Raw genomic sequence first — 70,983 nt, 5'->3', positions numbered from 1 at the left:
CAAATTTCACCTCACAGTTACACCCATGTGCAAAGAAAGATGGAATAGCACTTCAGAAAAGGACCAATTCTTGAACCTCAGGCATCTGAGCCCAGCAGCTCAGTACTCACAGAACTCAGGGAGGGTAGAGCTAGGCAGAGATGTTTGCTCCAGTGAAATCTATTTCAGCTCTTCCTTAAGCAGTTGGCACTGAGGTGACAGCAGAGGCCTGGTGCAGTGAGGTGTCCTGCAACCACATCCACCATGACACACTATTTAGGAATAAAAATGAGCATCATTAATTTCTCCAGAGCAGGTAGTTTTATCTTTTCCAGAGAAGAGCAACCACACAAGGAACTTGGAATTGCTTGAGGAGAAAAATGCATTTTTGCTATCTTAGCCACATACACACAAGCCCAACTCTCACTGAGGAGAGACTTATAGAGAGAAAAGGGGAGCAGGAGATGCTGGACACAACTTCCCCCATGCACAGCCCACTGCTGAGGCAGCTCTGAACAGGAAGCAGGGCTGAGGATTGTCTCAGTTGTGACAGCCCCAGCAAGCATCAGCAAGAAGCCCCAGATGAACAAAGTTCCTGAAAGCTCTTAAAAATCACCTCAGCCTTCAGAAGGAGAGCACAACACAATCCTCCCCTACAGAGACCTGCCCATCACACCTCTGACCAGCACAAAGCAGGTTTTTCACTCTATCCATCTGATGCTTTCAATAGCCAGAGGAGCTGGGTCTGGAAAAGCTCACCTTCATGAGGCCCAGTGCTCATTAATAAGAAAAAAAAAGACCAACCAAAGCAACTCAACCCCACACACTTGAGGGGTAGCCATCAGCAATTCCCTGTCACCACAAGAGAAATCCTTGTGGATGAGCCCCGGGAGCTCAGCCCAGGTCTGCTTCTGTTCAACCTTTCCATTAATAGTTTGAACAAAGAAGAGAAAGCACTTTTATAAAACCTGAAAGGATGCCCAGGAGTTAAGAGATGGAGGCACTCTGGAGGTCATGATTGGAATTGCTAAACTGAAGAAAAGTTCCCAAAACACCAACAAATCAATAGAAAGAAAAGCAAGGAAAACAATACAAAGAAGTGTATTTGGAAACAGCACAAACAGAGATCAAGCACACAAACAGAGTCCAGGGGAAAGTTCTCCAGACAGAGGGAACCTGGGGAAAACTGGGGACCAGACTAAATGTGACACCACAGCTCCAAAGAGTTGAACTCCCCTCTGTGATCCAGAAACATAAAATACCCAGCTCTGGGCTCTGTGCTGGTATCAGCTCTGAGGTACACACAGACCAGAGGGTCTGGGCAGCCAGCAGAGCAGTCAGCAGTATAAAACATGCTGCCCTATACCAGCTGTGGAGGGGTTTCTCCATCCCTGCTCCCTCCAGGGCCAGTCCCAGTTCTCAGATTTTAACAGGGTTTACTCACAAGGAAAACCAGCCACAGGACTCCCCACTCTGTGAAGGCAAGACACAAACTGGCTGCTCAGTTTGCTGCAAGGACAAGTTAGATGGGCTGTCAGGCTCTGAGAATGGGATTCCATCAAGGCCCAGAGGGAACTGGGCCCTGTCCAGATCTGCACTACCATCCACCACTGCCCAGCCTAGAGCCAAGCATCTCTCCCCTGGCTCAGGACAGGGGCAGGGACAAAGAGGCTGTTCCAGCCCTGTATTTCCTTTTCGCATCCTCCATCTGGCTACTCCTGCAGCAGTGACAAAGCCAAATGAACAGCCTTCTCTTCCCCAAAATACAACAGAACTCCTCATCCTGCTGAGGGGCACCCACACAACACAGAGCCAGCACTGCTGTGACCGTTTCCATTCACGCCTTCCTTATCCCTCACTAACAGAGCTCATCAAGCTTCATTTGCCACCTGCTGCTGCAGCAGAGAAGCCAGCAGGGAATGGGATGCTGCCCTGGGGGAGGGCACGGTTTCCTAGCTTCCCTCCTCCCCTTCCACCCCACTGACCTCTGCAATGCCTGAAGCCCACAGGGGCCATCACCCAGCCCTGCCCACCCCAGACACCTTAATTTGAGGGGACAGTTGTTAAAAGCCATTGCCACAAGGTGTTACAAAGCAGGTGACACCAGAACACAGCTGCACCAAACCCAACCAGCAGCTTGGGAGAAACCCAGCAAGGGGGCAAAAGCTACAAATCTCATGCAAAAGCAGGGCTTAGCTCTCAGGAACGTTTCACATTTCCCAAAGACTCAGAGGGATTTGGGGTTTTGCTGAGCTGCCTCGTGAACCACAGCCAGAATGGATCTCACGGTGAGCAGGCGCCGTCTCCCTTGGCAGGGCTGCTTCCCAGAGATCCCCAGTCTTGTGTCACTTCCCACTGCAGGTGCTAAGAATATCTGCGTGCTCATAAAAAATAGCAACCAGCTATTGAGAACTTATCAACAAAGTGCTCCACAAATCTTAATTAAAGCTGATTCACCTCCCCCACGAGCCCGAGTGGAGCATTATTTCTCAGAGGAGAACACTGGGTGTAAGAGCTGAGGTGGGTTACAAAAGCCACGGAGGGAGTCAGTAGCACAGAGGATTAGCACATGGAAAGGCTGACTATTATCCCTAAATTTATCCAAATAATCCACTGCCTCACAAATTCTCAAGGTATGGCTGCTGTGCATTCAACCCCATCTGCTCAACCCAAGCAGAAGCAGAGACAGCTGTGGGGGTGCTGGAGTTTGCCAGGTGTTTTATTGCTCAGGCTAAAGGAATTCTCCACTGTAAAAATGAAGAAGGTGGTGGCAGTAGCACCAGCCCTGCTCTTGTGCTGCTTCAGGACACAGGGACAACACTGTGGGTTCAAAGGCTGTTCTGACAGTTCACCAGGAATTGTTTCCAGCTGATTTCTTACCAAGAATCATATTTGTATCCTTTCAAATTTAGTAAATACATGGTCACACAGACAGCAGCCTCCAGGAACTTGCAACACTGCTCTCCCACCTCTGGTAGCTGGACTCCTACACTGAAGTTTCTGGGACAGCATTTTGGATACTTCCACCACAGAAATACCCTAGAGGCTGCTGAAAAACTAAGTGGATCAGGCTGGGTCATTTTAAGGCAGGATTAGGGGAAAGAAAAGACAGAAACTTAGAAGTGCATCCCTTAACAGTGCTACTCCCAGAGAACAAATGAATTCAAATGATCACAGGGAGCAGGAACACTGCGGCAGCACGTTGGGTAAATGACAGGGCATGTCACCATCTTCTAACATCCTCTGGACACTTATCTGCACTTAAAAGGCTCCTGCCAGGCTGTGCACGGACCAGCCTCTTCCACAGACAGCTCCACCACAGAAATGCCTCTGCTGATCACCCTCCTTTGGCAGGCACACTGAGCAGCACCAGCGCAGGCAGCTCTGCCTCTGCGCTGCACTCAGACAGGGTTAGTTCTAGCAAAGAAACACTGCAGAATAAATAACTTAAGAAATTGTGTCTATAGAGCTTGGTGTAAACCCAGACCCTCCTGAAGGTGGGCAGCATCAGAGCTCTGTCAAAGGTCACTGCTAATGCCAAGTGTTAGTCAACCACTGAACTTAAACATTTTACGGCAACATTCCAAACAGTGTTGATATACAAAATCCCATTTGCTCAGCGTTCTCCTTCCTGGCCTTGTGGAATGCATCGTTTCACCATTCTCCTGCCAGAAAACCATATGCGGGCTTGTACCAAAACAATTAAACCAGTTTTAAAATTCAGACCTCGTGTTACAGAGAGCACACCCTGAAGAAACATCCATTTTAATATCCCAGAGCTACTTCAACTTTTCCAGCACGTTTTTATTCCACAGCAGCCTGGGCACACAGTAGGCCAGAGGTCACGCAGCTTCGTGCTCCAGGCAGGATCCAAACTGTGCCCGTTGGGGGAAACTCACGTGTAAGATTTTTGTTTAAAAGCCCTGAGTGTAAGGGTCCCCTGCCCTGCTCCGACTGTGTGCCTAAGTGCCCCTCACAGGGCACGCGTTTGCTACAGCACTCCAGCCGCACAGGCTGCCCGTCCTGCCGGGCCTGCCGAGCCTCCGGGGCCGCACACACAGCGTCCCCAACGGCCCGGCCACAGCCAATGAGGGGAACCGGGCCGGCGGGCAGCCTCCACCCGGCAAGGCCTTACCGCCGGGTGCGCTCGCGCGAGGGCAAAGCAGGGAGGCAGCAGTGGGTACCCCCGGGCCGGGACCAGGGCTCCGTCCCGAATCGCAGATCCCCAACCCGGAGCTACACCCCGGCCCTCACGGGCCGCCAGCACCACCGCCCCCTGCTACCCCCCCACCCCGACTCACCGCTCCGCACTGCGCACGCGCCGCCCGGCCCCAGCCGCCCCGCCCCGGCCCCGCTCTAGCCAATTAACGCCGTCCTTGCACGAGCTCCTGCCATTGGCCCCGCTCCTGGCCCTGCCCTACTCACTCAGCACGGCCCCACTCTTGGCCACACCCCCTGACCCGTGCCTGTCTGTCAGCACCGCCCTTGTTCCCGCCCCCTGGTCCTGGCCCCTCCCCCTGATCCTGGCCCCGCCTGTGCCCTGTGAGGCGGCGGTGGCGGCGCTGTCTTGGCCCCGCCGTGTCCCGGACTAGATTCGCTGGGCTGAGCCTGAGCCTGAGCCTGAGCCTGAGCTGTGTCCCGGGCCGATCTGAGCCATGTCCCGGGCTGAGCCTGAGCCGTGTCCCGGGCCGATCTGAGCCACGTCCTGGGCTGAGCCTGAGCCGTGTCCCGGGCTGAGCCTGAGCCGTGTCTCGGGCCGTTCTGAGCCGTGTCCCGGGCCGATCTGAGCCATGTCCCGGGCTGAGCCTGAGCCTGAGCCGTGTCCCGGGCCGATCTGAGCCGTGTCCCGGGCTGGGTTAGCCGGGCTGAGCCGTGTCCGCTGCCCTGGGCTGCGGGAGCCTCCCTGGCTGTGGGAACGGCGTGTCCCGGGCAGCAACGCCATCCTGGAGGATCTGTCCCTCAGGAGTGAATGCCTGCTTTGGCGCGCCTCTGTGCATCGTGTTAGGTTGGACTAATGGAGGAATTTCTCCGTGGAAAGGGTGGTCCGGCCTTGGCAGGGGCTGCCCAGGGAGGTGTTGGAGTCTCCCCCATGCACATGTCCAAGGAAGGGCTGGAGGTGGCACCCAGTGCTCTGGGCTGGTGACAAGGTGGGAATATCTGGGATGGATGCCTGGGATCAGGAGGGAATATTTGCAATGATCTGGAGATATTGGCTTTACACATCACATCATCCCTGCCACAGGCTGCTTCAGCACCCCCTTTATTTTTCACAGGTTTTGAGGAAGGTAGTGAGGTTTCAGGTAAACACAAGGGTGTAAATTCTCAGTCTTGGCACCCCTGGTTGATGCTGAAATGAGGTGAGAAAGTCAGAGAAGGCACAGGGAGCTCACTGGTCCCCTCACCTCATTCACTCAAAGCACTCTGCTGATTAAAATCATGCCAAAGCATTTCCCACCCCTCTCCCAACTGCAACTGAGTGATGGCATTGCAGAGATGATGGAAAATCAGCCACGAGCTGTGTAGCCCTCCCTGGTGAGGGCTGGGCTGTGGCTGAGGAACAGGCCATGGGGTCCACTGCACAGCAGCCAAAACCAACGTGCCAGCCCCAAAATTAAACCTGCAATGCTTAATCATCTAGTGAAAGATGCTCAGTGACATCAGGGGACCTGTCCCTGGGCCACTGTCCCCACGGCTCTGCTCACCCATGCTGTGTTTGACTGCTGGCACCCACAGAGATCCTGGAGGCAGGAGATTGACTGTAAGCAAATCTCAGCTCTCCTTGCCAGTAATTGAATATTTTCAATCTTTCCAGGTTGGTTGTAAACCTCTCAAAAACATAATCTGGAATCAAATCCCTCAAAGCCTGTCAGGAGTGCACCAGAGCTTTATAGATGTTTATGATTTTTGTTGAGGTTTATAGTTTCTCAGGCAGCTACGTGATTGCTGCCTGGGTGTAACTCCTGGCTTTTGGATGGGGGAAGTACTGCTGTACTTCATCCTCTTCCTCCTCCTTTTGGGCTCCACACACCAAGCCAAGGCTGGCAGCCAGGCAGGACTGGTCTCTCTGCTTGCAGCCCAGGAGCCAAATGTCAGCTGGGGCACTGAGAAGGGGATTTTCCCCCTGCTTGTCTCAGGCTGCTGCACACCAGGCACTTTGGGAAGCCTCACTGAGATGCTCAGTCCATCCAGAGAGGAGCACTGCTGCATCCCTGGGCAATCCCAACCAAATCCCACATCTGAAACTGCTCCCACATCTAAGAGATAAGAAAATACACTCTGCATGTATTACCTTCTGCATCTGGAGTTCCTCTCTCTGGTCTGATGGGATGAAGGGCTTTTTCAAAAGGTATTAGAGAAGATGGGTGTGAGAGAGTAATTTGGGACTGGGAGTAATTTTTCATCAGTATACTTAAAGACAATCACAGCACTAGGAGGGAGGCCTAATTGTGGAGTTGTGTAATTAGTTTTTATGTCACTGCAATTATTCTGTTGGCTACATATAAAGAACATGGGAAAATGCAGCACTTAATTTTAAATCAAGACTTGATTCTCTTTTAGTAGGTAATTGATGTTGATCACATCACTTAGCAGCAACTATAAAATGTGCTATTTAGATTGCAAAAGGATGGAGAAAAGGACTGAGCAGATAGGTAATTGATGAATCGCGGGCAGCGTTGGTGGGAGGCAGCAGGAATCCCTCAGCTGCCTCTGCCTGCAGCTGCTCCTGGGCTTCCTTAGTGCCCAGGGCTTTAACAGGCACTGAGCCCCTGTCCCAATCCCACAGCATTGCTCTGTCCTGGACAGCAGTGGAACAGGGCAGCTGCTTTTCATGGAATTGATCCCTCCTGGGAAAACCCCCTCCTTTAAGGAATCCAGATCTTCTTCCTGGAATTGATCCCTCCTGGTTAAACCCCTTCCTTTAAGCAATCCAAGTTTTCTTTGTGGAATTGATCCCTCCTTGTTAAACCCCTTCCTTTGAGCAATCCAGATTTTCTTCACGGAGTTGATCCTTCCTGGTTAAACCCCTTCCTTTAAGCAATCCAAGTTTTCTTTGTGGAATTGATCCCTCCTGGTTAAACCCCTTCCTTTAAGGAATCCAGATTTTCTTCATGGAGTTGGTGCTTCCTGGCTAAACCCCTTCCTTTAAGGAATCCAGATGTTCCTCTGGCAAAGGTGTGTGAGTTTGCTCCCAGGACTGCCATATGCTCGTCTGGAGCCACCAGGCTCCTCTCCTCTCAAGGCTGTTTGGCTTCTCCAGTGACTCAGTTGTGGCAATGTGTCCCAAATTTGGTCACAACAGCTAAACACTCCCAGATACATAACTGGACATTTAAGTCCACAAGCAAAATTAAGTCCCAGGGTGCCAATGCTGTGAAGCCTCACAGTGCTGCCCTTGACAGGTAACTTAGTTTTTGGTGATGGGCTCATACTAAAAGTACCTGCAAGTAGTTTTGGTTGGGGGAAGACCCAGAGACAAGGCCCACAGCAAGGCACAGGCATCCAGAGGGTTCAGTTGCCCTTTTCTCTCTGCAAGGATGCCAGGATGAGCATGAGAGGTGTCTCTTCTGGGTACAAAGCAAACTCCACAGGCTACAGGAGACTCTTGAGGTCACATTTCCAGGTGGCAGGTCCAGGCTTTGCACTTGCACCAAAACAGATGGATTTGTGGCCAGACAAGCCACTGCATAGAGTCCTACCAGGATTTTTAAGTGAAACACTTTTCCCCTTCAGCCTTTCCTTCCCCTGAACCTTTTTTGTGTGCTGTAGCAAAATATGAGATGGAATTTGGGCTCCAGTGGGTGTAATTGCTGAACAGCCTGCCCTGGCCAGCCTCACCGCTGCCAGAGCACTGCCCACAGCCACTTTCCTGCTGACACAATGAAATGCATTTTTACAGCCCAAGACATGAGTCATGACCCAGCCTGAGTTCAGAGCAGAGCATTTTTTAAGTACTTGTGACTCCAAAGAGGCTGGAGGGGAACCCTGGGCTTGAGATAGGATAGCATCATAACAGCAGAGTTTCCCCAGTCACTTTTCAAAATGCTTTTTCTCACTCATTTTGTGTGCTGGGACGTGAAGACTATTGTAGGACCTGTTCTGCCATGTCAGCATCAGCCTCTCTGAATTGCTGTGAGGATCAGATGAGTCCATCTTGCAGTCTCTTATCACCAGCAGCACAAATCCTATTTCATTCACTGCCAAAAAAAGAGACTCATCCAAAGGCGTTTGCCATCAGTCCCTCGGGGGCTCTGGAGCCATAAGTGGGATGCAATGAGCCCGGGGCCATCCCTGCTCTAGAAGGGCTCTGCCAGCGGGGATGCAGCTCAGGGTTCGCGGGTGAGCTGCTGCCCATGCAGCCCTGGCACAGCTCGGGGTCAGGCCCGCCGGGTGACAGCCCCTGACAGTCCCTGTGCCATGTCCCCAGGAGTGATCTGTCCTGGCACTGAGGGCTCAGCACCTGCTGGGTGACAGCTCCTGATGGTCCCTGTGCCGTGTCCCCAGGACAGCTCTGTCCTGGCACAGCTCGGGCTCAGCACCCGCAGGGTGACAGCTCCTGACAGTCCCTGTGCCGTGTCCCCAGGACAGCTCTGTCCTGGCACTGAGGGCTCAGCGCCCACTGGGTGACAGCTCCTGACGGTCCGGTGCCGTGTCCCCAGGACAGCTCTGTCCTGGAACTAAGGGCTCAGTGCCCGCTGGGTGACAGCCCCTGACGGTCCCTGTGCTGTGTCCCCAGGACAACTCTGTCCTGGCACAGCTCAGGCTCAGCACCCACCAGGTGACAGCCCCTGAGGATCCCTGTGCCGTGTCCCCAGGACAGCTCTGTCCCCGTGGGAGCTGTGCCAGGGTGAGAGGGGCGATGCCGGGGGGCTGCCGCCTTTCACCCCCGTTATTAACGGCACCGCTCGGCACCGATGGGTTCTTCACAGCATGCCGGGCCCCCGGGCTGCCCTCGCTCGCTCCCGCCTGGTTAAATTTGGATTAAATCAGCGAAGCCAACACAGTGATCAATTCCCAGTGCTCTCCTCTGGAGCCGGGCACAAATGAGGGGAAAGCAGGGAGGAGAATAAAGCCCGGAGTGAGGGCACAGGGACCTGCAGGTACAGGAGGGATGTGAATGGAAACTCAAGTTTTCAGTGCCACCAGCTCAGCTGTGACTAGGCAGGGACAGCGACCCTAGGGACGCTTTTCTAGAAGCCATCATGCCAGATGATCTGGGCAGGGGCCTTTATGGGTGCTCAAGCCAGGATTTAGGTGAAAAATTGGCCAACACAGAGGGCCATGCAGGCAGCAAGGGGACAGTTCAATCCCCTGCCTCCTCCCCATGGAACAGAGCCCGGTCACAGACACACAGTCCTGGTTATCCCCCAGCAAAGTCAGACTCCCTTGGCCTGGAGCAGTCACTCCCTCCCAGGGCTGAAGGTTTCAGATCACTGGACAGCTGTGGGCAGCACCATCCCTGCCTCTCTGGCTGCCTCCCCCAGGAGCCACATCCTGGCTGCCACCTCCTTGTCACTGCATTTGAAGCACGTCCACATCACAGCACACACGGGCTCAGGAGCAAGGCCAGAGACAATTAATAAAACGCCTCCCCTAAGGTGGAAATGAGACCACCCATCTCAGCAGTGTCACACCACTAAAGGAGAGGGGATGGTTATGAGCCATTATTCCCTGCACAAATGGGCTTTAAATCATCATCCATCACCAGCACCCAGCACTGGATGTTCCAAAGGTGTCCAGCAAAGCCTTTGTGGCTCCTTTCCACCGTGGCATGGGTGACCACAGTGCCCATCACCTGGAGATCCTCACGGAGCCTCCACACCCACACTCTGCTGCTGCTCTGGGAAGAAATCAGCCCTGCCAAACATCAGCAAGACCAAATGTGCTGCTTTGGGGTCTCAGGTCTATCTCCCTGGGGTGGGATCATAGGAGGGCAGGGTTCCTCAGCTGGCCCACTCTTCCTGGCCTGGCAGGGGAATGGGGTTGTTATGGAGCAGCAGTGCAGGAATTGAAAGCCTTTTTCCTTCTGGAAGCCCTTGAGGCTGCCAGTCTCAGCTGAGCTGCCGCTTGCCAACAGTTTTTCATTTCTTCTCTGTTTCATCTAAACTTTCCATTGGGTTCCTCATCCATCTGAGCTGCAATGATAAATATGGAAATAAAGAGGCATTTACAGCCCCTCTCTTGGGCTGATTCTGTGTATAAACAAGCTGTGCTCACAGCATCCTCCTCTCCACAGTGCTGATTCAGGAGCAGCAGGGTCTGCCCAGGACTCAGTGGGCACAAGGATTTGGGGGAAATCCCTGGGTCACTGTGGGGAGAAAACTGCAGCAAAAGGAATGGGGCAAGCAAGGCCCACAGGGACTTCTGTAAAGGACTAGAAGGGAAAGAACAACAGCTGAAGAGCTGGATGTGCAAAGTATGAAGAAAGGCTTTAATTTGCACAGAATCTCTTAATCCATTAATCACAGGGACATTTGTGTATGAAAACCTCCCTCTCGTTTAATACTATCTCAGGTTTTTCCAAGAAAGTAATAACTGTTTGGCAGGGGAGTGGGAGGGGCGAGGTGGGACAGGCAAAGGCCATGGGCTTGTTTCCAGGGAGAGATCAGCCATTAACAGCGTGGAGCCAGCCCAGGGATGAACAGCCATGAAAAGCACTGGACATGGCAGTCCAGGAGTCAGAGTGGCACTGGGGACACCAGTCCCCTGAAAGAGGATGTCCCAGTGCCTCTTGGCTCTCTGGAGGTTGCCTGCAAAGGCTGGACAAACTTGCCTCGGTGCCTGGAATAGAGGGTTTGGGGGTTTTAGAGCAGACTCTGACATCTTCCCTTCCCCTCCACCACAGTCATTTCCTCTTCATTCGCTGCTCCAGTGTTCCTTTCCTCGCCCTACAGAGCTGGATTGTGAGGATCATCCTGGAGGCAGGGGGAAGCTCTGGCAGCATAGCATGGACTGATCCATCCCCTGATCTTCACCTGATGCTTCTCTCAGGTTTAACCTGTTCTGCTTTAATCCCACATTCTTTCTCAGCAAATCCAGCCTTGCACCAGACCAGCCAAAGTCTCCTTGTGTCCCATGATGGTCCCACAGACCTCAGAATTCCCTGTCAGCCAGTGGGTAAACATATTATCTACAAACCCAGCTGCCTTCCTGGAGTTGTTACCTGTGTTCCTCAAGGGAGGAAAACAGGAAAAATTAGTATGCGGCTTCTTCCTCGAGAAATCAATGCGATCTCAACTCACTGTGAAGTTCCCTGACTGTTAGAGATGCTGCCCTGGTAAAATCTAACCCTCAGAGGAGAAAAAGTGGGAAAAAAAGAAAGAAAAATAAATTCCAGTGACTAGACAAGTCTAAAATGTTGCAGAAGGCTAAACTGCCAGGGCTGGGGCTTGTTTAGTAGTCCCAGAGTGGAGAGGGCTGTGCAGTCCAGCTGTTTATCACCCCACCAAGAATCAGCTATAATTGTTAATTCTAATTAGAACTGTTGGGTAAAAATGTAATCAAGAGTTTCCATTAGGAAAAAAAAAATATTTCATCTAAATTAAAAATTTTGTTTTTTGAGAAAGGGGGTAAACGTTGAAAATTTTGTAACAACTCATTTCAGCATTTTCAAGATGAAAATTTTTGCTGTGAAATGCATCATCAATTCAAATTGTTTTATCTTACAGTCTGAAGAGCAAAAAATATTTTTCAAATCAAAGCAAAAATGGTATTTTTAGGCATTTTCTTTAAAAAAGCCTATCTGGAGGTTTCTGTCCTAATTAAGAATGATTATTGGTTTTCTTTTTTTCTTAATGGAATAAGCTGTTCCTAGTTAGCTCTGCTCTAAAACATTGGGTTGATGTTGATGTGCCCACCCATCTGCCCCAGCACCTGACCCCAGGGCTGTGCTCACACCACCCCACTCTGCGTGTCAGCACTGCCTGAAATCCCTGGGATTTGAGTCAGGCTTTATAAAACTCACAGAACTAAAGCAAATTCCTTGCTGCCAGGAGACCTGGTGGGGCACTGGAAGGACACAGGTATGTTTGGTGGGCCTTGTGCAGGTCTCAATTCCTGAGGCAGGCTGATTGTGGTGCCCACACTCGAGCAAGGCAGCTGCAACCCCCCCCTTGTACGTTTGACCCTGTGGCTGATGCCATGGAATTGCCACAGATCCCAGCAGGGGTTTGCATCCTGGGGGATCCTCTCCACACGATTAGCAGATCACCTTTATCACACTGAGACAGTGGCTTGGGATCTGGTAGATGAATAGCAGAGCTTGTGGTTTGTGATCTGTCCTCTGGGTAGGAGCACTGAAGGAGAGGACAGAAAAGATGGGGGTTAAATAGGAGCTGGGAGCAGAAGGGGACACCAGGGAAGGAGACTGGGCCAAGGAGAAGCTCAGAAGGACGAGAGCAGGGTGGAAGAGGAAGGGAGCAAAGCTCAAGGGCTCTGCCAGAGATGAAATGGAAAAAGGAATTGCTGTGCAGCAGTTTCAGCCCAGAACAGAGGGAACTGCACGGGCTCCTCGAGCTGGCCGAGGGCATTTTGAACAACAAAACCAGCAAGCTCTGACAGGGCCAGGAGACCCAGGCAAGAGTGAATGTTCAGAGGGGCTGCAGGGTCCCACAGGCAGGGTCCCACAGGCAGGGCACACTCCTGCCCAGCCACATCCAGAGTGGCACTGCCCTTGCTGCTGCTGCACCACCCCTCTGGCAGCCTGATCGGGGTTATGTCACCTTTCCTGACTGCTCTTTCCCCCGATCAAGTGAGGTTGCTGCTCCAGCTCCCTGCAAGGAGCAGCCGGAGCAGCCTTTCCTGAGCTGCCCAGAGGGACACAGCCAGCCCCAGCCTCTGAGGCAGCTAAGCAGCAGATCCTGCCCCACTACCACCCCCGGGGAGCTGTGCTGGCAGAGCCGGCACCCAGGACATGGCACCAAGCCCTGGTGGGAGGCTGCAGGCCCTTGGCCAGGGAAGGAGATGGTTGGATCATGGGTTCTTCCTGCAGGGAGCAACTGGTGGGTGAAGCCTGGAGCACCCACTCACATGTGGGAGCAGACACAGGGGATAACACACTGCACCAGTGCTTTATGCACCTAACTCAAAATAAGCTTTCTTTTTAAAAAACATATCTAAGAATGATTTTTCTCTCTCTTTTTTTTTGTTATTATTTTGAAGTTATAAATTATTGAAAAAAATTATTCTCACTACTCTCCCAAATCGTTCTCAGGCAAAGAAAAGCAGCTCTACCTTCAACACTGCTTTGTAACAAAATTAGTCAGATTCATTTTGCTCATGATTTGCCCTTGGCTCCCTTTGTCCATGTCTTAAACTACATCCTGGCTCGGTCTCATTAGCAGCGTGTCCTTGGAGGCCGAGGAGGCCCTGCAAGAGCCCGAGGTATTGCAGGTGAAGATTAAAGTGCTCTGCATGACATTCACTGTCAAAGCTGTAACTGGCTTAAATCAGTGCAATTAGATGGATCAGAGGTTACACAGTAACGGCAGCAGTGTTTCAGTGCAGCTGATTAAAACACAGCCCTGGCGTTAAAGGATGTGATTAAAAGGCAGTGTCAGGGCTGAGGCCTGGCAGAAGAGCTCAGCAGGCAGGGTTAAATCCACAGCTTCTTCTGAGGCTGGACACCCCAGGGCCTGGAAAAGATCTCCAAGTATCAGCTGAGCCAGCTCAGCTTTTAGGTCTGGAATGCCATCTTGTGATGGCAGTGGGGAAGTGGAAATGGCCCCTCTGTGGAGGCAGAGGAGATGATGGAATTACAGAATGGGTTGGGTCAGAAGAGACCATAAAAATAATTTTATTCCTCTCCCTGCCATGGCAGGGACACCTCCCACTGTCCCAGGCTGCTCCCAGCCCCAATGTCCAGCCTGGCCATGGGCACTGCCAGGGATCCAGGGGCAGCCACAGCTGCTCTGGGCACCCTGCCAGGGCCTGTCCACCCTCACAGGGAACAATTCCTGATTCCCAATATCCCATCCATCCCTGCCCTCTGGCAGTGGGAGCCATTCCCTGTGTCCTGTCCCTCCATCCCTTGTCCCCAGTCCCTCCCCAGCTCTCCTGGAGCCCCTTTAGGCCCTGGAAGGGGCTCTGAGCTCTCCCTGGAGCCTTCTTTTTTCCAGGTGAGCACCCCCAGCTCTCCTAGCCTGGCTCCATGGCAGAGGGGCTCCAATCCTGGGAGCATCTCCATGGCCTCTCTGGACTTGCTCCAACAGCTCCAGGTCCTTCTGATGCTGGAGCAGCTCTGCAAGGGTATCTCACAAGGGCAGAATAGAGGGGGACCACCCCCCCCTCACCTGCTGCCCACTCCTCTGTGGGTGCAGCCCAGCACAGGGGAGTTTCTGGGCTGCCACTGTGGGCTCATGTCCAGCTTTTCATCCATTATATCCTCCAAGCCCTTCTTTGCTGGTCAATGAGCTCTTCTCCCAGTCTGTGCTCATGTGTGGGGTATCCCTGACCTGGGTGCAGCACCTCAAAGAGGAAAAGGCACCATCGAGGCCATGGCTGCCCTGCCTTCTGCAGTGTGGGAGCCAAGCAAGGCTGGTGTCACTCACAGGGCAGTGCAAGCACCAACACCCATGAGGTGTCATCATCACAGGCCCCAGCCATGACAGACACCAGGGGGATAAAAGTTCTTCTCACCAAAGCCTGAACATGCTTGGCTGTGGGGCTGGAGGTGACCACCATGGTAAATTATGATGTACATCCACAGATCTTTTCTTCCATAGGTTTACTGAATTTTCTTCCTCTTCCCACGGTACTACTCTGTCTTTTTCTCCAGTGACTGACAGTGTGGCCAAATGGTGTTGAGCCAAAATCTGATTGGTACAGAAGGATCACAGTACCAGCCCTGCAGTGCCAGAGCTGAGCAGTGATGGGGGGCAGGCAGTGAGCCCTGGGCACGGGTGTGTTCAGGGCTGAGGTGACAGTAAAGGATCTCTCTTGCTGCCACAGGAGCTGCAGACATCAGCTACATGGGGGATGTCCCACCCCAGGCTTGGAGCACACGTCTTTTGAAGCACTACAGCTCCATGCCAGTGCAGATCTCTTGAGTGGATGCACTGTGCCAGCAGACAGTGCTCATGTCCTGGTTTAACCCATCCTGCTAATTTATGGGAGCAAAATCACTCAAATGTGATTCCTCCTTTATGCTGCAACTGAACATTCACTCGACAGAGGTTACCCAGGCTTCTGGAGCCAGTTGAGTTGCTTTGAACACAAGCTGCAGGGCTGTGCTGGGATGCAGGGAGCTCAGGGGAGGCTGTGTCTAGACTAGAGGAACTCTCCAGGAGGCTTGCTGGGCTTTTGTTTTGTAGTAACTCATATCTCTAATCTGGCTTGGAACAAAGTATCTCAGTCCTTTCAGGCCTTGCCACGACACTTGCAGGAGAAAAGGAGGCTCTGTTTAGTGGTCAGCAAGCCAAGATGAACAACAGGGACTGGCTGCAGCTAATGCAGAGAGCACATTCCTGTGACAGAAAAGGGCTTCACCCCCATGGCAGAGCTGCTCTGCTGTGTTTCATCTGGTTTGATGCTCTTCACCCAAAGCTCACAAATGAGGTGCCCTTGGCCATGGGCAGCGAGACCCCCAGGAACAAGAGCATGAAGTGTTCTGTGTCTGCTCTTACCTGTCTCTCCCCCAGACAGGTTTTGCTGTGCTGCACTGGGCATAGCTGGGAAACCTGTTCCTCACCAGGTTCATCAGTGACAGGGGAAGCACCGAGCTCCTTCTGCTCAGCACCAGCCTCTGTCCCTGCACACAGCAGTGTCCTGGGCACAACGAGCCCAGAGCTTCCCAGGACAAGGCAGGATCAGGCTGAGCTGGAGAGGAGCACCCCACATTCAGGAAGAATAGCTGCCTGCTTGGGCTGAAAATAGACCATGAAACATTTGAAGAAGACAGAGCTGGAGTGGATGATTGCCTGAGGCAAGGCGCAGCTCCAGTTGAGTTCACTGCTGAGCTCTGAGAGCATAAGCACGAGGAGCATGGGGGAGGGATGCCAGGCTTTCTGGAAAGGCCTTCAAGTGTCGCAATGGAGCACAAAACCCAGAGAAAAACTTCCTTTGAATGGATCCCCAGCGAGGGAGTTACAGTTACACTGCTGTGCCCAGACATGGATACACAGAGCACTGGGCTGATGTTACAGCATCCAGTGGAGGTCAGGGAAGGTGTGGAATTGTGCTTTTCCCAGCAAGGCACTTGGCAGCACCACAGCTTTTTCTCTGCTTATTTCAGGGCTGGAATTTTGTTGCTGGCAGCTGTTTCTGAGCTGACACTTCTACCTCCTGTGCCCGAAGTGGGACACATCAGGGGCAAACAGAGGCAGCTCACCAGCCCTCTGCTTCCCATGAGCCGCTGCTTGAGTTCAGTTCTCCCAGCTCCACAGATCGTGTTCCTGCTCCGGCTCTGTCAGGGATGCTGGAAGTGTCCAAGGCCAGGTCGGACAGGGACTGGAGCAACCTGGGACAGTGGAAGGTGTACCTGCCCATGGCAGGGAGTGGGACGAGACGATCTCAAAGTCCCTCCCGGTGCCTGATTACCGAGGGTTTTTTCCCGCCCCGGGGGGAGCGGCCGAAGCGAGCGGTGTCTGTGGAATCACCTCGGCAGAGTGGCCAGGCCCGCTGCTTTTCTGCCCCAGCCGCCGTGTGGAGATGAAGCGGTTCTGGGGGGCTGGGCTTCTTCAGCTCACCGCCATGAGGGCCAGGAGTGGCTCTGGCGGGCCAAGCTCCCTCGCCATGAGGGCAGGGAGTGGCTCTGGCGGGCTGGGCTCCTTCAGCTCGCCGCCATGAGGGCAAAGAGCAGCTCTGGCGGGCCAGGCTCATTCAGCTCGCCGCCTTGAGGGCAAGGAGCGGCTCTGGAGGGCCGAGCTCCCTCGCCATGAGGGTCAGGAGCGGCTCTGGAGGGCCGAGCTCCCTCGCCATGAGGGGCCACCGCCGCCATGAGGTGAGGGGGGGGGGGGGGGGGGGGGGCGGCAGCGGGGCTGGAGACCGGGGCTCCAAGGCAGGAAGGCGCCACCTGAAATACTCACTGTCTCCTATTTAGCTGTTCGGCCGGGGGACTGGGGATGTTGCTCGGCTGTGCGGTTCAGCATTAATTCCTCAGCCTTTCGCTTGGTGTGCTGGCTTTTGTCCTCTGCCACAAGGCAGGCCGCTGCTGTTGAGCTTTGTGAATGCAGATGGAACTAATGGCTTATTTGTGATGTTTCTGCTGTCCTCTCTTTAGGCCTTCAGCCGATGACCGATGGCGGTGACCCGCCCGAAGGAGCAGCTCTGAGGTGCCCCGGCCCCGTCGCGTGTGGAACCCCGAGCTGAGCTGTGCTGAGCTGTGCTGGGACAGCCGGGGAGGCGCTCCGGGAGGGCACTGGAGCCTGCGAGAGCAGATGTGAAGGGATAACCTGCCCATGGGACACAGCAAGAGCTCTGGAGCCACATGGGTGAGGTGTGACCGTGAGCCAGCCTGGGAAAATGGGCAAAAATGTTTTGCTGTCTAAAAGGCCTCTGCTGGCTCCTGTGCTAGCCTCAGGTCCTCAGGGTGGAAATAACACGGTTTATCCAGAAATAAGTTTAGCTTATCTATTCCTCTTGCTGGATGAAGCCTTGATGAGATTAGGCATCATCAGAAAAGTGCCTCCACATTTTTTCTGCCCTGTAAACCCCCCAGTTTTGGGGTTTTTGTCTCCAAGCTGTAGTCAGCTGCCTGTGGCTGCTCAGTGCCTGTGCCAGTATTATGCTGCTGGGAGAGAAAGGTGCTGCTGAGTTTTCCTGGCACCAGCGAGGCCGTCCTGGTGCTCAGTGGTGCCAGGTTTTGGCAGCACTCTGCATGTCTGAGAGTGGAGTAACTCCTGCCCGTGGAGACAGGTGACTAGACTGTACGTGTTCATGCAGCAACAGGCAGCTTTATTGAGATCTAACTTCCTTATATAGATAAGAAGGCCCATGAAGGTAATCCTCATTGGCTGAGCCAGTTACTACTCAGCTAACCAGCCAATAGCAGCCTGAGTCTCCAATGGCCTGGGTCTGCTCTTACTGGTCGAATTACATAAGCAAGGTAATTATATAATAAATCACTTATGAAGTTGGAATTATTTATACTGTGTGGCCTACAGGCCAGATGTAGAGCATCACAGAGGAATAGCTCAGAAATATGGAACTTGTGTGTGTCATAAAACCTCTATAGCTCATAAATATGGAACTTGTGTGTGTCATAAAACCTCTGTTCGCATGATGTTTGGGGCACTTGAATGGAGGGAGGATCCTCCAAGTGATCAGTGCTGCAATAAAAATGAATGCTTTTTGATACTCAAACTGTGTTAGAAAGTTTCTTTTTGGGTGATTTCAGTGTCAGTTCCACAAGGCCCTGTAGTTTCACAGTGGCCCCTTGGTTCTAAAGTGTCGCGATGGCCTCAGTCCCACAAGGCCCCACAATGTCCAAAGAGTCCCCTTAATTCCATGGGGCCCGGAAGAGCTACAATGGCCCCTTGGCTCCATGAGGCCCTGCAGTGCCACCCTGGGGCAGGAGGCCAGGAGGAACTCATTCCCCACACGCTGCAGCTCCCTGGGCCGGCTGGCACCAACACCTTCTCCCAGGCCAGCACTGCCGGGTACAGCCAGGGCTGAGCCACACTGCAGCTCCCTACAAACCATGGCAGGGGCTGCGAGGCCAAAACCCGAGTCACAGACAGTTTGTCACTCTTCCTGTCTGTATCTGACCAAGAAATGTCCCATTGTGGGGTCCCCTTTCCTGCAGTCACTGCAGCACTGGGACCATCCCTGGAGCTCTGAGCGAGAGAAATGGCCAGCGCTGCACCTCTGCAGTGACTCACGGATGGTGGGAAATGCTCTCTGGGGTGGCTGGAACCATGGAAAAAGGACAGTTGGGAGCACAGAGGGAAACCCAGCTGGGCTGCTGGACTGGGGCAAGACATCTCTGTCTGGGGGAGAAGTTGGCTGTGAAACTCCCTCCTGTGGATGCTCACATGCCCAAGAGTTGGGCACTGAAGAGCATCACAACAACAGACAGGAGGATGGGGCGGCCAGGATCAAAGTGCCTCAGGGGGGTCTGGACTGGCCACACAAGGGTGAACCCTAGACACCATCTCCAGGTTATCCCTGACTGTGGAACATGGGCTGAGATCAATCAGGGCCAGGCCAGGCAAAGCCCCTGTGGTGTGGGGGGGCAATGGTGGGAATATAAATCTGGGGCGACACGTAGTCTTGGTAGTAGGTGTAGTAAATTGGGAGCACCATTCCTAAACCACAACAGCCCTGTCAGAACCAGGCCTGTCCCTGCACTGCCCCTGCTCTGCTGCCCCACAGCTGCTGGATCAGGAAGGGCAGAGCCATGGGGGAGGAAAATGCACAAGGACTCCTCCTGGGAGCGACCTTCCATCCTGATACTCAGAAACCCCCATCCTCAGCTGGGAGGTCACCATCAGAGTGCCAATATCCCACTTGGTGAATCTTTCACACTGAGATTTTGGTCCTTCCTTTCAGTTTCTTTACTTTTGGGGCTTTTAATGATTCCTCCATAAACATGGAAACTCATGTCCCTAATATGGCAATTCTTTCCTTTTTATGAAAGTGTTGGGAATTAGGCCACATTAAAATGCTGGCAGGGTGTGCATAGGTATTTGCAGCCCTGTGGAGAAGAAGTTGGGATATAAGAACCAAAGAAATGTAAAATGGTTTGAGTTAGAAGAGACCCAAAAGAGTCTCTGGTAAAACTCCCATTACCCAGGAACACCGTCACTCGTTCAGGTTGTACAAAGCCCCTGACCTTAAACACATCCAGGGATGGGGTTTCAATTCTGAGGGCAGCCTATGCCAGTGTCCTGCCACCATCATCAAAAAATATTTCATCCTTACAGAAAATCTAAATCTGCTCTCAGTCACTTAAAAGATACAGTGTATTATTCTGTATTATATTCCCCAATACAATCTTGGGCAAAAATGTACTCAGCCATTCCTGGATTTAAATCACATCTCCAGGGCTGAGCACCTTTGAGAAGGCCCAGAGATCTCCCAGGATGGGATTTGGAGGCCCCAAGAACATGATCACTGTATGGGAACTGGAAGTCCTGGGTTCAGTGGAGACTGAGGGCAGAACAAGAACAGCCTGTGAGGATGACAAAGGTGGATTCAAATATATTAGACCTCTTCTTCATAGTGGAAATGAACCTGAGATAGAAATAATGTCACCAAGTGCAGCTGTGAAGACCCAGAATGGAAAGGAGAGATTAACTTCCCTCCCAGGGCAGGGCTGTGGCACAACACATCTCCCAGAAGGAGTCTGGGTCAGGCTGAGGTCTGCCCCAGGCTCTGTGTGGGCAGGCAGAGGCAGGCAGGAGGCAGAGATGTCAGCAAAGGAAGGGCCCAGCCAGGTGGGGCAGCCGGGGGATGCCGACAGCCTGCAGGGACAGAGGCACAGGGCAGGGACACCGTGGGACAGCCTGGGCTGCACAGGGCACAGGGATGGGCAGCAGCTGCAAGACAGCCCTGCCAGAGCCAACTGGGGCAGCACTTTGGCCATGGCTGCTGGGCCTGGGCCTGAGGCCATGAGGGGACAAGTGACCCTTGCAGGCCTGGGGCCTCATTGCCTCCTCGTCCCTGCTCAGCAGCCTGGCAGGGGCCGCCCCATGCTCCTGCCCTTGGCATTCCACATCCCCACATGCCAGTGACCATCCCAGGAAGAGCCCTGAGCAAGGAGGGAGGGACAGGATCTGCCTGGCCAGGGGCTGGGGCTCAGGCCTTGGCCCTTGGCATTCCTCAAACACATCCAGGTGTGCTAAGCACCAGAGACACCTTAGCATTGCTTGTCCCCAGCTGTCATCACTGCCTCCAGTGTTCTGCTCTAACTGGAACCAGGGGAAAATTTCTCATTTGTGTCTCTCAGTGGTACCCATTAAAACTTGGAAAACTTTGGAGTTTCAATTTAATTTTGAGTTCTTGAGAAGTTTTTTAAACACTCTCTCTGGGACTCTGATGTAAATAACACCAAATCCCCAAGAGTCTCATTTAAGTCCTTGTGCTGTGTCTGTGCTGCTGAGCTTTAAAGGAACAGCTCTTCCCAGGGCCATCTCCTCTCCCAGCCCAGCAGGGCTGAGGGCTCTGCCTGCAGGCACTGAGGGGACAGGAGCCAGGCAGAGACAGGCTGAAGGCAATCAGGATTGGGAAGACATGGAGCTGAGACTTCACTTGGGGAAAGATCTTCACAGCCCTGTGCATGGTGAGTCTGTGGGTGCAGGGCAATGTCCCTTGTGCTCCTGGAGGGATCTCCTGAAGCCAGCACACCCTATAGCCTGGGGGTGTGTCAGGAGGACTCTCCGAGTTTCTCTGTGGCACAGGAGGAGGAGGATGTGCTGCAGAGCGAGGCTGCCCTGGGCACCATCACAGGGACAGGGCAGGACGGCTCCTGCTGCCAGGGACAGCTGCAGGGGCTGAGCTGGGGCTGCAGCCAGGGCTGCCCAGGGCTGTCCTGCAGAGCAGCTCCTGCAGCCCTCAGGGCTCTTGGCCAGCCTAGAGCATGTGCCACCTGCCAGGGGCAACTCTCAGCCTGCCTGGCAGCTCCCCATTGACGCTGCAGGGGAGAAGTTGGAGGTGGAAGGAGCCACCCCCATCAGGGCAGATTCCTCCTGCTGTGGAGATGGTGCTGCATGGCCAGGGCTGCTCTCAGCTTTCTCCTAAAGGGAAAGGAAAGGGGCTGTCAGCTTTGGCTGTGTCACTGAGACTCCTGCACTGTTAGCCTGGGCATCAGCAGATGTGCCTCAGATCTCCCTCAGAAAGTGCCTCCTCAGCCTCCTCTCCCTACAGCCAGCAGCAGCAGCACCTTGGCTTGCAGCATCTCTGTTTGTCTGGCCTGCCCTTAAGGCCCTGCTGCCAGGGAGATGCACCTGGGCAGTGCCCTGTGCTGGGAGGGGTCTGCAGGACAGAGCTGGGACCCCAGGGCTGGGGTGGGCTCTGGCAGCACAGGCAGGGACAAGGCTTGGATAGAGAGAAACAGTTCCCAGTAGGCACAACTCCAGGCAGCAGAGAGCCAGACCAGCCCTTGGTATCCTTTCCTGTTCATGTGCATAGGGAAAGAGAGAAGGGTTTGGGAAAAAAAAAAAATTCAACTGGAGAATTCAAAAAGTCTACTTCACTTTTCAAAAAATATTAAAGCGTGATCACGGTGAAATAGAGAGAGGTTAAATGAACAAAGGGCACCTGTGTGGTTCCAGCAGGTCTGACTGCCCTGTGGCACAGGGAGCCCTGTTTTCCCTCAGGCCTCCCCAGTATTCAGGCTGAGTGCAATGCTGAAAGTAAAGCAGTAACTCAGAAGGAGCACAAGCCTGAAATAAAAAAGGAAATCTGTCCAAGCTTGTCAATGTCTTTTTCAACAGTGCACCATGCCCAGAGTTAAGGAATGTCCAACAGCAGCTCCATCAGGCACTTCCTCCTGCTGGCATTGGCAGACACGCGGCAGCTGCAGCTCCTGCACTTCTGCCTCTTGCTGGGCATCTCCCTGGCTGCCCTCCTGGGCAACGGCCTCATCATCAGCGCCGTAGCCTGCGGCCACCACCTGCACACGCCCATGTTCTTCTTCCTGCTCAACCTGGCCCTCACTGACCTGGGCTCCATCTGCACCACTGTCCCCAAAGCCATGCACAATTCCCTCTGGGACACCAGGGACATCTCCTATGCAGGATGTGCTGCACAGGTGTTTTTCTTTTTGCTTTTCCTCTCAGCAGAGTATTTCCTCCTGACCGTCATGTGCTACGACTGCTACGTGTCCATCTGCAAACCCCTGCACTACGGGACCCTCCTGGGCAGCAGAGCTTGTGCCCACATGGCAGCAGCTGCCTGGGCCAGTGCCTTTCTCTACTCACTGCTGCACACAGCCAATACATTTTCCCTGCCCCTGTGCCATGGCAATGTCCTGGGCCAGTTCTTCTGTGAAATTCCCCAGATCCTCAAGCTCTCCTGCTACAAATCCTATCTCAGGGAATTTGGGCTCATTGCAGTTAGTGTCTGTTTTGGTTTTTGCTGTTTTGTGTTCATTGTTTTCTCCTATGTGCAGATCTTCAGGGCCGTGCTGAGGATCCCCTCTGAGCAGGGACGGCACAAAGCCTTTTCCACCTGCCTCCCTCACCTGGTTGTGGTCTCCCTGTTTCTCAGCACTGCAGCATTTGCCCACCTGAAGCCCCCCTCCATCTCTTCCCCATCCCTGGATCTGTCAGTGTCAGTTCTGTACTCGGTGGTGTCTCCAGCCCTTAATCCCATCATCTACAGCCTGAGGAACCAGGAGCTCAGGGCTGCAGGGTGGAGACTGATGACTGGATGCTTTTCAGAAACATTAAACTGCTCGCCAATTTCCAATTTCTTAAATAAAAATACTTATAATAAAAATCATCTTTGATACTTGTTGTTGGTTTGGTTGTGGGTGTTTTTTCCTTTGTTTTTTTTTTTTTTTCCTATTGTCCACAAAGGACTGTCATTCCTTGTGCCATTTCTCCTTTTGTTTCCCTCCACTTTAACCGTGGCCCCAGACTGCGTCAATGAGGAGCTGGTTTCTTGATGGCTTTGAAGGAACTAAACGATCTCCCAGCATTGTTTTCACCAGAGATGCCCCTTCTGTTCTCTTCTCTGGAGCTGCAGCAGCAATGTCTGTGTGCAGAGCTGGGGGCAGATCAGTGCTGGCCCAGCAGCTGGGCCCAGCAGCAGCAGCACTTGGTGTTGTCAGTGCTGCTGCCATGGCCCTGCCCCGCTGACCTGGTGGCCCTGGTGTTGCTGCAGGGCCTGAGTGCTCTTGGGGCCGGGCACAGCCCTGGGGGTGGCAGTGCCGGGGCTGCAGCAGGGACAGGCCATGGGCACTGCTGGGGCAGTGCTGACGCCTCAGGCCAGGCCCTGGGGGCTCCAGGCTCCTTTCCCAGGCTCTCTCAAGAACACGGCCAGGCCAATGCTCAGCACAGAAAAGCCCCATGAGCTGCCCCAGGCTGGCCGTGGGCAGGCTGGGGGCAAACAGCACGGCTGGGGCTCTGCAAGGGCCCTGGGGGAGATGGGAAGGATCAGCAGAGCAGGGGCTGATCCATCCCCAGTGCGCTGCACAGCCCAGGGCAGCGTCCCAGAGCGTCCTCATGGAGCTGCCAACAACATCCCTCCTCTGCAGCCCTGGCCTCTCCCCCAGCTCACACAGGTGCCCCATCCTTGCAGGCACAGACACGGCAGCACTGGCTCAGCAGCCCCTGTTTGCATTGCACAGAGCAGGTGGGAGCACCCCCATGCTGTTGCTGTGGGGACATGAACCTGAGGGAGCACAAATGCCATCAGCCCCTGGGGCCAGCAAGGGCTGAGGGACACCAGGGAAACCACTCAGCTTTGTCCTGGCCTCTGCAGTCAGCCAGAAAGTTTGTTCCCATCAGATGGGAGTTTCCTGTGCCACTGCAGACGCTGTTGCTCAGAGCCAGGGCTGCCTGGCAGCCACCCCCAAACTGCCCTGGGCATTTCCTTGGCTTCACCTTTGCTTTCTTTCCTCTTCCTGATACAAATTTCTTCCCATTGCCCACCCCTGTTCCCTCCACTGCAAACAGCCGATTCCTGTTTGCCCTTTCCTCTCTGGCCCCACTCCCCATTGCAGCTCCTGACTTGGCCCCATGGGAACGTCCCTTGTGGAGCAGGATCATCCTACAAGTGCTGCAGGAATTGTCTGCAGGCTCCTGCAGTGCCTGGTGCTGCTCCCTTGCCTGAGGCACCCCAGGCCAGGGGGGCACATCTGGGCTGCTGTGTCTGCCTCTGGGGCTCCCTGTTCTGGGCAGTGAGGAGGAGCTGCAGAGGCTCTGCAGGACTGACAGGATGGGTTTTGGGGCTGGCAGGAGAAGCTGAGGGACCTGGGCTGCTGGAGCTCCTGAAGAGGAGGCCCAGGACTCATCCTGCAACTGCTCCAAGGGTGGTTCCAGAGAATCACAGAATCAGCAAGCCTGGAACAGGCCATGGAGATCATCAAGTCCAACCTGTGCCCTTACACTGCCTTGTCTCCTCTGAGCCTCCTCCAGGATAAGCAACCCCAGCTCCCTCAGCCACTCCTCAAACTCACTTGTGCTCCCACCCCAGTCTTGTTGTCCTTCTCTGGACATGCTCCAGCCCCCCAGCGTCCTTCCTAAATTGGGGGCCCCAGAACTGCAAACAGCACCGGAGGTGCTGCCCAAGCAGCGCTGAGCACAGGGGAAGAATCCCTGCTCTGCTCCTGCTGGCCACACCATTCCTGATCCAGGCCAGGAGCCATTGGCCTTCTTGCCCACCTGGGCACACTGCTGGCTCATGCCCAGCCTGCTGTCCATCACTCCCTGCAGGTCCCTTTCTGCCTGGCTGCTCTCCAGCCACTCTGTCCCCAGCCTGTATTGCTGCAGGGGTTGTTGTGGCCAGAGTGCAGGACCCAGCACTTGGACTTGTTAAACCTCACGTTTTTGGATTTGGGCCCTGGATCCAGCCTGTCCAGGGACATGTGCAGAGCCCTCCTACCCTCCAGGAGATCCACACTCACACCCAGCTTGGTGTCATCTGCAAATTTGGTGATTTTCTATTCTTTTTCACACATTTGATAATCATTTCCTCAAAAATCATTAACACATTTCCCCTCCCCTTTACCCATGTGTTCTTCTGTCCTGGAGGTCTCTCTGCTGGTCCATGGTGCTCGTGGACCCCAATGTTCCAGTGGGCCTAGCTGAGCTGGGAGGACACTGAGGCTGCTGAACTTCCAGTTCACCTTCTCACACAATGGGCATTGTGTGGTTTCCATAGGCCTGGGGGTGTGGAGAACAAGCTCCAGGTGTCAGCTCAGCTGGTGGAGACAATTCATCATCTGGTAACATGAGGTCACAGAGTGGGCTGTGACATCACAGAGTGCATGATGTGAGGTCATTGAGCAGCCGTGGCATCATAGACTGCCTCTGTGACATCAGCGATCCAGCTGTGACATCACAGAGCAGAGGTCTGACATCACAGTGCAGACTATGACAGCACAGAGTTGGCTGTGACATCAGAGACCAGCTGTGTGACATTAGAGAATGGGCTGTGACATCACAGAGCAGGCTGTGACATCCCAGAGGGGCTGTGTGACATCCCAGCAGGGCTGTGTCAGGTCACTGGGTTGGTCACTCTGCCCCAGCTCCCCCTCACAGTTTCTCACAACAAGTCCAATGCTGTTCATGCCCAGCAGGGTCCCTGTCCCCCAGGATCCCCCCAGCCCACCTGGAGCCACAGCCTCCACCAAAGGATGTTCCACAGAATCCACCCCAGAGACTGACATGGGGACAAGGGGCCAGGGCTGTGTGACCAGGACATCAAGGACGGGGACTATCCAGATCACTGTGGCCTGGGTTGGGTTTCCCAGGGAAGGAAAGATGTCTGGCAGCTGGAGCAGGGTCTGGGAAGGGCCTCCAAGGTGGGACTGGAGCAGAGGCTGAGGGAGCTGGGCTGGTCCAGCCCGGAGCAAGGAAGGCTGAGGGGCTCTTCATCCCAGCCTGGCAGTGCCAGTGAGGAGGGGATGGAGAACACAGAGCCAGGCTCTTCACCAGGGGGCCTGGTGAGAGACAAAAGCCAATGGGTGGAAGGGGAAAGAGGGAAGATCAGCCAGGGCATGAGAAGATTAAATGAGTCAGGCTGGTTTCAACATTTCCTCATCACCAAGAGCAGCCTGACCTCCCTTCTCCATCCACCACTGGCAGCTTTGCAAATCAGGAATTGTTTGTGCTGTTTTGCCCCCACTCCAGGAGGAGCATGCTGATACAAGAACTTAATTGTGTTTATATCTACTACCACATTTGTCTAAAATGAATTTTAGTATGGAAATGTCTTGTGGAGGGTGCACTTATCATACACTGCTGGGACGTCACACATAGCTCAGTGAAGAACGTAATTGTTATTAAATTGCATCCTGTTCAACTGTGGTCTGCTGGCCATGAAGAGAAACTTTCTGTGCCTCTGAGTCTCACCAGTTCCTGACCCCCAAAGGACACAAACCTGATGAGTTCTGGTTCCCACTCCAGTGGCTGCACTTGCACTTCCCTCCATAGCCAGAGCAGAGCTCCCTTGTCCCAGAAAGTCCCTGGCAATGCAGGGATGAAGGAAACAGGACAGGCTGTGGGGGTCAGGGGCAGGGCACAGCCAGGGATTTGGGGTGGTTGTGAGCCCAGGGCAGGACCCGGCCCTTGGCCTTGGTGAACCTCATCCCATTGTCCTGGGCCCATGGCTCCAGCCTGTCCAGATCCCTCTGCAGAGCTTCCTGCCCTCCAGCACAGCCACACTCCCACCCAGCTTGGGCTCACCTGGGAATGACTGAGGGTGCCCTCGATGGCCTCGTCCAGATCAGCAATAAAGAGATTTCACTGACCTGGCCCCAATCCTGAGCCCTGGGGACACCCCTGGATGTGGCTCCATTCCTCATCTTCTCTGAACGCCAGGGGTTGGATGAGGGAAATGGTGGGGTGGGGGTAGGGACAAAGTGTGATTTATTGTCAGCCATGAAGGGTCTTGATTTTCATATCTGTTCAGAACTGCATGAGGAGGGGCTGGGGATCAATATCTACTGGGGATTGCTGACATCAATCAATAAAGAAGAAAAGATAATAGGACAAAACAGTTCTCTCTGCATTGTTTTCAATATGGTATATTCACTTTGAATAGACTTCTGAAATCTCTCTAATTAACCACAGATGAATTGAAAATTTCAGTTATTCCCAGGGCCTTTTCTTGTTCGGATGAACAAGAGAACAAATTTTTCAACAAATGTTTATAAACTTTTCTCACTTAATTCCTGAACTAAAGAGCTCAGGAAAGAAGAGGCCTCTGGAGTAGTAAAATTCATCAGCACCCTCCAAGTGGCTGAGGATCCATCTCCATCAGAGCAGCAATGAACAGAAATGGGCACAGCTTTGTGGCTGCCCCAGCTTTGGCATCGGCCCTGGGCCTGGAGCAGGAGCAGCTCTTGAGGGCCCCAAGGCCATGGCTCTTGTGCTGCCCTGGGCAGATGGGATGGCAGCAGGGGCTGCAGAGCTCTCAGCACCTCAGCCCGAGGGGAGCAGGGCAGCCAGGGAGCCTCCTTTGGCCTTGGCCAAGCACCTTCCCCCATGGCTGGGGCCGAGTCCTGTGGCAGCTGCAGCTGCTGCTGTGCCCTTGCCAGGGGCTGAGGCCGTGGGGCCAGTGCCCAGAGCAGCCTGGCCTGAGCAGAGCTGTGGGGCCAGAGCCGGCTGGGCTGGGCTGGGGAGAGGCCCTTGGTGCTGCCCAGAGCTCAGGGCAGCTGGCAGAGCTTGCAAGGAGCTGGGCTGGGCTCAGAGAGCCTGGCCCAGAAACCATCAGTGTCCATCTCAGCCTGGCTGAGCGTGCAGGGGCAGGACTCAGGCCAGGCCTTGTGAGGCAGGGCCAGCGCCTGTGCAAGGCATTGAAAACAGGCAAGTGGCCCAGAGAGGAGGCTGCTCTGTGCCCTTGGTGGCAGGGATGGAGGAGGGAGGGGGTCCAGAACATTTGTCAGCACCAGCCTCTGTCCCCATGCATTGGCAGCCCTGGCTGCTGAGTCCAGCTTTGGCCTGGGCTGAGTTTGGCTGTGGCCCAGCTCCATCCTCCTGCAGGGTCAGGGCCTGTTCTCAGCCATGGCCAGCCCTGGCTGCCTCTCTGCTGGCCCAGAGGCCGGCAGAGCCCAGGCAGGGCTGTCTGTGCAGCCCCACAGGTGCCACCAGCTCTGCAGGAGCTGGCAGAGGCTGCCCAGCAGGGAGGCCATGCAGCATAGAGCCCCAAGGCTGCTGTGGGCACCACAGCACAGGGGCTGTTCCCAGCCGCAATGCTCCTGGCCTGGGCTGGGCCTGCACAGGGGCTGGGCCACCATGGCTGGGCCAGCACAGGCCCAGCCGCTGCTGGGGCTGACAGCAAGGCCAGGCACACACAAGACATTGCTGAACATGGCCTGCGCTGGCCAGACCTGACTGTGCCAAAGGCAGAGCTCAGCTGCCCTTGGGGGCTGCAGCAACAGTCCAGAGCCCAAAGAGCCTCCATGGCTGTGCTGGAGACCAAGGCTGCAGGAGGGAAATGCAGGGCTGCTGCGGAATGGGGAGGGCATTGAATTCCAGCACACACCTCAGCTCTCTGATGATCCCGGCACCGTGCTGGGCCCTGTTTCAGACTGGAGCAGAGCAGATGTTGAGGGGACAGGAGCCCTGCGGGGCTGTCAGGGACCTGCAGCTTGCAAGGTGCTCTGCTCTCCCTCAGGTGCTTTCGGAGAGATCCAATCCTAGCTGGGCACCTCAGGGCACAAGTGGCACTGCCTGTTCATGGGCACACAACTGATGTCTGCCTGGAAAGGGGCACAGGTGTTAATACATGTTTCTTTTTTTATCTACAGGCAAATCTTAATTATCTGGGTCTTTTGAGTACTTCTTAGAATTGGCAAAGTATTCCTGCCAAGAGAAGGAATTTCCTGGATTTCCTGGATTCTTCTACTGATGGCAGGAGAAGGAATACTGATCTTCCCCTCTACTCTTGTCACCAACATTCAGTCTAATATGTCATGACCCTCTTCCTTTAGGTGTTTCCAGCTCTCCTGTTTAAATGGCCATGTTTAAGGACATGTCTTCGTTTAGAGCAGCTGATCTATGTCCTTCCCTTCTGTCCCAGTTTTCTTCCTGCAGCTGCTTTCTGACCATTCCAATGAGTCTCCCTTGACTGGCTTCATGCCTTGACCTTAAGGGAGTTGCCTACTCTTTCAGAGGTTTAAATAACTCCTTAGTCAGCATCTTAGTTGTAGTTTTATCTATTCTATCACCTCTTATTATGTCTTTCTCTAAAGTCATTCCTTTATGGCTATCCCTTGTGGATGATGGACACGTCAGATATTGCTGAGATGTCACAAGTAACTGAGGGAAGTGTTTTGATGTTTATTAAATTTTATCACGGTCACAATTTTTAGGTTGGCCATGAAGATAAACCTTTCTGTGTCTCTGAGTCTCACCAGTTCCTGGTCCCTCAAAGGACAGAAACCTGATGAGTTGTGGTTTCCACTCTGGGGGCTGCACTTGGACCTCCCTCCATCCCTAGAGCAGAGCTCCCTTGTCCCACAAAGTCCCTCGCAATGCAGGGATGAAGGAAACCAGACAGGCTGTGAGGATCAGGGGGACGGCAGACTCAGGGAGAAGAATGACTTTTGCATTTGACGGAGCTGTGCCTCCCCTTGGGTTTGTTGGATGACAATGAATGAACATCCCTCTGTGTCTCAGGCAGTTCCTTCTCCAAGGAAAGCAGGTGGGAGCTGGAACCAAGGAGCTGAAAGCTGCAGGTGCAGCCTGGGCTGGAGGGAGCTCAGATTTGCACAAGGCTGCTCTGAGTGCCAGGGCTTGGATGGGGGAAATGGTGGGGTGGGAGCAGGGACAGAGTCTGATTGATTGTCAGCCATGAAGGGTCTTGATTTTCATATCTACTCAAATTCATGAGGAGATACTTGGATTCAGTGTCAATTGGAGATTGCACATAGCAATAAAAAACCCCAGGAAAACAAAACTAAATAGGACCTAAAAAATCTTCTCGCTGTTGTTTTAAATATCATGCATTTACTTTGAATACGCTACTGAGATCTACCTAACCACAAAAGATTTAAAAATTAAAATCCAATTATTCCCAGAGGCTTGGCTAGTTAAGGTGTTCCGAATGTTAATGAGCCCTGGGCCACTGAATTGCTGCACTGAAGAGCTAAAGGCTGAACAAGCCTCTGCAGCAGGAAAATTCAGCAGCAGCCTCCAAGTTGCTGAAGATGTCAGCAGCCCCCACTGAGGCCACCCCTGCCCAGAGACCGTGGGGGAATGGGCAGACAAGGAGAGCGTCCCTGGGGCTGGGGCAGCACAACTCAGAGGCCCCAGTGTCTCCAGCTGGGAAATGTTAAATGTGGTTGGGAAAGCCCTGCCTGGGCTGGGCCAAGCAGGACAGACAAGCCCTGACTCCCATCCCCCAAACAACTCTCTCAAGGAGACATTTTAAAGGAATTACAATTGTTCTATACTTTGGTTTTATGTACTAGAGAAATACCAACAAGAGATTCTCAGGAGCTCAAAACAACCTAACAGCCTTGACTGGCAAATTTAGAAAATCAGAGAAACTTTGGCAAAAGGATTAATATGACATTCAGTCAATAAAAAACGCTTCTCAAAGCATTGACTTGGCCCATTCAACTTCACAAACTCTAAACCTGTTCAATTTTAAGTTAATCAAAATTTGCAAGAGGACATATATAGAACAAGTAGACACAGAAAGAGAGAAAAATAAGATTTAGAGAAGTGCACACACAGCTACCAGCTCCTGGATTCCAGTGGTGTTCAGATAGAAATTTCAAGAGGAGGTAGTGCCAAGAGGTGTGCTTGCCTTTTGGTCAGCTCTCAATACCCCTGGATCTCCCTGGGCCCTTCCCCCAGGTGGGACTTGGGCTCATTTGGTCTCAGGAGCTGGGCTGGGGGCTGCAGAGGTGGCTGTGGAGCATTGCCTGTGCTGTGCCAGGGACTGGCAGACACTGCTGGGCTGGGATGGAGGCTCTGGGGGGATTGGGGTTCCAGGGCAGGGCTGGGTTTACAGGGCAGGGCAAGGAGGGACCTGCTTCTTCCTCCCCCACACACAAAATGTTTCCAGCCAACAATCTCCTCCAGTCTCTCACAACAGGGAATGCTGGAGGGGGAAATAGCAATTCAGGTCGTGTGCACTTGGCTGAGAAGGGCAGCTCTTTTCTATAGGAAAGAAAGCACACAGCCCCAGTATTTGGAAGGCAGGTGAGAGCCTCACTAGGGCAAGGCCAGCCAGACTTGTCAGGAATGGCAGATTCTGTCTGAGAGCAGTCTTTGGATTTAAGGAAATTTGGAGGTGGAACTCCAATCTCAGCCATGGGCACCTGGAGAAGCCGGACAGTTCTTTTCCATGGGAAGGAAAGCACAAAGGCTTTCCACAATGTCATATGACTCCTCTATTCCATGAGCCCTGCAATGTCACAATGGACCTTTGGACCCTGGAGTTTGCAGCGTCACAATGGTCTCATTTGGCTCCACAGTGTCACAATGGACCATTGATGACAGGAGGTCCCTCTGGGTCACCTTGGAGCTTTGGTTTCACACAGCCCTGCAGTGTCACAATGAACCCTTGGTTCAATGGGGTTCCACAATATCACCATGGCCCTAAGATTCCATGCATCCCTGCAGCATCACAATGGTCTCCTTTGGTTGCCCAGTGTCACAATGGACCACTGATGACATGAGGCCCCAGAGTGTCACAGTGCTCTCCATGATTCCATGAGGCTCCACAGTGTCACAATGGTCCCTTGGTTCCATGGGCTCTGTGCTGCTGCATTCCCCCCTCCCCTTCTCAGGCCGCCCTGCTAGCTGAGAAATGCTCCTTGGGCCTCGGCCTTGGCCAACAGCCCCTGGGCTCAGCTCCTCTGCAGCTCATCACAAACACTGTCTGCTCCAGGCACTGCTGCTGCCCAACCAGCTCCTGGTTCCTTTAGCAGCAGCCCTGGGAACTGTTTTTGTTCCCTCAGTGGCACAACATCCCTGTTCTCACACTGACAAAGAAAGCTGTTGGTGCCAAGTGCGGCCAGGATGAACCATTGCTGGGACTGAAGCCCCTCTCTTGGGGCCCTGCAAACAGTGCTCCAAAAGGGGCCCTTGGAGCTGTCCTGGGCCAGCGACTCCCTCTGAGTGGGGCCTCTCCCAGCCGGGAACTCTCCCGTTTGCTGCACTCGGGGATCCTGAACAAGACGGAGCCTGGGCCGATCCCCCCACTCCCCCAGGTTCAGCCCTTTGCCTGCTGGGGAGATGTCAAAGCATCCGCAGTGAGCATTTCCTGCCCTCAGGGGAATTTCTCACAGGTGCCTTGCACTGACTCTTTGTGTCTGTGTGCACACAGGAGTGCCTGTGCTGGGGAAATGTGTCAGAAATGCTGCTCTCTGAGGGGTCTGTGTGCCTTGGATAGCTGAGTCAGTCAGGCGTGTAGGTAAGGTTAAGTCACAAGGTCTAAGTGAAATTAAATGCTGCTAAGAGTTGTTCTTTAGCGAAGTTGTTAAGTTATTAGCTAAGTTAAATACTGCTAAATGTCTTTCCACTGTTAAATTGCAAACTCATAGGTTATAAGTCAGGTGAAATAGTGTTAAGTGATGTTCTTTTGTTAAATTGTCAAGTTTAAAGTATCAGTCAAGGTTATGTTAAGTCCTGTTAAGTTTGAGCTCTGTTAAGCTTTTAGGCCATATTCCTTTTATCCTTGCCCTCACTGTCCTTGTGTCACACACACACACAGGGACAGTTCTTGCTTAATTCTGGTTTGATTGCGTGGATTTGGTTTGGTTTTGTTGATGCTTTGTTTCCTTGGTGTGCCTGAAGTGTCCAGTCAGGAGCAGAGTGACTCTTGCCAAGGAACTTGGTGCTGCTGTCCCTTAATAGTAAATCTGGTTTTTGCTGCTCCCTTGCTGGGGATTTTTTCAGCGCTCTCAAGCCCTCGTTGGTACCAGGGTGAAGGAGCCCTGGCCCAGGCCCTGGCCCTGGGGGACACGGAGACGCTGCCAGGGGGTCCCTGTTCCCCTGTGCCATGCCCAGGGCCCCGGCCCCCTGTCCCCATGTCAGGCTCTGGGGTCGATCTCGTGGAACATCCTCTGGGGGAGGCTGCGGGGCCGGGGGAGGGGGGACCCAGGGGGAGAGGGGACCCCACTGTGCGCGAGCAGGGTTGGACTGCTCTGGGGGGAACTGTGAGGGGGGCTGGTGCAGAGTGACCTCCCCTGTGATGTCACACTGCCTCCTGTGATGTCACACAGCCTCCTGTGATGTCACACAACCAACAGTATGATGTCACACAGTCCCCCTGTGACCTGCCACACAGCCCCAGTGATGTCCCAGAGCCAACTCTGAGATGTCACCCTGTGATGTGATACAGCTGCTCTGATTTGGTGGTGTTTACAGGGGTCCCAGGACAAGGGAAGAGATGAGAATCTTGACTCCACATTTCAAAAGGCTGATTTATTATTTTATTATATATGTTACATTAAAAAAATGATATAATAAAACTATACTTAAAGAATAGAAGAAAGTATTTCATCAGAAGGCTAGCAAGGAGTAGAAAGGAATAGAATGATTATAAAATCTTGTGACTGACCAGAGAGTCTGAGACAGTCCTGTGATTGGCCACTAATTAGAAACAACCACATGAGACCAATCAAAGATATACCTGTTGCATTCCACAGCAGCAGATAATTATTTTTTACCTTTTGTTTCTAGGGGCTCTCAACTTCTCAGGAGAAAAATCCTGGCAAAGGATTCTTCATAAAATATGTCCATGACACTCTGTGATGTCACAGAAGGCTCTGTGATATCACACAATCACACCATGACATCATAGTCTGTTTTATGATGTCACAGTCAGTTCTGTCATGTTACTTAGTCACCCAGTGATGTCACAACCCAGTCTCTGGTGTCACAGAGCCACCCTCTATGATGTCCAGAGTCTGGACTATGACGTCACATCCTACTCCATGACATCACAGCCAGCTCTGTGATGTAATAATCCCTTCAGTGATGTCACAAAACCCTCAATATGATGTCATACTGCCACTCTGTAATGTCACAGCACACACTTTGACATCACAGCCTGCTCCATGATGCCCTACAGCCATGCCATGATGTCACAAGTTGCTGTGATGTCACACAATCCCCTCCATGTTGCTGTACCTGCTCAATGATCTCACACAGCCAACTCTGTGCTGTCACACAGCCCCTTGCTGACATCACAATTGCTCTGTGCCTTTATGACACAGCCACAGAGGTGCTGCTGTGACACAGCCCCCTCTGGGACATGCCACAGCCCCTGCCAGTGCTGAGCCCCTGTGAGCTCTGTCTGTGCCCTGCTGGTGTCCCTGAGGGGCCCTGGCAGTGCCCCAGCCCTGCTGGGCTGTGCACAGGAGCTGCTCCTGGCCAGAGCTGTCTCTCTGCAGCGCTGCCCTTGCCAGGAGCTGCCTCTGGGCCAGGAGCCCAGCCCAGCTCAGCAGCACAGACACAGTACAGGGACTTTATTGACCCTCTGGGGCTTTGGTGCTCTTTGCATCAGACTCAGTCCCTCAAAGAGGGCTCAAAAATTTTCTCAAGAACACAATGTAAGATTGAAACACTGAAGTTTCTTGTAGTTTCAGTAGATCCCTGTGAGGCACAAGATTGACAAAGGGTCCCCAGGTCCAGGTAGAGGAGAGAACTGGTAGCAGTGATGACAATTTGGGGCAAGCAGGGGAAAGGTGTTTCTGATGCTGAGAAAACCTGCGCCTCTGTCCCTCCAGGCTGTCATCATCCCCCGGCTGCCCCACCTGGCTGGGCCCTTCCTTTGCTGACAGCTCTGCCTCCTGCCTGCCCCTGCCTGCCCATGCAAAGCCTTGGGCTGCTCCAGGCTCCTTCTGGGCGATGTGCTGCACCATAGCCCTGTCCTGGCAGGGAAATTCCTTTTCTCCTGCTGTCCAGTCTGGGTCTTCCCAGCTGCTCTTGGAATTATTTCTTTCTTTCTTTCTCTGGCTGTTCTCTACTATGTGAAAAGGATCCAACCTCTCTAAATCCGCCCTCCAGTCCCTGCCAGGGCTCTCCTCTGCTGTCCTCAGTCTCCACCCCACTGTGCAAAGAGCTCCTTTGTCCCTATAGAGTGGTCAAGTGCTTGAGGCCAAGAATGGCTGGACAAGAGGGACAGTTTTTATTTTTATAGGAAGGAAACCACAGAACCCCCGAGTTTGAAGGCAGATGATGTCACAGTGGTCACAAGGGTTGCAGGATGAAGAGAGAGGTGAGAATGTTGATTCCATGTTCAGAAGGCTTGATTTATTATTTTATGATATATATATTACATTATGACTATACTAATAGGAATAGAAGGAAAAGTTCTCAGAAGGCTAAGCTAAGAATAGAAAAGGAATGAATAACAAAGATCTGTGTCTCAGCAGAGAAGGAGACCCAGCTCTGCCGTGACTGGTCAGTAAATCCAAACATTCACCGGAGACCAATCACGGATCCACCTGTTACATTCCACAGCAGCAGATAACCATTTTTTACATTTTGTTGCTGAGGCCACAGCTTCTCAGAAGGGAGAAAAATCCTAAAGAAAGGATTTTTATGAAAAGATGTCTGTGATAAGATGAGAAGCAATCACCAGAGGCCCAGGCCAGTCAGACCCTACTGTCCTTGCAGCTTTTGTCTGAAAGCAGCCTTTGGATATATATGGGGAGTTTTGGGGGTGGAATTCCATTTCATTCATGGGTTCCTGGACTGGAATGGCAGTTCTCCATAGGAAGGACAGGGCAGAGCCCCAGTGCTCCAAAGGCTTATTAGAGGCAGCCCCAAGGAGGCCAAGGCCAGCCAGACCTGTTGTCAGGGGAAGAATCCTTGGAGTGACAGAATTTAGAAGGCCAAACCCACTTTTGTCTATGGGCATGTCGACAAGAGGGACAGTTCTTTTCCATAGGAAGGAAAGTACAGAGCCCCAGTTTCTCAAAGCGAGAGGAGAGCTGGCCCTCAGGAAGGCAAGGGAACCTGGACAGGCCAGGCAGCTTTTGTATGGGAGCTATCCTTGGATATAGAGAATTTCAGAGGCTGATTCTCAATTTAGGCCATGGTTGCCTGGAGTTGAAAGACGATTTTTTCCATGAGAAGAGAATCACAGGACCCCAGTGTTTTGAAAGCAGATGAGAGGATGGCCCCCAGGAGGCCAAGGCCAGCACAGAGTGGGTTGTGTGAGGTCACAGGTAGGGCTATGGCATCACAGTTTGTTGTGTGAGGTCATCAAGCAGCTAGACAATCATAGAGGGGATTCTGTGACATCACAGAGCAGGCTGTGACATCATGGCATGGCTGTATGACATCATAGAGCTGTCTGTGAGGTCAAACTGTGTGCTGTGCCATTACACAGTAGCAGTATGACATCACAGAGAGGTTTTTCAGACATCACTGAGGGGGTTGTGACATCACACAGCTTTCTGTGACATCATAGGGTAGGATGAGGGGCCACAGAGCAGATGCTGCCATCATAGAGGGTGGCTCTGTGACATCAGTGAGTGGGTTGTGACATCACTGGGTGGCTGTGTAACACCATAGGACAGGCTGTGGCATCACATAGTGACTTTGTGACCCCACAGAGTCTTCTGTGGTGTCACAGTGCAGGTGCATGACATTCCAGAGTGACATCCCACAGCTGGCTCTGTGATATAACAAGGGTGCTGCATGATGTCCCAGAGTGGGCTGTGACATCACAGATGACTGTGTGACACTGCAAAAGGGCTGTGTGGAATCATAGGGGACTGTGTGACATCACAGGGGCTGTGTGAGGTCACTGGGAGACTGTGTGAGGTCACTGGGGGACTGTTGGTTGTGTGACATCACAGGAGGCTGTGTGACATCACAGGAGGCAGTGTGACATCACAGGGGAGGTCACTCTGCACCAGCCCCCCTCACAGTTCCCCCCAGAGCAGTCCAACCCTGCTCGCGCACAGCAGGGTCCCCTGTCCCCCTGGGTCCTCCCGCCCCCGGTCCCGCAGCCTCCCCCAGAGGATATTCCACGAGATCGACCCCAGAGCCTGACACGGGGATGGGGGGCCAGGGCCCTGGGGGTGGCACAGGGGGACAGGGACCCCCCGGCAGCGTCCCCATGTCCCCCAGGGCCAGAGCCTGGGCCAGGGCTCCTTCACCCGGTTATTAATGAGGACTTGAGAGAGCTGAAAAAATCCCCAGCACGGGAGCAGCAAAAACCAGATTTAATATTAAGGGACAGCAGCACCAAGTTCCTTGGCAAGAGTCAATCTGCTCCTGTCTGGACACTTCAGGTACAACAAGGAAATAATGCAACAACAAAACCAAACAGAATCCAGGCAATCAAACCAGATATAAACTGAGAACTGGGGTTTTCATTCCTAAGGAAAAGAACTGTCCTTCTTATCTAGGTGCCCATCGGCAGAATTTGGATTTCACCTGCAGTATTCCCTATTGTGACAGACCGGAGGAGTTTCTTGGCTCAAGACATTTCATGTGTGAGGGAGGAAGGGGCAGGTCCAGCCTTGCCCTGCCCAGCAAAACCAGCCCTGCCCTGCCCTGGAACCCCAATGCCCCCAGAGCCTCCATCCCAGCCCAGCAGTGGCTGCCAGTCCCTGGCACAGCACAGGCAATGCTCCACAGCCCCCTCTGCAGCCCCCAGCCATGCTCCTGCGGGACCAAATGAGCCCAAGGCCCACCTGGGGGAAGGGCCCAGGAAGACCAAGGGGTATTGAAGGCTGACCAGAAGGCAAGCACACATCTTGACCCTACCTCCTCTTGAAACTTCCATCTGAACATTGCTGGAATCCAGGAGTTGCTAACTTTGTGTAAGCTTCTTTAAATCTTTTTTTTTTTCTCTGTTTATTTCTCTTATTTGTGTTCTCTTGCAAATTTTAAGTATGTTAAAACTGAGCAGGCTTAGAGTTTGTGAAGTTGAATGGTCCAATTTAAATCTTTGATAAGTGTTTTTTTTTTTAATTGAATATAATATTAAACCATTTACCAAGGTTCCCTAATTTTCTTAAATTACCAGTAAAGACTGTTGTGTTCTTTTGAGCTCCTGAGTATCTCTTGTCAGTATTTCTCCAGTGCTCCAAGTCAGAGTACACAAACAATTGTAATTCCTTTTAAATGTCTCATTGAGAGAGTTGTTTGGGGAATGGGGGATCAGGGCTTGTCTATCCTGCTTGGCACAGCCCAGGCAGGGCTTTCCCAGCCACATTCCACACTCCATGTCCCAGCTGGAGCCCCTGGTGCCTCTGAGTTGTGCTGCCCCAGCCCCAGGGACGCTCTCCTTGTCTGCCCATTCCCCCACGGTCTCTGGGCAGGGGTGGCCTCAGTGGGGGCTGCTGACGTCCTCAGCAACTTGGAGGCTGCTGCTGAATTTCACTGCTGCAGAGGCTTGTTCAGCCTTCAGCTCTTCAGTGCAGGAATTCAGTGGCCCAGGGCTCATTAACATTCAGAACACCTTAACAAGCCAAGCCTCTGGGAATATTTTGATTTAAGTGTTCAAAACTTTTGAGATTAATTTGACAGATTTCAGTAGTGTGTTCAAAGTGAATGCATAATATTTAAAAAGACAGCCAGAAAACATTTTTTAGGTCCTGTTTTGGATTTTTTCCTGTTCATAAATCAATATGTGCAGTCCCCAACTGACATTGAATCCAAGTACCTCCTCATGCAGTTTGAATGGATATGAAAATCAAGACACTTCATGGATGACAATCAATCAGACTCTGTCCCTACTCCCACCCCACCATTTCCCCCATCCAAGCCCTGGCACTCAGAGCAGCCTTGTGCAAATCTGAGCTCCCTCCAGCCCAGGCTGCACCTGCAGCTTTCAGCTCCTTGGCTCCAGCTCCCACCTGCTTTCCTTGGAGAAGGAGCTGCCCGAGACACAGAGAGATGTTCATTTCTTGTCAGCCAGCAAAGCCAAGGGGAGGCACAGCTCCATCAAATGCAAAAGTCATTCCTCTGCTGGATATTAAATCACTTTCCACAGAAGACAGCCTCAGAGCAATGGAAAACACCTTCTGTGCCCAGCACAGATCCCAAGGTCCCCCTAAACCCTCCCTGCCCCAGTTCTGCCCAGATTTGCTCTTTGAACACGAGTCACATGCTGAAGTCAGGAGTCCCTCCATGGCCAGAGGGATGAAAAGAGAGAAAGGGGATGAAGAGCTCTCCTGTGCAGAGCCAAGGCCCAAGTGCAGCCCCTGCAGTGGGAACCACAACTCATCAGGTTTGTGTCCTTTGTGCTCGGGGACTGGTGACACTCAGAGGCACAGAAAGGTTTCTTGCCCACAAACGCAAGAAGAACATTTGAACACTTGAATAGCCATCACAGCTCTTCCCTCAGATCTCTGTGTGTCCCTGCAGAATCTGTCATGTCCCCCATCTGCAAGGGATTTCCAAACCGGAACAGTTCTAGACAAAGTTATAAGAAAACGCAATTCTGTGATTAATACAAACACAATTAAGATGTTGACTAATGTGGTATTTATTTTAACATCAGAAAGATTGGGCAACTTCCTGGAGCTCAAAGCATGAAAGCAGTAACTTGAGAGGAACTGAAATGATCAGAGAGCATCTGGAGGAGGAAATCTGGGAGCAATGGAAAGGACATAGATCCAGCTAGTCAAGTGAAGAAATGTCCTTAGATATGGCCATTCAAACAGGAGAGCTGGAAACATCTGATGGAAAAGGGAGAGAAAATAATAGACTGAATATTGGTGGCACAAGTAGATGGGAAGATCAGTATTTCTTCTCCTCCCATCAGTACACTTTGAGGAAATCCCCGTTCCTGGTGGGAAAACATTGCCATTTCTGAAAAGTACTCAAATGATACAGATAATATAGATTTGCTGGTATATTATGAAACTAACAGGTATTAAAACCAGTGGCCTTTTCCAGGCAGACATCAGTTGTGTGCCCATGAACAGGCAGTGCCACTTGTGCCCTGAGGTGCCCAGCTGGGATTGGATCTCTCCGAAAGCACCTGAGGGAGAGCAGACCACCTTGCAAGCTGCAGGTCCCTGACAGCCCCGCAGGGCTCCTGTCCCATCAACATCTACTCTGCTCCAGTCTGAAACAGGGCCCAGCATGGTGCTGGGATCATCATGGAGCTGAGGTGTGTGCTGGAATTCAATGCCCTCCCCATCCCACAGCAGCCCTGCATTTCCCTCCTGCAGCCTTGGTCTCCAGCACAGCCATGGAGGCTCTTTGGGCTCTGGAATGTTGCTGCAGCCCCCAAAGGCAGCTGAGCTCTGCCTTTGGCACAGTCAGGCCTGGCCAGCACAGGCCATGCTCAGCAATTGCTTGTGTGTGCCTGGCCTTGCTGTCAGCCCCAGCAGCGGCTGCGTGGCCCCTTTGTGGCCCTGTGCCGGCCCAGCCATGGTGGCCCAGCCCCTGTGCAGGCCCAGCCCAGGCCAGGAGCATTGCGGATGGGAACGGCCCCTGTGCCGTGGTTCCCATGGCAGCCTTGGGGCTCCGTGCCCCATGGCCTTCCTGCTGGGCAGCCTCTGCCAGCTTCTGCAGAGCTGGCAGAGGCTGCACAGACAGCCCTGCCCTGGGCTCTGCCACCCTCTGGGCCAGCAGAGAGGCAGCCAGGGCTCACCACGGCTGGGAATAGGCCCTGAGCCCCGCAGGAGGATGGAGCTGGGCCACAGTCAAACTCAGCCCAGGCCAAAGCTGGGCTCAGCAGCCAGGGCTGCCAACACACGGGCACAGAGGCTGGTGCTGACAAATGTTCTAGACCCCCTCCCTGCTCTGTCCATGCCACCAAGGGCACAGAGCAGCCTCCTCTCTGGGCCACTTGCCTGTTTGCAATGCCTTGCACAGGCGCTGGCCCTGCCCCACAAGGCCTGGCCTGAGTCCTGCCCCTGCACGCTCAGCCAGGCTGAGATGGACACTGATGGTTTCTGGGCCAGGCTCTCTGAGCCCAGCCCAGCTCCCTGCAAGCTCTACCAGCTGCCCTGAGCTCTGGGCAGTACCAAGGGCCTCTCCCCAGCCCAGCCCAGCCGGCTCTGGCCCCACAGCTCTGCTCAGGCCAGGCTGCTCTGGCCACTGCCCCACGGCCTCAGCCCCTGGCAAGGGCACAGCAGCAGCTGCAGCTGCCACAGGACTCAGCCCCAGCATGGGGGAACGTGCCTGGCCAAGGGAAAGGAGGCTCCCTGGGTGCCCTGATCTCCTCTGCAGGAGATGCTAAGAGCTCTGCAGCCCCTGCTGCCATCCCATCTGCCCAGGGCAGCACAAGAGCCGTGGCCTTGGGGCCCTCAAGAGCTGCTCCTGCTCCAGGCCCAGGGCCCATCCCAGAGCTGGGGCAGCCACAAAGCTGTGCCCACTTCTGTTCATTGTTGCTCTGATGGGGATGGATCTGCTGGCACTTGGAGGTTGCTGATGAATTTTACTACTCCAGAGGCCTCTTCTGTCTTGAGCTCTTCAGTTCAGGAATTCACTGGAAAAGGCTGTTAAACATTTCTTCAAATCACCCAAACAAGACAAGCCCTTGGGAATAATATAAGTTTTCAGTTCTTCTGTGATTAATTACACACATTTCAGAAATGTATTCAAAGTGAATATACTGTACTGAAAAAAATGCAGAGAGAACTGTTTTGTCCTAGTTTTTCCCTGTTTATAGATTGATATCAGCAATGCAGTGTCCAGTTGATATTGACCCCCAGCACCTCCTAATGCAGCATGAATACGTACAAAAATCAAGACCCTTTATGGCTGACAATCAATCAATCAATCACAATTTCTCCCCACCATTTCCCTTATCCAACCCCTGGCACTCCTATGGATCAGGAATTGTGTGCCCAGCAGGAGCAGGGCAGTGATTCTTCCCCTGTGCTCAGTACTGGTTGGGCAGCACACTGTTAGGTCACAGGAACTGGCTGCCCAGGGCAGTGGGTGAGTCACTGTCCCTGGAAGTGTTTATGGAAAGACTGGATGTGGCACTCAGTGCATGGTCTGGGTGACAAGGTGGTGTTGGGTCCCAGGTTGGACCTGATGCTCTCCAAGGTCTTTTCCAGCCTGGCTGATTCTCTCATGATTGTGACCCTGCAGGTGCCTGGGGAAGCAAGGGGCCATAGTGACACTGCGGGGCCTGGTGGCACTAAGAGGACCATGGTGACATTGTGTACAACATGGCAGCACAGAGCCAAGGGGCCATTGTGACACTGTGGGGGTCAGGGGAAGCAAGGAGTCCATTGTGACAGTATGGGTCCTGGTGGAACCACAGAGGTCACTGTGACACTGCAGGACCTTGTGGAACCAAGGGGCCATTGTGCCACTGCAGAACCAAGGAGACCCTTGGGGGAGCCTGGGGACAATGGAATCAAGGGGCCATTGCTCCATTGCAAGGACTCTGGGAACTGAGGGAACAATTGTGACCCTGTGGTGCCCCATGGAACCAAGGGTCCCTGGTGACACTGCAGGATCTTGTGTCACCAGGCTCCATTGTGACACTGCAGCACCAAGGAATTCATGGTGGCCCTCTGAGGCCTCAGGGAACCAAGAGGCCACTGTGACCCTGCAGGGCCTTGTGGAACCATGCAGGGCATTGTGACAGAACAGGACCTGGTGTCATGATGGGGCCATTGTGACGCTGCAGGGCCCCATGGAACCAAGGGGTCAGTGCTGCTCCTCAGTGTCACATATTTTATGTGGACATATTTTATGAAAAATCCTTTTGCTAGGTATTTTTCTCCTGAGAAGCAGAGAGGCCTCAGAAACTAAATGTAAGCAATAATTATCTGCTACTTTGGAATGCAAAGGTGGATCTTTGATTGGTCTCATGTGGTGGTTTTTAATGTCCAATCACAGTTTGGCTTTCTCGGACTCTCTGGTCAGTCACAAGATTTTATTATCATTCCATTCTTTTCTATTGCTTGCTAGCCTTCTGATGAAATCCCTTCTTCTTTTACGATAGTTTTAGTATATGATTTTATTTTAATATAATATATATCATAAATTTATAAATCAGCTTTCTGAAACATGGATTCAAGTTTCTTGTCTCTTCGTTTGTTCTGTGACCCCTGTGAAAACCACCACACCTCAGGGACTCCTGGAATAAAGGAAACATGTTTGACAAGGTGGTGGCCCTTGGGACCAAGAGACCATTGTGACACTGTGGAACCAAGGAGAACATTGCTGCACTGCCAGACCTCATGGAACCAAGGATACACTGTGACACGGAAGGCCTTGGGGGCCAAGGATCCATTGTGACATGGCAGGGTGCAAGGATCCAAGTGACTTTGTGACATCAAGGGGTCCCTTGAAACCAAAGGGACATTGTGACACTGGGTGGCCTCATGGAATCATGGAGAGCATTGGGACACTCGGGGGCCTCATGGAACTCTGGTGACACCAAGTTGTCTGGGAATGTTGATCTGCTGCAGGGTAGGAGGGCTCTGCACAGGGCCCTGGACAGGCTGGATCCAGGGCCCAGATCCAACAAGGTGACGTTTCACAAGTCCAAGTACCGGGTCCTGCACTTTGGCCACAACAACCCCTGCAGCACTACAAGCTGGGGACAGAGTGGCTGGAGAGCAGTCAGGCAGAAAGGGACCTGCAGGGGCTGATGGACAGCAGGCTGGGCATGAGCCAGCAGTGTGCCCAGGTGGCCAAGAAGGCCAATGGCTCCTGGCCTGGATCAGGAATGGTGTGGCCAGCAGGAGCAGGGCAAGGATTCTTCCCCTGTGCTCAGCACTGCTTGGGCAGCGCCTCAAGTGCTGTTTGCAGTTCTGGGGCCCCCAATTTAGGAAGGATGCTGGGGGGCTGGAGCGTGTCCAGAGAAGGGTAGCAAGGCTGGGGAGGGAGCACAAGTCCTGTGAGGAGCAGCTGAGGGAGATGGGGTTGTTTATCCTGGAGAAGTGGAGGCTCAGGGGAGACAAGACAGTGTCAGGGCACAGGCTGGACTTGATAATCTCCATGGCCTGTTCCACCCTTGCTGATTCTGGGATTCTCTGGAACCACCCTTGGAGCAGTTGCAGGAGGAGCCCTGGGCCTCCTCTTCAGAAGCTCCAGCAGCCCAGGTCCCTCAGCTTCTCCTGCCAGCCCCAAAACCCATCCTGTCAGTCCTGCAGAGCCTCTGCAGCTCCTCCTCACTGCCCAGAACAGGGAGTCCCAGAGCCAGACACAGCAGCCCAGATGTGCCCCCCTGGCCTGGGGTGCTTTTGCAAGGGAGCAGCACCAGGCACTGCAGGAGCCTGCAGACAATTCCTGAAGCACTTGTAGGATGATCCTGCTGCCCAAGGGATCTTCCCATGGGGCCAAGTCAGGAACTGCAATGGGGAGTGGGGCCAGAGAGAAAAGGGCAAAAGGGATGGGCTGTTTGCAGTGGAGGGAAGAGGGGTGGGCAATAGGAAGAAAATTGCAGCAGGAAGAGGAAAGAAAGCAAAGGTGAAGCCAAGGAAATGCTCAGGGCAGTTTGGGGGTGGCTGCCAGGCAGCCCTGGCTCTGAGCAACAGCGTCTGCAGTGGGACAGGGAACTCCCAGCTGATGGGAACAAACTTTCTGGCTGACTGCAGAGGCCAGGACAAAGCTGAGTGGTTTCCCTGGTGTCCCTCAGCCCTTGCTGGCCCCAGGGGCTGATGGCATTTGTGCTCCCTCAGGTTCATGTCCCCACAGCAACAGCATGGGGGTGCTCCCACCTGCTCTGTGCAATGCAAACAGGGGCTGCTGAGCCAGTGCTGCCGTCTCTGTGCCTGTAAGGATGGGGCACCTGTGTGAGCTGGGGGAGAGGCCAGGGCTGCAGAGGAGGGATGTTGTTGGCAGCTTCATGAGGATGCTCTGGGACGCTGCCCTGGGCCGTCCAGCGCACTGGGGATGGATCAGCCCCTGCTCTGCTGGTCCTTTCCATCCTCCCCAGGGCCCTTGCAGAGCCCCAGCAGCTGCTGTCCTCAGCTGCCATGGCAACCCTCAGGAACAGCCTGGGCTGTTCCAGGTACAATTCCAGTGACACTCCTTGGTGCCACCAGGTGCCATGGCAACAGCCACGGGGACCTGTTCTTTGGTTTGGTGCCATGGCAACCAGTGCCCGGCCCAGTTGTGATGGTTGGTGGCCATGGAAAGCTGCCCTGGCCCCTTGCTCAGGGCTGGTGTCAGTGTCCAGAGCCAGAGGGGATCCCTTGCTGGGGGCTGTGCCATGGCCACCTGCCCTGTGCCGCGCTGGCCGCTCAGGCACCAGGAACCAGCAGCCAACGGCACTGCCAGGGCCAAAGGCCAGGTCAGCCAGACAGAAAGGGGCGGGGCTGGGCACTGTTTCCATGGCAACCGGCACTGGGGGGACACCTGGGTCACCTGGCCTGGCAGTTGCCATGGAAACCCCTGGCAGGCACTGAGGGCACAGCCCCTGCCTGGCACTGAGACCCTGCTGGACTGGGTGCTGAGCACAGGGCTGGGCACGCAGAGATGGTTTTGTTCTTGCTGAGCTGCAGCACAGCCAAGGCCTGTCCTGCCCCTCGTCCAGCCACGCTGGGGAGGGGCTGGGGCTGCAGGGGAGCTGGGCAGGGGACACAGCCAGGACAGGGGACCCCAACTGACCCGGGCATAGCCCAGACCAGAGCACATCATGCTCAGGGTGTAAAGGGGGGAACAGGGAGGAAGGGGGGAATTTTGGAGGGAGGGTTTTTGCCTTCCCAGGTAACGCTTAGGCAAGAGGGGGCCCTGTTTCACCAGTGGGCAGGATCACTACCAAAGACACAGACACCAGCTTAAGGAACTGTGTCATTTATATAGGGCACAGCTGCCAAGATTTACAAAAGGATAAGCTCAACAAAGCACATCATCATTAGCAAAGAATTACAAAAGAAGCTCAGCAATCCATCATAACCCATCATTACATTTTGATGACCAATCCATTGGTGAAACACTGGAGGTGTTTGTGGCAGACAAAGATTCTGCCTGACTATCAAGGTACACCTTAAAGACATCAGTAATACTTTAGTGACACCATTCTTCATTCTTTTTTCTCCATCTCATTCCAATTAGGAACAAGAATTCTGTTGCCCATGGAGCTGGCACCTTTTTAATTCCAGAATAATGCCCCCAGGCCCTTTGCTGTTCAGCTTTACCATGCTGTGTATGGCTAACAAGGCCTGGAGGGACCTATCCCCTCTGGCTGGAAGGGGCCGGGTCCCAGTCCCTGAGGGGCACCCAGCCTCCTGGATGGAATTCCTGTGCAAGTCCCTCAGTGTCACAGCAGCCTTCACATGAAGCCCTGTGGATCAGAGCATTTTCCAAAGGGGTCCTTGGGGCAAACAGGGAGATCTGGTCTGGCAGGATGTGTAAAACAATATCCTGGCAGATCTACTTGTTCTCACACACAATACTTCGCTGCAGAGACACATTCCCATTGATCCTGCCCAGGTTTCAGGACTCAGAGTTGTCTTTCCTAGGAGCTGCTCCTTCAGCTGCCTTAGGAGGGCCTTTTGGCCTCTGGACCCACACTCTGGCTCCATTATTAGGGCTGCTGGATCCAAACCCTTTATCTCCACAAACGGTGGTGATTGGAGCTGAATCTCCTTTTTTCACAATCGTTCTTAAAATTGCAAGATCAATAATTGTGCTACCCTGTCATGGGGTTGAATAATCCAATCTTGTTCATTATTGTTTAACAGAATTACTGTAATTTCTCCTGGACATTCTGCATCAATTCCTCCTGCCATGACAGGAACACTTTGCAAGGCCAAGCTCCAAGGGAGCAGTTACCAAAGCAAAGTGTCCTGGAGGAATCTGAATTCCTGTTTCAGTATTGACAGCTCTCATTTGCTTTGAATTTATCCTCGTTAATTCCAATGCATGAAGGCCCAGCCCTGCAGCCTCTGGGCTGGCCCTGTAAGGGGCCATCACAGCCAGAACAATTTCCCAGGCAGCCCAAGTCTCACTGCCCATGGTTGGATTTGCAAATTGAGGGCAGCCGGGCACAGCCAGGGGGTTTCATTTCCCCCGTGGGCCCCTGTGAAGGGCATGGAGCACATCTGGGAGATGGGTTCTCCATGGGCAAAGGTTCCCATCTCCTCATCTTTCCAACAGCTCTTTTAACAACCCCTTCACCCTTTCAACCAATCCTGCAGCTTGTGCATAGTCTGGTACATGAAAAACCCTGCAGACAAAATCGCTGTATTTTTCACAGGAACAGACAAAACACTCTGCATCACAGTATCAGCAAACCCTGTAAAAATCACCAATTTCCTCCCTTCCTCCTTTTTCCATTGTATACAATCTCACAAAGTTGACCACTGACATTAGGGTCCTGGCCAATCCTGTTCTGTAGGGTATTTAGTGTTACATCCCTGAGCAGCCAAAAATACCAAATTAGCATTGTCAGAACTATTTCACATTATTATTATATGTACATATTCATATATAAATACAGACATAGACATGTAGATATAGACATATATACATAAAAATCTATAAATATAAACATGAAGGTCTTATTATACTATAAATATGTATATAGTTATTTGTTATATTGATATTTCACTTGCACAAGGGCATCTGAGCTCAAGATGAAAACCTTCTTCTGTTGCTCCATGGGGGAGCATTCCAACAATGATTGTTCCTTCTGAAGGTGCTGTTTCCTATGTACTCTCAACAAATTCATCTTTGTCTGCCCAAATCCACAAGGTCTTTTCCTTTTCCATTTGCAATTTTTGGATGCATTTGAAGCCATCCAGGGGTGCAGCTTCTTTTACCCAACTGCCCCACTGCTACCACAGGGCTCTGACCTCAGCTCACTCCAGACCCAGGAAACTCCAGGGAAGGGCTTCCCAGCTGGGAATTTCTGATGGCACTGATTCCTCACATTTACATTGAACAAGTGACATTTTGTTGGGATCTGGCCAGACTGTGCCAGTTTTGTTTTACCACTGGGCAGGGTCAGCACCAAAGACACAGACACCAACTGAAGGAATCAGTGTCATTTCCTGCAGTTCAGAGCAGCAAAGAATCACAAAAGGAGCAGCTCAGCAATGCACCCAACCATCCCCACCAAAGACTGCCTGCAGTGATTAAGAAAGATCCAGCAGCATTTACCCTCAGCCTTTACCATCCCCCAGACCCACACAGCAGCTGGGGAAGCTGTCACAGCCAAGGGCTGCAGAGCCACTCCTGGGCACTGGGAATTCCTGCAGGTGCCTCCAGCCCCAGGTGAGGCTCCAGCCCCGCTGGGAGAGGGCCCAGCTCTGACAGTGCTGAATGAACAAACTGACAGCACTGCTAGTGTGGCAACATCTGCTTTCATCCTCCTCTTGGGTCCCTCCCAAAGCCTGGCCAGGGCTCAAGGAGGAACCAAGGGAGCTGACTTTGACCATACAGCCCCAAACAAGGCCAGATGTCAGATTTCATGGCCTGGTCTGGCTTCTAAATACACAAAGGTCAATACATGTTTCACTAAGGAGTGGCTACATCTATCTCAGTGCTAATGACCATGCATATTTCATCAGGGAGCAGATACAAAGACAACCTTTGCTTGGAAGGTTCATCCAGAGGCCACCTTTGGCTCAGGGCCTGCTGTCCAGGCCTCACTCAGGGCTGGTGTCCAGGCCTTGGCACTTCAGGGACGTGGTTTAGTGCTGGGCTTGGCATTGCTGGGTGAGCGGTTGCACTGGGTGAGCTCAGAGGGCTTTTCCAACAGAAAGGATTCTGTGATTCCATGATTCTATCCACTGCATTCAGCTGGGGCTATTTTAGCAGCATTACTTGGCTCCAAAAGTTCCCTCCCTCCCAGCTCCTGTGGCCTGAGGCTTCGGCTCCTTCAGCTCCTGGTGCTGAGCTGCTCATTCTGAACAAGACAGCTCAGAGAGAAGAACACAGTCCATGCAATTCCTTCTGGGACACGGAGAGGGAAGGCTGTGCAAACAGGAGCATTGTTTGCTGTGGCCTCCTCTCTGCCCTTCACGCCTTTCAGCACTTTGAACCAGCCAAGAGCTTTCTCCAAGAGTGCAATGCAGCAGCTGTTCCTGCTCCCAGGCCTGGCTCTCTCCAGTCTCTGCCCTTGCCTGGTTCTGTCCCTCGTGCTGTGCCCTCTGTTCCCCCAGGGCTCAGTGGCTGCTGCTCAGGACTGTGGCACTGGCACAGATCCAGTGCTCCAGAGCCTCCTTTCTGTGCCCTTGCAGCTGCCTGGGCACAGCAGCCTTTTCCATCTGGAAGCTCCCCATGGACAGGGAGTGCCCAGCTCCGTTCCCTGCACAGCCTCCAGGAGCCCAGGGCTGCCATCTCCAGTCCCTGCTGGCACTGGGGGCTCCCAGGTGCCTCAGGCTGCTGTGACACCGCTGCACACGGGAGGGAAGAGGGGCAGGGGCTGTGCTCAAAGTCAGCTCCATCTGCTGCTGCTGCTGCTGCTGCTGCTGTGGGGTCATTTGTGCAGCCCTGGCCCAGAGTCAGGGATCAGATCCTGCCAGTCTCTTCCAGCCCTGGCTGCTCAGAGTTTGGGCCTTGGAGCCTCAGGTGGCCAAAGGCAGCTGCTGATGGTCCCTCTGTGTGCCCGTGTTCAGCAGTGCTGCTCCATCAGTCTGTGCCCAGCAACGGGGAAAAGCCTCAGCCCTGCAGGGCCAGGAGCTGCCTGGCTGTGCCTGAGCAGCTCAGCCAGCAGGAAGGGAGCTGCTCCACATGGGAATCAGGAGCAAAGGACATTCCTTTTGTAGGACATGTTTTCTACTGAAAGGGAAAAAAAAGAAAAAGAAAAAAAAAAAACTAGGTAAATTGTAAAAGATAAGAATAAAATCCAAGTGTTAGTGAAAAAACATACCATGTCAGTGAAAAAACCAAAACATAAATGCAAAGGTACATTCTTTGCATTAAGAAGTAAATGATCTTTTTAAAAAGAGAACTCAGTCATTTACATTGTAAATGTGCTGATGGCATGGATCCATCTTACTGATCTCAGCCGCCTTTTAAAAGATTTTGGGCTTTGTTTCCAACATTGGTATTTGAAATTGTGGTCGAAGCAAGAGGAAATTGCTTTGTGCCCTTCCAGCTCCAAGCAGGACTGGGAATGGAAACTCTGTCAAAGCCCAAATCCTTTAGAAGATGACCTTTCTGCTCAGCCCGGGAATGAGCTGTACATTCCCTTTGAAACTGTCAGGGATTTCTTAGAGATACAAAGTCCCACTGACAACTTTTTGCTCTGGTTTGGCAGTGCAGAAGGGCAATTCTCCATCTACCAGCTCCAGACTGCACTGCCTCAGGAACACGGCCCACTCGCCAGCTTTGGTGCACTTGTGGCACTGCTAGAGGAGGAACAAAGTGCAATTTCACAATTCCAGCCAATCAAGAAGGAAGAATGGGACAGACAAAACACCCTGTGCAGATCCAGGTGTTCAGCTGGGACTGTGGAGAGTTTGGGTCCTTGCCAATTGGATGTGTGTCCCCAGCTGCAATCTCTGGGCCTGCAGCAGAGTCTCACTCACCTGCCAAAGCAGAAAGCTCAGGCACTGTGCTCACAACGGGCTCGTCTGATGCAGAGCTGTCAGAGCAATGTGAGGGCAGAGCCAGCCCAGCTGGGCCCAGGGCTGAGCCCAGCAGAGCCCTGGCAGAGCCCAGAGCAGCCTCAGCACCCGCAGAGCCCGGCTGCAAGGAGAGAAAGTAGAAACCGCCCATCAGCTGAGCGCTCCTGTGCCCTTGTGCCAAGGCCTGCGGTGCCCAGGCCATGCTGGCTGTGCCCAGAGCTGTGCCCAGAGCTGCCCATCCCTGCTGCCTTTGGCAGCAGAGCAGGAGGGCAGGACATGTGCCCAGCCTGCAGCCAGCCATGGCACATCCTGCGCTCAGCAGCTGCCCAGAGCAGGATGCTCCTGTGCTCGCTGCCAGCTCCCAAAAGCTCTGATCCCACCCTGCCAAGCACACAGGGACCCACCTCACACCAGCCACGGCTGGAAGAAAAGCTGCTCCCAAACCATGGCCTCAGCCTTCTCCAAGGGCACGGCCCATCCACGCCACAGCTGCTCCCAAGCACTTCCCCATCCACACTGGACCACCTTGAACGCTTCCTCTGGAATAACAAACAACACATTATTGAAAAAAGATTAGATGCAAAAAGGGAAAACCATAAAAACGCTAAAAACTCTTATCTCTCTCAGGGCCTTGAGGAAGGCCCAACCCCTGCATGCCAAGTAAAAACCCACCCACTGGTGAGGGAAGCCCACACTTTCTTTCTTCCCCCCTGCACTGCCCCCAAAATCACAGTGACCCCAAAGCAAATAAGGGCAGTGGAGCAGCCCAGCCCTTCCTTGGCTGCACAGCAAAGCAGCTGTGCACAGGCTCTGGAGTCCCACCTCTGCTCCCACCATGGGGCTTTGTTTGTGTCGGGCTGGCTGCCCCAGCCCCAGCCCGGGGCACGGTGGGTGCTGGGGGCTGTTGGCAGGGCCAGGAGCCCACTCCCATTTCGTACCCACCCCAGCCCATCTTCCCAGCCCTGCCAAAAGCAGCTGGGTAGCAACTGAAGAATGAGATGCATCTGCCCCAGCAAAGGGGGAGCCTTTGGTTCCCTGCCATGCTGGGCAATTCCCAAATCTGGCAGAATTTCCCCAGATGGGGACTCATCTGCAAATTCCCTGTGGAGTTTGGCTTTGAGGAAGGTGCCAGAATCAAAGTGCATCACCTTCAGCCTCCCGTGGCCAGGTTGAGGAAGAGCTTGTCATCCCTGATGTCACCCTCGCTGTCTCCAGCAGCAGCAGCAGCAGCAGCATCCCTACCCAGTACAGCTTCTCCTGGGGCTCCTTCTCCTTCCCTGGGGGCAGACCAGGCTCTCAGGGCTCTGCCCAGGGCCCCAGCTGTCAGGGAACCAGGACAAGCAAAACCAGCTGGGATGGCGGCCACCAGTACTGGGCAGAGCAGCTCAGCTCCAGCACAAGGGCTGTGTGTTCCCATCCCATGACCCCGGTGCAGTGACACTGGCAGCACAACAAGCTCTGGGTTCCTTTGCTTCTCATTGCCAAGGCATATGTGGAGCAGGAACTTACCAGGGCTCTGGATCAAAGTGTGCCTGTGGCTCTCTCCCTTCTTCTATGGCAGAGGAATATCCCACATCCAAGGATGACAGAACAGGTCTTCCAGTGCGGGTCTGTCCAAGGAGTTCACAGATAAACACCACCTGATCAGATCTTTGCACTCTGGGGAGAGAAAGCAGAAACTGCCTGTCAGCCAGAGAAGGCTCCTGTCTGCTTTACCCCACAATTCCCATGCCCAGGCCATGCTGGATGTGCTCAGAGCTGGGCCTAAACTTTCCCATCAATTCCCTGTTTTGGACGAGAGCAGGACATGTGCCACCTCCTCAGCAGCTGCCAGAGTGGGATGCCCACGACCCCGCTGCTGTCTCCCAGCACTGGCATTCCCCCCGTGCCCAGAGAAGAGGATCCACCTTGAGAGAGCCTTTGTGGCAGCGGGAGCTGGCCCCAGCTGAGGTTCTGGCCCCTCCTGAAAGGGTGCTCCCCGCAGACCATCTGGTGCAGCAGGATGCCCAGGGACCAGACCGTTGCTGCCTCGCCATGGTACCAGCCAAAGTCGTTCCATTCCGGGGGGCTGTAGGACAGTGTTCCTATGGAATACAGATGGAGTTCAGCAGGGGGATGCTGCTGTCCCAGAGCCTGGCCCCAGCATCCCTGGGTGTGTGGGGGCTGCATCAGAGGCACACAGGGTGACCACTGCCCTCTCGCCAGCACCTGGGACTTGTGCACAAAGTTAGGGTTGGAAAAGAAGCCTCTGGTGCTGGAAGAGGGCAGCCCTGGCTAGGCCCGACCATGACATGCAAAGGAAAAACCCACTCCATGCTGGGGAAAAATCCTGCCCTTATCCTCCCTGCCTGCATTGCCCCAAAAATATTATGAAGCCAAGGCAAACAGGGCGAGTGGAGCAGTCCAAGCCCTTCCTCTCGTCTGTACACCAAAGTGGCTGGGGCACAGGTTCCGCCCTCCCTCTCTGCTACCCCACCCACGGGGGTTTTGGTCCGGCTGGCTGCCCCAGCCCAGCCCTAGTCCTGGGCAGAGGGGCTGGCAAAGGCTGCCAGCAGGGCTGGAAGATGGCTGCCCACCCAGCCCCACTCTAAAGCAACTCAGCTGAAGATTCAGTGCCCTGACTGGCAGCAAAAGGGAGAATCCCCACTGCCACAGCCAGCTTGGGCTGGGAGATGCTGGGCCATGAGATGTCAGCAGCAGGAGCACAGCCCTGTGTAGGCTCACCTGCAAAGTGAGTGTAGACTGTGTCCTGCAGGTAGGTGCCACAGCCAAAGTCAATCAATTTGGCCTGCCTGGTGTCCAAGTCAACCAGGATGTTCTCTGGCTTGATGTCGCGGTGCAGGACCCCGCAGCTGGTGCAGTGCCGCACGGCCTCCAGCACCTGGCGGAACAGCTCCCGCGCCTCCTCCTCGGGCAGGAACTGCCGTGCCCGAATGAAACACTGCAGGTCCTGACACTGCTCTGGCCGCTCCAGCACCATCACGATGCAGTTGGGGAGCTCGAGCCACTCCAGCAGCTGGACCACACCAGGGAAGCCAGTGGACACCTTGGCCAGCAGCACGATCTCCAGGGGTGCGCTGGTGCCGTCGGGCTGCGGGAGGAGCACGATGCTGTCAGAGGGGCCGATGCCGTGCCAGGCCTGGGGAAGCCCTCAGCCAGGCCGGGATGCTCTGCGCCCTGCGCTGGCCCCACGCCCGCTCTCCCTCGGGGCCTCCTGGCGGCGCCCACCGTGCCGGGCCCCGGCTCATCCCTGGCCGGCAGCCCCGGCTGCCGGCCCCGCTCACTCACCAGCTCGCCCCAGTGCCGGACGCGGTTCCGTGGCACCCTTTTGATGGCCACCTGCAAGCCAAGGGCAGCAGCGGTCTCAGCTCGCCGCCCGCACTGCGAGCCCCATCCTCCGCCCTCCGCCCTCCTCCTCCTCCATCCCCTCCTCCTGCGCCCGCCGCCGGCCCCGCCGCTCACCGGGGTGCCGTCCAAGAGCCTCGTGGCCGCGAAGACTCTGCCGAAGCCGCCGCGCCCCAGCAGCGATCCCAGCCGGTACCGCTCCTGCAGGGCCTCCTGCGCCGTCCCTGCGGGCGGGACGCGGCTGTCAGCGCTCGGCCCGGGGCCAGCAACGGCCCCCGAGCGCCCCTCACCCGCCCCGAGCCGGCCATGCCCAGGCGTTCGCTCCCGGGAACGCGGCACGGGAGGCTCGGGGCCGGCGGCCGCGCTGCCGAGCGGCGGAGCTCGGGCCGGGGAAGCCGCAGCGGAGGCGGCGGAAGCGGCCGCACCGCCTGTGTCCTCCGCGGGCCCCGGGAGGAGCCGGGGCCGGGGCCGGGGCCGGGGCCGGGGCCGGGGCCGGGGCCGGGACTGGACCCTGCGTCGGGTCTGGGGCCGGGCTCGGGCCAGGCGGAGGCAAAGGGCGGCGATGCCGCCCCCGCCCCAGGCACTGATGCCCGCCCAGCAGCGCCACCGCCAGTACAGCCCGAGCCGGGCGCAGGCGAGACCGCGGCGGCACGGCCGGGGCCGGGCACGGGGCAGCCCCGCCCGGGGCCGGGGGCGGGCCGGGGGCATGGCCCAGCCCTGCAGGGGAGAGGGAGGCGGGGAGAGGAGAGGGATGCCGGGCAAGGGACCCCGAGAGAAGGGTGCCCGACAGCGGGAAAGGGAGAGAGAGAGAAAGAGCAAGAGAAAGAGAAAGAAAGAGAGTATTCAGAATATCTCTTTGCTGCCGCCGCTTCTGCTGCCGCCGCTACTGCTGCCGCCGCTGCTGCTGCCGCCGCTGCAACTGAAGCACCGGGGCCGTTCGTCCCCATATCCGTTCCCCGCTCGCCCCACGAGCCCCACGTTCGAGCCCCGCGCGACCCGGGGACAGCCCCTTCATCTGCCCAAACACGGGAACTTTGCAGCCCTGAGCCCAGATGCAGAGCCCTGACTCCTGCCCTCTGGCACAGCGATCTCCTCACTCGCTGCTGTGCATTGTCCTTGCTGAGCATCAAACACTGTCGGGCCACCTTCCCTTGGGGTAGGATTCCTACCTGACCCGAGCACTGCACTTACATTTCCAGTGTTGCTTTCCTGTAAAAACAGGGGAAGGAAAACTGTGTGTGGCTCATGGTATTTTAGTGTCTAAAAATCACTAAGTCACCAATCTTAGAGGTGAGGTGCATCTGGAATTACTGGGATGCAACATAGAAAAGGGGAGCATAGAAATAAATAGAGGAAAAGATCTTGGATTGTTTCTTTCATTTTCATTTCACTTCTGGAAAGCTGTTTCAGTTTTCCAGGAATCTTCTCCTGTCTGCTCTTCCCAAGAATCTCTCATGGAGAACAATGTCAAGCTTCTGTCACAAGATTTGCCACCAGGAAATTACGCCACTGGTGAAATTTTCATGATGACTGTTTGTGCTGGCTTAGGGCAAATTTTGGGAGGAAATCTCCAAAAGGGGTCCGTCTAGAAAGCAAGTTCAAATGGCCCCTCCCCCTACTAGTTCAGGAAAAGACTTCCCTTGAGAAAAGTGAAAAAACCCCCAGTTTATTAAACAAGTAAAGTATTCACAAGCATGAAAAATGAATAATATTAAATCAAACCTCTGACAGTGGTGAAGAGATGGCAAATTCAGAAAGTTCTTTTTGTGGGTTGTAGTTGGCTCACTTGGTCTCTTCTAAGTCCCTCTGGTGCTGGAATGCAGCGTCCCAGAGCTCAGGGGGGCACAGGTGTGAGCTGCTGCCAGTGTTTTTCTGAGTTTTTAGTCCAGAGCAGGTTTAAACAGTTCCAAGAAAAAGGAATGCCACAGTCCGAGGAACTTCGCTTCCTAAGCTACCTAAAACCAAATTGCTAGACCTGGGCTGTGAAGGCATTGGAAAATTTCCAAATCTGGGCACTGGCGGTCCCAGCAAACACCAGAGCTGGATGATGCTGGTGCCAGAACTTGCAAATTTCCAAACTTTGGCTTTCTGTGCCAGCAAATCACTGGACTTGGGCTGTGCCAGCACCAGGAAGATTTCAGATCCGGGCGCTGGCACTGCCAGCCAACACCAGATCTGGGTGGTGTCATTGCCAACGACAGAAATCTGCCAGATTTGGGCTCTGCTGGCACTGAGAAATTTCCAAATCTGGGTTCTGGTTACATGAAACACAAGATGTGGGGGCGGTGCCAGACCCAGGAGCAGGAAGCTGCCACAGGTTTTGGATTTCTGTGCCAGCAAATTGCTGGACTTGGGCTGTGTCAGAATAGGGACATTTCCAGATCTGGGCACTGGCAGTGGCAGCAAACACCAGGTCTGGGCATCTGTATTGGCATCAGGAAATTGCCAGATTTTGGCTTTCTGTGCCAGCAAATTGCTGGACTTGGGCTGTGCCAGCACTGGGAAATTTCCAGATCTGGGCACTTGCCCAGCAAACACCAGACCTGGGCGGTGCTGGTGGCAGCACCGGGAAGCTGCTGGGTTCTGGCTTTCTTTCCAGACAATTGCTGCATTTTTTGCAGCTAGGTTCTGCTGGCACTGAGAAATTGCCAGATGCTAATTTTCTGTGCCAGCAAACTGCTGGAATTAGGCTGTGCTGGCATCTGAAACATTCCCGATCTGGGTACTGGCGGTGTCAGCAAACCCAAGATCGGGTTGCTGTAGGTACCAGGTCTTTGCTTGGGTTTGACTTTCTTTGCCAGCAAGTTACTGCACTTGGGCTGTGCCAGAATAAGGAAATATCAAAATCTGGGAACTGGCAGTGCCAGCAAACACCACATTTCAGGAAGGACTGGATCTGGACCCGTTCCCTCCCGGCCCACCTCCCTCAACAAGGTGCCAGAGGGGCTGGAGAGCAGTCAGGCAGAAAGGGACCTGCAGGGACTGATGGACAGCAGGCTGGACAGGAGCCAGCAGAGTGCCCAGGTGGCCAAGAAGGCCAATGGCTCCTGGCCTGGATCAGGAATGGTGTGGCCAGCAGGAGCAGGGCAGGGATTCTTCCTCTGTGCTCAGCACTGCTTGGGCAGCACCTCCAGTGCTGTTTGTAGTTCTGGTGCCCCCAATTAAGGAAGGACATGGAGGGGCCGGAGCGTGTCCAGAGAAGGGCAACAAGGCTGGGTAGGGGTCTGGAGCACAAGAGCTGTGGGGAGTGGCTGAGAGAGCTGGGGTTGTTTATCCTGGAGGAGAGGAGGCTCAGGGGAGACAAGGTGGTGTCAGGGCACAGGGTGGACTTGATGATCTCCATGGCCTCTTCCATCCTTGCTGATTCTGGGATTCTCTGGAACCACCCTTGGAGCAGTTGCAGGAGGAGCCCTGGGCCTCCTCTTCAGGAGCTCCAGCAGCCCAGGTCCCTCAGCTTCTCCTGCCAGCCCCAAAGCCCATCCTGTCAGTCCTGCAGAGCCTCTGCAGCTCCTCCTCACTGCCCAGAACAGGGAGCCCCAGAGCCAGACACAGCAGCCCAGATGTGCCCTCCTGGCCTGGGGTGCCTCTGGCAAGGGAGCAGCGCCAGGCACTGCAGGAGCCTGCAGACAATTGATCTGAAGGCCAAAGCTCATTAGCTCCTTCTGAAAGAGCAGGAACAGTTCCTCATTCCAATGTGGTGGAATGCTGAGCACCACAGCTCCAGGTGAGGACTGGACACAAGTTTGCTCCCACTGAGTGCTGTGATGGGTTCTGCAGGAGCTCTGGCCTCCTGTGCTTGCTAGGCACAATGAGGAGAGAAGGAGCATAGTGCACTGATGTGGAAAATGGTTTTGTAGAAAGTTTTTAGAGCCTAATAGAAGGCCCACACAGTATGATTATATATATATAAATCTTGAGACAAGAAATGGTAACTTAAAAATTTCCATGGAATAGGACAGATATTGTTGAGAGAGAAATGGAGCTAGATAAAAGTTTTTAAAGATGGCCTTGCAAATAAGACTTTGGAAAAACAGAGCTATGAAAGATGCATTGTAGTGGGACCCACGAGGAGTAGTTTCAAATCATTGGCTTTAAGGCATCTACAACATGGCATGGCAAAAAGGCTGATAGACCAAGAAACGCTTATAATGTATTATAATTAGGAAGTAGTTGGCTTCTGCTTGTGATGGCGTGAATGATAACATCTGTATTGTCTCACCCTTCTCATGAGACTCAAAATGGAATACAAATTTTTAAAACACCTCTCAGTGTCCCCATCTCTAGGTCAAGAGAAGAGTATTATCCAACACACTGACACACCTTTGCCTCGAGCATAACCCAGCCTGGACCAAACACACTGAAAGGTTTCCCCTGTGGCCCATGTCTCGAAACATCAGGTCTGCTGTTTGACAGCTCAGGTTGGTTTGGTGTCAAGGAGTTTCCCTCAGAAATACTGGGTTTGTCCTCCTCTGCGCCTTCCCCTCAGCAGCCTTGGGGATGCTCCTGTGTGAAGCCATCTGTCTCACACAGTTTGAGACAACTTCAAACAGGATATTGTGCAATAAGTCGTCTCCTCTAAAGTGTTCCAACAAGCCCTTTCCAGCAATAGGAAATTATTACTGATAGATGAAAGTGGAAAACCCCCAACAGTTTATTAACAAACAGAATCCCCCCATGACGCGCGTTACAAGAAGGCGCCGGGGTCTCTCTCGGAAGAACAGGAGCTGTCACGGAGCAGTTCCAGCAGCTGATGGAAGCTCGGGGGCTCGTCCAGCGTCGGCTTTCTCCCATGGCAGAGCTGCATGGAGCGGGCAGGGCAGTGAAGCAGCTGGGCTGGAGCCCCTCGCTGCCTTTTCTCCCCGGCGTGGCTCAGCTCACAGACTCTCGGGCTGGGAGCGGGGCCGCTCCGCTCCTGCCGGCACCGTGTCCCTGGGCTTGGACAAACAGTTTCCTGCCAGGAGAGCCCTGCACACTGCTCCACAGATCTTTCATAAAGGCCCGAACAAACTCCAAACACTCTGTCTGCTGCAGCTTTTCACAAAGGGCTGCAGCAATCCAGGACAGCTGCAAGTGAGTGTCGGAAGGCTCTTGTCTTGTTCCTGTCAGCAGAATTCTTGATGATCTTGTGCAATTTTATTCAGATGTAACATGAGAGCTGAGGGTTTTTTGTTAAAATATTTCTTGATGAGTAACAAGCCTTGGGAGCATGAGGTGCAGGACTGACATGTGAAAGCATGAGCATATCCTCCAAAGTGGCCAGTCTAATTGTCCATTTTATTACTCTCGTATTTACTCCACACTAATGAGGAAAACCAAGCTCTGCTTGGAGGCAAAACAGGCATGGGATACACTCTGGTCCCTCGCAGGCTCACCAGGCTGGCAGTGACACAGCAGGCAGTCTGCTTCATTGTGAACCACTACAGAGCTGCATCCCAATCTGGTTTAAGTAGTGTGGTATTATTAAGAGCTCCTTTTCTGCATGAGATACAAAAAGGACATCCCAAATGATCTTCATGCAAGCATGCAGTAAAGAATTGCTCCTGCTATCCCAACGAAGCGTTTGCTTTGGCAATTACACTCTTCCCATTCATCTTTTGATGCAGACACCTCAGGTTTTCCCCTACACCCCTGCAAGGCTGGCAGTCGCTGTTTCCCATTTCCTGTTCTTCCCTAGAGATGGTGCAGTGGCTGCTTTGAAACAAAAAGCCCTGGGATCTGGACAGCTTGAAGGAGCATGAAATGCTAATTAAGTGCTCATATTGGTAACACCCAGGTCTGCACTGCCCAGTTCTCTGCAGCAGCAGCAGCAGGACCACACATCATTCCTGTTGGTGGATGTTCATGCTTCTGGTGTGCAAGAGCAATGACTTTGAGGAGGGACAAAAATGCCCCTTTTCAAACAGTGGCTGTGCAAGGAGATGTGAAGTTTCACAGCCTTTTCTAGGATATTTCACAAAGATCTAAGAGAATATTGTGGCATGGAGCAGGTCCCTAAATTTGTCTCCAGAGAAATCCCTAAAGGGCACATTCACTCTGCTGCTGATGGCAACCCCATGAGCTCATGTACCAATTTTCCCTGCAACGTGCTACCCTGCCTGGGCTTTACTAGGCCAGGACTAGGCCCAGAGCTAAGCAAACACATGCAGCCAGGTGACATTGTCTAACATCAGAAGCTGGCGACCATGAGGACTTTGCTGTCAAAAGGTTACAGTTTGCACCGGGCCCAGAAGTGTTTTTCCCTAAGGCAAAGCAAATTGAAATGTGAAGTTTCAAAGCTTCAAATGACTATGAAAGGAAACTGCAGAATAATTTCTGGAAGGGCAGCATTGTCAATGATCATGCAGCCCACCAACAGCTGGAGCTGAATCCAGAATTGCTTCTTCCAGCTGTGCAGGAATTCATTCCACTGGCAAGTACTGGTCCATGGGAACAAATGATCCCCTAGCTCTGGGCTGAATGGCACCCAGGCTGCAGTGCAGATTGGAGGAACCCTTGTCACTTGTTAGTGGCCTCCCAGTGCACTCATCCTTCTGCAAACAAGGTGGAAACAACACAGCTGCACTGCTGTCCTGGGTAAATATACATACAGGTGATTTTGCCAAAGCAGTGCATCTTTTCCCAGTGAAATACACGAACTCTTCTTACCTGTGGAATTGATATTGAAGACACCTGTGAGCCAGATCTGTGGGAGATTGCAAAGGAGCAAAGCTTTGGGATTTGGGCACACTTCTCTTGGTTTCTTTGCTCAGGCCTTTGGTGAGCACAGAACACACCTAGGTAGAAAACCTTTGACTAGACAGGATCTTTTGGATCCATTGTCCCCCACACAGGTCAATGTGTGGCCCTGTTGTAATGCCAAGTAACAAAGAGCAGCACAAATGACACAAAGAAAAGATGGCCAAAGAGGAAGAGGAGAGGCCCAATGAGGAAAGGATGTGGTGAGACACTGGCACATTGAGTGAGCTGCACTCCCATAATCTCTACGCTGGCAGGTCCTGGTCTCACATTCTCCTTTTGGTTTTTTCAATTTTGTTTATTTATTTACTTTTTTTCATCATCAAAATAAAATATATACAATTAAAAATATGTCATCAAAACTTAAAGACAGAATCAAACCACATTAATTCAAAACTACATCTAAAGATCCGAATCTATGTACAGCTGTAACTATGAAGCCTAACGCATCAATCCTATTCTTCAAACACTCTTCATACAGCCAGCAGCTTCTTCCTGAGCTTGGAGGAAAGAGAGCTCTTCTGGATGGGAGGCAAGGACTTTGTGGGTGAGGGAACATCGGAAGTGTCCTGAGAAAACTTCTCAGTAAGACTGCAACCAGTCAGATCTGCAAAGTGGAGACACAAAGTTTAACAGAGGCCACCATGCAAACCTAAAGCATCTGAAGCTCTGTATTTCATGGGACACATTTCCTGGAAATGTCCAAACAGCTGCACAGGGAAACATGCTCCTGCTGGCAGACACTGAGGCAGGCCAGGGCAAACCCTGAGCCACGTGCCCAGAGCTGGCACAGGCACAGCCTGGCCTCTGGGCTGCCTTGGGACAGCAGGGAGCCCAGAGCCCTGTGCTCTCCAGGAATGGCTCAGCTGCACATGCACCCTCCTGCTCCTCTGCTGCCCCACAGCTCAGCAGCCCTACAGCTCCAGGGGCACGGGCAGCAGCACAGCTCATTGCAGGGGCACATGCAGGGCACAGCTGTTCCCTGGCAATGTGCACAGCCTCTCTGGGCTGCCACAAGACCCTTCCTCCCAGCAGAGACTGGCCCAGCTCCTCCCTCACCTCTGTGTGAGGCTGAGCCATGATTGCCTTCACCCTGTCCTCAATCTGGAGCTGCTTCAGGCCCCCCATGCCATGACTAAGAAATGTGATGGAGAGAGCAGGGGCAGATGAACACCCTTCCTTAGGATTTCATCATTTTTGGCACAGCTCAAAAGGCAAATCCAGAGGTGTCCAACCCTGCACTTCCTCAGCTTTCTGGAGAACATCTCACCTTCACCAGCCCAACATTTTTGAGAGGTTTTCCCGCACATGTGGAGGCTTGCTGGCAGCACATTCCTTCAGCTGGGTGCCCATCACCTTGCAGAGGGCAGAGGCCAGCTTGGTGGCCACGGTGCGGACGTTGGCGCTCCGCACGGGCAGCGCCTTGTTCTCCAGGCAGGACCAGAGCACGGGCAGGGCGTCGCGCTGGACGACTTCAGGGCTCCTGGCATGAACCCCCTGCACAAGCACTGCCGGGACAGAGACACAGCTCCTTACCCACCAGCCTCACTGCAAACAAGGATCCGCCTCTGCTTCTGCTTCTTGCCAGCCTCTCTGGCCAAGAGCAGCAAAACAGCACCCAGAGCCCCTTGATCCAGAAACGGGCAAAGCAGCTGATCATCCTGGGAACAGAACCACCAACCCCTCAGCACTAATTGCTCCAACCAGAGCCCTGTCCCTGTGGCAGACTTCCTACCTTTACTAAATTATTTCACAATCTCCTTATGAACAATGAATGAAATGTCCAATTGCCTTTGATTTCCATTAAGAAGTTGTCTAAACCCACACTGAAGATTTGGAAATGCACCATAGAGAGGAAATGGAGAGATTTCTAATAAAAGGGATGATTCCAATTTTTGTAACTTTGATGTCAAGTGCCAAATGTCTAATCTGGCTCTTCCCTGTGCTCAGTGGCACACAGCAAAGGGCAGGATTAGAACACACCTCAAAACTCCAGCCCACCAGAGATGGCTGCTGCCTGACAGCTGGATGAGAAACATCAGTGACCAGCTGGGGTCTTTGGCAGAATGCTTTTGGGGCTTCCTACAAAGAGCTGTTTCAAACCTCAGGGCGTCTTCGATAATTACTCAGACCTCATTGCTGTGGCATTTGAGCATCTCCACATTCTAATGCCATTTCCCCTCCCAATGGTAATGGCATTTTTTCTTATAATGTCCACTGAAATAGGGGCATAGAGAAAGAAAAATGCTACACAGGGGACTGAAATGTAACCAAAACATGTCTCTGAAATCTCTCTGCCCATTTTCTGAACTGAACTATATCAAGCACAGACAAATATTTGCTACCAACAGGCTTCTTGCATGGCCGATTTTGCTGAGAGATCAAAACCTGAAATGCTCTGGAGACCATTCTTATTTTCTGATCAGACAAAATGTTATCTAGCAGCCATTTATTATTCTGTGGTGGAAGAGATTTCATTTTCTCTATGCTGTTAATCCATCAGCAGTCATCAACATTGAAAGAGCTCCTGCAAGTACCCAAAACCAATTCTGCTAAGCAGGAAAGGGTTATGGTACCCATTTTAAAATGGGAATTCATTTGAATTTAAATGCAATTAAAGACATCGGTGACTACTGAATGTGCGGAACAGCTGTCTGTTCCTACTAAATCTCGGAGAGAACATCTGCTTTTTCTAAAGTACTCCTAATTTATGGTTTATTCCTTTATTTGAAAAAGAGATCAAAAGAACTGCTAAACTAAATGCCCTATTGCTGGAGATATACTTTATTCAAATACTCTTTAAAGGACCTTTGACATTCCGAATCACTGAACATGCCCTTTTGAGATTCCTAATGAAGACACAAAGTGTATTAAACCTTGCATTCAAAGATGTTTGCATAATTAGCAGTGGATTTAGCCCCAGTTGAAGCATGGCTATCAGTCATCTTCTCTACTATATATTGAGATTATCCTTTTTCCATTCCTTGGCTCTTGCTGACATAGCAAGCTCCTCTGAGGAATCAATCATCAGCTGCATTTGTAGCATTTTGGGCAGCGCTGACACAGGCAGACACTGTTTGCACACCCTGAAAGGCTCAGTCCAAGGCCACTCTGACAGCACAGGCAGGGAGCCTCAGCACTCTGCTTCTGTCCCTGTGCCCCAGAGGCAGCCTTGCACTAAACCCGTGCCTCTGATACCTCTGTTGAGTTCTGGCCTAAGCTGTGACCCCCAGGCTCTGCACGGTTCAGCCTCAAAACTTTCCAAGAGGAAAACAAGAATTCTGTGAGGACAAAACAAACTAATGCCCTGAAACAGCAGTGGCCACCATTTCCCCTCAAAGATCACAGACGTCCCTGGGCTCCCCAGAGAGGAGCCAGCTGGGGTATTTTTAGCCCTCCCTTTGCTGGAGGTGGTTCTGAGATGCCCCAGTGAGAGCTCAGCCCCAGGCCGAGCACTGCCCCCATCTCAGGTGCTGCCCAGCTCTGCAGCAGCCAGGGAAAACCTGCCAAACCCACCTGCCTTGGCTATGGGGCAGCAGGGACACGCTCAGCACCTCCTGGTTTGGAGGAGCTGCTCTGCTGTCTGCTCACAGGCATTCCCTGTAAATGCTCCCTGGGAGGAGCTCTTGGCTCAGAAGAGGAGGCCATACCTGTGATACGCTCGGTGACATCCAGCAGGGCTTGGCCACTCAGTGATTCCATTGGTAGCTGAACTCTTTCAGCAGTGACACTTTATCTACAAGGGAAACACACGTTTCTGCTCACTTTTCTCAGGTCATAGGAGAAAGGACAGTGGGGAGGGAAAGGGCAGGGCCAACCCCATTTTAAAAAATGAAGTACATTTCTGTGGATATTTTAATCCTTTTCTTCTTTCCTTCTAGCCTGCTTGGCAGGGTTTTAAATTCTAAAAGAAAAGCTCTCCTCTCACAGTTGTAAATACAAACTTTTCTGCTGTAGCAGGAGCTGTGTTAAAACATTTTACAGCAGGGACCTCGAGAGTTCAGTCACATGGAAGCAGTGAAAAGGTTTTGCATCCCAGAGCAAAAAGGAAGAGCTCCATACTTGGGTCACAGAAAGGCACTGAGTCAGGCAGTTCCTGAGTTCACAAAGCAGCTGGGGAGGAGCAAGTGGAAACTCCTCTTGAAGACCTGCCTCTTCAACACTCCTTTTTTCAGGCATATTTCCCCAGTACAGCATTCTCAGAGCTGACATAAATTTGTGTGGCAAAGGAATTTAGAGCAGCCCTTGTCTATGTAGTTAATTGCTATGGCCATCCTGCCCCATGCAAAACCACATGTGGAACAAGGCATCATTGACAGCTGGGTTTATACCTGTTTGTTCTGAAGAAATGGACTTGGTGAATCATCAGTTCCCCTTTAAAAATAGAAGACAAAGAAGAAAAGAGGAAAACAGGCAGCTAATGCCTGTAATGTAGAGCCTTGCAGGTGGCTGCCCTGCATAGGCTCTGATGGGTCAGTGTCCCTTCATGCCAACAGCAAATCTGTTCATTTGGGAAGTCAGACGGGGCCCAAGCAAACTCCAAACCCCGTTTGCCTCTGAACTGTAGCAGAGCTGTAGTCCAGGACTTGCTCTTCAGACAAGCAGCACAGAGCCAAGGGCTCCTGGGACTGTTGGGAAATGCTGATCCCATTCCAGCCTGTTGGGGATGGTGCATAAGGACTGCACCCGCACAGCCTCTGGGGGGTGTCAGCTGCAGTGTTCCACAGACAAGAGCAGCTGTCAAGGCACTCAGCGCTCTCTTGTGCAGGAGAGACAGAGACGAAGCTGAGGAGAGTCCCTGCCCGGGCTCAGCCTTACCCAAATGAGCAATGGATTCTTCCAGTGCTTTCACAGCTGCCCCACGAACCCTGGGATCCTTTGAGTTCAGGTTCTTTGTTATTCCTTCCACCAAACCAATGATCACCGGGTTCAAGGCGTCTTTCAGGGCTCCTGTGATTTCAGCCAGCATGTCCAGTGCCCTCTGCTTCACTTTCTTGTGGCTGTCAGATATTCTCAGGACAAAATAATCAAAAATCTGTGAAGAGAACAAGCAACGTGAAAGCTGGATTCAAATGTCCTTGTTTGAAGAGTGGATGTACCAGTCAGCAATGTCAAAGACGAAAGTGATCCTTTCTGTCAGGTCAGCACTCGCTTGCACAATTTCACTGTTTTCCTGTGGGCCACTCACTGGAATGGTGGCACAACCTCATGCTGGTTGAAAGATTTTCTTCTGTCTTTAAGAGGTTTGGCTGGGGACAGAATAGTTCCTATGGTATTTCTCTCCATCTATAAATCATTGAATCAATTCCATTGATTAATGCTAAAGAGTACCTTTGCTTTGAATGGAAGCAGATGTTTACAATGCCTGGTTTTCTATACAGTTGCCTCAAGTACTGAGGGCAATTATGATTTTGCCAAAACTATGGCTGTAGGAGATCTAAGTGTTCTTTTGTTTGAGTTGTCTCTAAGCCAGTGTCTGGAGAAGTGCAGGGCTCTGATCAACTCTTCCAGGATCCAGACCATTTCTCTAAGTAACAGGTGGATTCTAAAATGTAATGTGCTGTACAGCTCTCATTAGAGCAGGTTCAGTCCCTTGACAGCCACATTATCAGGCACCTTTCCCTGGAAAAAGGGAAAAAGCAGCTACTGGGAAGAGAAGGCAGAGATGAGTCCTTAGCTGTTTTCCTCCTTTTCCAAAGAGAAAGAAAGACCCCCAAGAAGGGGGAGCACTGTCTTAACCAAGAGGAATAGGAAGAAGGATGGGAATGAGAAGCCAGACCTGTGCCTGTGTAAGACAAGATGGAGTATATAGAAGTATTCTTTCAAAAAAACAACTGGGTTTAAACCAACCCAGCCTGATAATTCTCTTCCCTATGCAAACCCATTTTTGGTCTCGAGAACAATTGCCATGCTTTCAGGGGCTGGATTCCCTTCACTTCACCCAACTGGGAGTAGGAGAGAGCAGCAGTTATACCAGCAGAAAATTCTGCCATCATCTGATGAACAGCATCAATAGGCACCTGCCAGACAAATACAGCTGGACTGAAATAACTTGTGCAGAAGCCTGGACCTGAATTACATTTGTCTGGGTAAGAGGGACCAGCGTGTCACAAACAGCCAGGACAGAGTGCCAAGACACACTGAATTAACTTTGCTGCTACAGGCTTAGGAAAGGAGCTAAAGGAAAGGAGCAGCGAAGATACTCTACATACTTGGGCAATGTTAGTGGAGATGAGCTGGGGGCTGGTTTTGCACAGGTCTTGGAGGAGTTCCACTCCTTCCATCCTTGAGTGAAATCCCTTGGCTTCCAGGAGATGGTAAAGCTTCTGGAGCAGCTCTGTTTCTTCCTCAGCTGGAGGTGACGTGACCTGGGCTTGTGCACGGGGTAGGAGGTGTCCATCAGAGGGAGATTTCACCCTGGAAAATAAAACCAAATGAGGACCCGGTGGTGATAATTATTGTAGCATGGCATCCCCATCGTGGAAATAACTAACATTGACTCCATGATTCCAGAAGGCTGAACAATCACTTTATTATACTATACTATACTATACTATACTATACTATACTATACTATACTATATGATACAGACAGACCAGATTGGTCAATTGAATCCAAAACACCATCACCAGTGGCCAATTAAGAAATTACCCTTTGGTCAACAAATCTGCATAACACATTCCACATGTTCACAACAACAGGCGCAGCAAGGGAAGATAAGAATTGTTTCTCATTCTTTGATCTTCTCACAACCTTCCCCAGGACAATGCCTGGGAAAGTTGTGCCTACTGTTGTCTGTGGAGAGAGCTGCAGCCACAGACAATACCTGCAGTTAATCGTGAGCAAAACATCTTGAGCAGTTTTCCTAATGATGTGATTTCAAGCTGGAAAGTCATGAGGGTCTGAAGAACAACGTGGACCTCATGACAATCATTACAGGAGACAATCTGGAAGTGACATTCTCACCACTGCTCACTCAGGAAAACCAAGGATGAGATGCATCTGATCTATCTTCAGATGGCTGCCAGGGCACACAGGCCACATTGCTTTGTGGAGAAAGAGAGACACTACTTCCAAGTTTAAATGCCTCCTCATATGGGATGTGTGTGTCTTAGAATAAGGGAACTCATCACTCTGGAGAAGTGTCTCTACAACCAGACATGACAATCTGGAAAAGTAGCTCAGATGCATCTGAACAGAGGAATAGAGCCAAATTTGAAGGATTCAGAAAATCAGTAAGAGAGATAAAAACAGAATCCCGACATCCCAGAACTACACTCACATTTCATTTGCTTCCCTAGAGACCAGATGTACAGCTTAACAAACCCACTGGGAACAATTCTCCTGGATCAACCTGTCTCTTCCATGAGCACGGGAAGATGCCAGCTGTGCTACTGAGGCATGTGGTCACTTTCCTGCCACTGCTGAGCAGCACAGAGTTAAATAATTCCCCTCTGCTATCAGAGGAGAACAGGTACAAGCAGCTGAAGAGCTGCCATGAAGAGACAGCAAGGAGCTATTCCTGTCTTAAATGCTGATTGCAGCCCAGGGGGCAATAAACCAAACATGCTGTCCATCGAGCAAATTACATGAAGGACAGGAATATCAAGACAAAAAGTCCACATTCAGACACCCATTGACTGAAGTTGTTCAGGAATTGTCTTGCTACTTGCTACTCAAACTTGGTACTGTTTGAGGGTAAGAAAACCATGATTCAACCAGGCCAAACCACACGGATGAGAACTGCATCTTTGTGGAATGGCATCTTGCTTCCAGACTGAGATTTTTCATCAAAACACCCATCTGAAAATGACTCCACTCAGATGAAAAAAAGCCCTGTTTGAAATTACTTGTCCCAAGTCAGGCAGCAGAAACTTGGCCTTCTCCCAGCCTCCGCAACACTGCCCTTGCCACTGCACTGGATCGTCTGAGCTGCCGCCAATAGGTGTCTGTTTGTCTCTCCTTTTTTGTGGAAACCCCTCCAGAGAAGTTGTGTTCAGCACAATGCAGAAGTAGGCATTTTTTATCCTAGAGCATTTGTAGGGAAAGGAAACAATCTGTGGCATTGGTCATCTCTGCCAGAAAGTTTTTCCTGAGGAAGAGGCATGTAAAGCTTGTCATGTGCTTTGTCACATCTGACAAAAGTGCTCAGCACCGCTTGCTAGCAGACAATGTGGCCTGGGGCTCCTTTGAGCCATCGTTCCTCTCCTCCACCGGCTCCTTGACAGATGGGCCTTCAGCCTTCTGGTTTTCCATCCCCTACAAAGACATAGAGAAACCCCATCAATCTTTAGAGTATAAACCAGGAAATTCCCTGTTGAAAACACAAGTTAGAACCAGGATCACTGCTACCAAGGCTTGGGGAAACATTTCCTAACTTACAGATGGAAAGAAACCAGAGATTCAGTGATGCCAACTCTTTGTTTTTAATAGCCCAAGGCAGGTTATGGGTGCTACCAGACTGAGCAGCAGTCTAAAATCCCGAATTCCTTAGTTATGAGCATAAATGTGGATAATGCAAACTGGCAGGCAACGAGTGTTTGTGAAGGAAGCAGCAGAAGAAACTGGACTCTTTGGGGGTTGGCCCATTGTGTTGGAAGTTGATTTGGTTCAACACTCACTCTCCCTGTGCCTGCACAAAGGCAGGCTCCCTTCTGTAATGTCGATTAGGAAAATAAAATCATCCCCCAAACAAACAAAGGATTTTCCACTGGATGCTGCTGAATTCACCAAGCTTCTTCCAGCTCCACAGGGCTTGACAGCAGGGCAGTAGTCCCAAAAGACAGACAGTAATTGTAGTAACTCCGGTTGACTTGCACATCTTTTTCAAATTTGGGAATTTTCTTGGCACTACTACTTCCAGTGTCCTTTGCAAAGACTCTGTTATCTTCAGAAGCACAATTCTCACTTAATTGCTTTACAGGGGGCAGAGTAGGGAGAGCATGCTGGTGGCTTATGCTTAAATGTAAACCCATTTTCTCCTCTTACCCTTTCCTCTTTGTGACCGATATTGAAAATATTCTAAACCCCACTTTTTCCCTAATAACATCAGTTCCTTTGTGGTCTACAGATGAATAGGCTGAGGATTAACAGCTCCTTCCCAGGAGCAAAATGATTCAGCAGAAGAGGAATGAGCTCAAGACAGATTGGGTATGTTTGATTTCATATTAGCAGTGGCAATACTTGCCCAAAGGAGACATTTCTCCTGCCAAGCACTTACTTTCTTCTTAATTCTTGTCAGAATATCTTCCAGGTCACGGGTGGAAAGAGATTGTTCCAAAAGCATTTTAAATTGTTGATGATTGAGCAACATCTTCACCATCTCCTGTACATAATGCGGAAGGAAGGAAGGAAGGAAGGAAGGAAGGAAGGAAGGAAGGAAGGAAGGAAGGAAGGAAGGAAGGAAAACAAAAGTGAACAAACACAGGAAGAGTGTTAACAGAAGAGATTGATACCTTAAACTCATCAGGGGCAATCCTTGCAGAGAAGGCATTACCTACTCACAAAGAGGGAGATTTACCTCACTTGACACTGCACAGTGCTGTCAGCTGAACACAAGAGGCAAGAGGACAATGTGGGGCAACCGAAAAATACCAATTCACTCTGACACTGGGGGTGTGCTTCTGTGGCATCAAAGGATCCCAGGGAACAAGCAAAACACATCTGCTTTGTTGTCAGAGCCTGTTAGCAGTGGCCTGCTGCCATTGCACAATAATTTGCCTTTCTTTAACTGGCAGGGAAGCCAGGACAAAACACCTCATGCATCCTCTTGATTATTCTATGCTATGTGTATGCACAGGAGCAGCTAGTTGCTCTGGTGTTCTTGGCAGCTATTAATGGCAATTTCATCATCAAGGAAGGGGATTTTGGTGGTTTGGGTTGATTTTGCCACTAGGAAACCAGAGTTTTCTTCAAGAAGAAATGTGGAGCTCACTGAGCCACAGAT

General features: G+C 52.6%; 1 protein-coding gene across 1 annotated transcript; it reads left to right on the top strand.

Annotated features, from left to right (window-relative positions):
* Positions 1-22,372: 22,372 nt before the first annotated feature.
* LOC128933606 (olfactory receptor 14J1-like) lies at positions 22,373-23,281 on the top strand (the record flags this gene model as incomplete). The annotated part of the gene is made up of 1 exon (XM_054270559.1): positions 22,373-23,281. A coding segment is annotated over exon 1 (909 nt), but the record flags the coding sequence as incomplete, so codon positions are not given.
* Positions 23,282-70,983: the final 47,702 nt, after the last annotated feature.

Source organism: Melozone crissalis, unplaced genomic scaffold (assembly GCF_028551555.1).
Source record: "Melozone crissalis strain CALT ecotype California unplaced genomic scaffold, PUWL_Pcris_2 ptg000011l_1, whole genome shotgun sequence".
In the NCBI taxonomy this organism is placed as follows: domain Eukaryota; kingdom Metazoa; phylum Chordata; class Aves; order Passeriformes; family Passerellidae; genus Melozone; species Melozone crissalis.
The sequence above is the reverse complement of the archived record's forward strand: the minus strand, read 5'-3'. Positions and strand labels throughout refer to the sequence as shown.